General features: G+C 39.8%; 4 protein-coding genes across 5 annotated transcripts; 2 read left to right on the top strand and 2 right to left on the bottom strand.

Annotated features, from left to right (window-relative positions):
- Positions 1 to 815: 815 nt before the first annotated feature.
- On the bottom strand, positions 816 to 13,802 carry slc17a9b (solute carrier family 17 member 9b). Of its 2 annotated transcripts, none has more exons than XM_034695499.1 (13): positions 13,024 to 13,783; positions 10,840 to 11,037; positions 10,322 to 10,461; positions 9,552 to 9,651; positions 9,094 to 9,224; positions 8,868 to 8,964; positions 8,008 to 8,104; positions 5,868 to 5,955; positions 5,756 to 5,790; positions 5,483 to 5,598; positions 3,520 to 3,575; positions 3,333 to 3,362; positions 816 to 2,993 (listed from the first exon to the last, which is right to left on the bottom strand). In XM_034695499.1, the coding sequence occupies exons 1-13, from the start codon at positions 13,155 to 13,157 to the stop codon at positions 2,815 to 2,817; spliced, it is 1,401 nt and encodes a 466-aa protein (XP_034551390.1). In that variant the 5' UTR covers positions 13,158 to 13,783; the 3' UTR covers positions 816 to 2,814. The 2 variants fall into 2 exon arrangements, with proteins under 2 accessions (XP_034551390.1, XP_034551391.1); XM_034695500.1 differs by having other exon boundaries at positions 2,248 to 2,993; positions 5,483 to 5,548; positions 13,024 to 13,802.
- Positions 13,803 to 16,352: 2,550 nt separating this feature from the next.
- Positions 16,353 to 20,748, bottom strand: LOC117822047 (glucose-induced degradation protein 8-B homolog). The gene is made up of 5 exons (XM_034696656.1): positions 20,637 to 20,748; positions 20,133 to 20,262; positions 19,854 to 20,050; positions 19,432 to 19,629; positions 16,353 to 17,433 (listed from the first exon to the last, which is right to left on the bottom strand). Exons 2-5 carry the CDS (start codon positions 20,248 to 20,250, stop codon positions 17,260 to 17,262), a joined length of 687 nt encoding a protein of 228 aa, XP_034552547.1. The 5' UTR covers positions 20,251 to 20,262; positions 20,637 to 20,748; the 3' UTR covers positions 16,353 to 17,259.
- A 2,224-nt stretch (positions 20,749 to 22,972) lies between these two features.
- dnah12 (dynein, axonemal, heavy chain 12) lies at positions 22,973 to 48,041 on the top strand. Its single transcript, XM_034696077.1, has 74 exons — positions 22,973 to 23,081; positions 23,210 to 23,440; positions 24,462 to 24,549; positions 24,725 to 24,751; positions 24,846 to 25,035; positions 25,291 to 25,360; positions 25,449 to 25,607; positions 25,723 to 25,918; positions 26,177 to 26,365; positions 26,474 to 26,624; positions 26,714 to 26,805; positions 26,907 to 27,085; positions 27,182 to 27,317; positions 27,423 to 27,548; positions 27,639 to 27,773; positions 29,579 to 29,772; positions 29,850 to 30,093; positions 30,183 to 30,368; positions 30,467 to 30,667; positions 30,804 to 30,998; positions 31,085 to 31,206; positions 31,291 to 31,426; positions 31,509 to 31,655; positions 31,791 to 31,910; positions 32,539 to 32,695; positions 32,784 to 32,956; positions 33,062 to 33,214; positions 33,305 to 33,544; positions 33,830 to 34,075; positions 34,182 to 34,301; positions 34,422 to 34,531; positions 34,677 to 34,860; positions 35,692 to 35,832; positions 35,925 to 36,008; positions 36,211 to 36,399; positions 36,492 to 36,611; positions 36,772 to 36,960; positions 37,037 to 37,188; positions 37,331 to 37,469; positions 37,586 to 37,752; positions 37,861 to 38,116; positions 38,228 to 38,524; positions 38,705 to 38,883; positions 39,052 to 39,244; positions 39,358 to 39,519; positions 39,617 to 39,811; positions 39,986 to 40,119; positions 40,198 to 40,360; positions 40,444 to 40,524; positions 40,603 to 40,779; positions 40,890 to 41,021; positions 41,115 to 41,204; positions 41,292 to 41,432; positions 41,534 to 41,775; positions 41,856 to 42,003; positions 42,108 to 42,253; positions 42,396 to 42,610; positions 42,700 to 42,892; positions 42,981 to 43,173; positions 43,282 to 43,454; positions 43,540 to 43,680; positions 43,783 to 43,941; positions 44,028 to 44,323; positions 44,406 to 44,659; positions 44,748 to 44,888; positions 44,996 to 45,133; positions 45,212 to 45,445; positions 45,550 to 45,738; positions 46,385 to 46,488; positions 46,589 to 46,793; positions 46,895 to 47,032; positions 47,144 to 47,235; positions 47,334 to 47,401; positions 47,579 to 48,041. The coding sequence occupies exons 2-74, from the start codon at positions 23,226 to 23,228 to the stop codon at positions 47,770 to 47,772; spliced, it is 11,925 nt and encodes a 3,974-aa protein (XP_034551968.1). The 5' UTR covers positions 22,973 to 23,081; positions 23,210 to 23,225; the 3' UTR covers positions 47,773 to 48,041.
- Positions 48,042 to 49,068: 1,027 nt separating this feature from the next.
- Positions 49,069 to 52,390, top strand: asb14b (ankyrin repeat and SOCS box containing 14b). Its single transcript, XM_034696320.1, has 10 exons — positions 49,069 to 49,167; positions 49,692 to 49,868; positions 49,959 to 50,011; positions 50,094 to 50,225; positions 50,313 to 50,471; positions 50,562 to 50,807; positions 50,962 to 51,130; positions 51,228 to 51,762; positions 51,879 to 52,032; positions 52,121 to 52,390. The coding sequence occupies exons 2-10, from the start codon at positions 49,744 to 49,746 to the stop codon at positions 52,285 to 52,287; spliced, it is 1,740 nt and encodes a 579-aa protein (XP_034552211.1). The 5' UTR covers positions 49,069 to 49,167; positions 49,692 to 49,743; the 3' UTR covers positions 52,288 to 52,390.
- Positions 52,391 to 53,008: the final 618 nt, after the last annotated feature.

Here is a 53,008-nt window from a genome sequence, read left to right as displayed (position 1 = left end):
GATCTGAACAGCAGCTGAGATGTCTGTAAGATTTGGGATGTGGAGACTGCAAGTTTACACTGTCATAGTGGCAAAGCCTTCATTATCCAGCTGCATCTGGTGCTAAGGGCGTTTGTTGATAGTCTATATATAGATATGTATTTATATAAAATCAGAGTTAATAATATGCTGAAACTTTAAATATACATCAATACAAACTTCTGAGGACTTCTATATTTCAGGAATATTCTGAAGGTTTACTGCTACAATGCTCTCTTCATCGATGATACATTGCTGCCCCTCTGTGGCCCTGCAGAGAAAATACATGCACATACTGTACTGCAGGGTACTGAGACCAAACACAAAAGTTGACAAAATATATTTTTATTCAAAGATAATATAGGCTTTTAAATATAACATATCTTAAAAGCATTAGAATACTGCATTTTTTTTTTTTGCATTAATATACTTGTTTTCAGCAAACATGTCTTTCATGTTACCAAAATGATCCATCAGAAACCTTTCAGGAGACATATTTTGGTGTCCATAACTCAGATGTAACTGTCCTAATTCTTGCAGCATGTTAATACAGTAACGAGGATGGGCAAAAAGATGAAGGCAGTCATAAATAATGCACATCTGCAAAAGTGTGTAAACTGAAGAGGAATGTGTAGCGTTGGTTGGACAAAAAGAACGTTGAGTATTAAGTAGCACTGTCTCAAATAGATGAACTATCTGTATGAAATATCAAGGCATATAATTTGTGTTTCATCACTACAAAACAAAAATAAATACAGAATCAAATTAACATTTGGCATACATGTCATTTTAAATAACACAAATCAGAGATTCTATATAGTCAGTAGATCTATGTGAAAATAAATAATCTCATGGTGTAGAAATGTACCTCTTCTCTCAGGGTCTAAAGATTCAAAGTCACCTAATAATTGTATGCCTACATTTGGTTATCATTGACCATAACTATGAAAATAGCAATATATTAACTGACATTTCAGAAATCAAATCTATGCAGACAAATATACAACCAGAGGATATTTTTTCAGAGCATTTGTCGCATGTGAATGAAAACACACTAGTCCAACTGAACAAAACAAAACTCCTAAGAAAAAGGCAAAATGTGATGTACAATGATAAACAAGTCCACATACCACACCGATTCTCCTATTGCTTGAATTTCTACTCTTAGGCACAAAATAATAAATGCATAGTTTTTAAGTTCACGTGTCAAGTAAGCTTCTAGAGTGTAAATGAAATCACCGATGTGTTGAATTGTGCTGTGAACACCAGAGCTCTAAATTCTACCTACAGTCACATGAACATTCAGCTGGAGCTAAGCAGCTAGCTTTATGTGGCTACACACTTTGCTGTCACATCTTAACATGTTCTCCAGTTCTTCACCTCATGAACCCATGACATCATTTTATATCCTCTGACCTGTTATGCAACATTCATCAGGTCAGGGAGAGTCTCATGTATGGATTTGAGACACACAAAATAACTGACTGTACACCTACAAGTGAAAGTCCTTTACAGCCTTTACTGACATCGCTTCCTGTCTAGCATAAACGTAACAAGGATGTCAAGTGCGATAACAAAGAGTGGATATTAAAAACACAAAATAGTTGGAAGATAATAGATTGAGAAATTATTTCCCCTAAAATGTGTCTCCTTGGACAAGTGGACAGAAAGGAAGAACACATGATTAAGGATTACTTATTCTAGATCATAATTTCATAATTTACTGTGATTTTTTATCATCTTATCTAATATATTTTTTCTGTCTAACGATATATTCCTTTTCTGAAAAACTGAAATATATACTCAAAATAATTAAGTGAGGTATTTTATAGTACATGCCATCACATAAAGAGAAAGAAGAAATAATGAGCAACCTTTGGTATACTTACATGGAACACATCTTTCACAGCAACAAACAGGTTGAACACACTCAGTAAAAGCCGTGCCCCCACTACACCATTCCCATGACCCCCATCACCTCCTCCAAACTCTTATGATAAGATAAGCTTGTAACCATGGTGACAGGGACTATAGGATGTAAATGGTACAGGACATTAGTGCTCTGCAAAGTAATTAGCGGCTGTGTAATGAGCTGTCACTCACACAGTCCTCTCAGTGATGGCTGAGTGGGGCGTACTAATAAAAGGCTTCAGATAACAGAGGCTGGACTCTCCCTGCATCACCAAAGTGTGGCCACGCTACCCCCCCCCCCCCCCCCCCCCCCCCATCAATCCCTGCAGGGTGAGAACACACCACCTTGGTGTGTCACAGCTGTCAGACTAACACATCAATCACTCGCACAGCTCCTCCGACAGACACACACGCGCACATACACACACACGCGCTGGATTACAATTTTCCATGACTTTTCTCACTCTCAGTGACTCATTCTGGAGCATAAGACAAAGGTAAACAGTATCCAAGCCACAGCATGCACTTCAGAAGCTGGGACCTGGAGGTAGTGTGACATTTCTTCTCTCCTGTTACCTTTCCTGTTTCACGCTGAGCTGCCAGAGCATCCTCTGACGCAGCTGTGTTTTTCTAGGATTCAACACTCTAGCTTTGGAGGGTTTTTCAGTAACTATGTGTAGGCTCTGCTTTGTGCTTTTCAAAGACTGTTGCAGTAATTCCTCATCCTGACACAGAGCCAATTTAAGTTTTCCAGATGTTACACCCAGGATTTATATGTGTGCCACCTCATCCATGAGCTTGTTTCCCAATGTTTTTCGGGCAGCTCCTTGCCCGAGGTTTTATCTTCCTTGGGAATACTACCGAGTTCTTCTGATGACAGATGGTTTAGATGTGGATGTTGTGGTGGCGCACCTTACTGGAGTCAATATCCACCCGCCGAGCCTCAGCGAATGCCAGAAAGGTGCAGAGGCCCAGCAGGTTCACTGTGGTGATGAGGGCGAACACAGTTGCCCATGAGCCTGTGGCCTCGATGAGATACCCAGAGAAATACACCATCAGGACCCCTACATAGAAACACATATAGTCATCAAGCACATCAACACACAGCATTTCATATGCGATTGTTGAGTTTTCTGCAGAGAAAATGTCACAGTCCATTTCACAGTCCTCACAGGACCACTAACTGTCATCCTTTGTCCCGTTTTATTCATCTGACTACGCTCCCTTGATGAAATATGCATGGCACATGGGAGTCGGCATGATGGAAGGAGACACATCAGCTCAAAGTTTTGATTTAAAGAAGAGGATGAATAATTTCACTTTATACAAGTTTAACGTGAAAAAATAAACAGTATTGTAACCACAGCTGGTGATATATTCATCACAGGCTTTTTTTAACTCACCTGAGAAAGCACCACAAGTATTCATAACACCTGTTAAAAGAAAAGAAGATACACCCATTTAACATTTAACAGCTTGATTAAAATTTCAACTCTGGCTCCAAATATATTCAGTGAGAATAGAACTGAAGTGATGAATGAAAATTTCATAAAGCTCTTTCAGAAATTCTAGAAATATGTTTGAACTTACCAAACAGAGCTCCAGCACAGGAAGGGGCGAGATCTTGAACATTTACAGATACACCACTGTAAAAGAAATGCACACAATGAGCCCTTTCATTCTGGAGGGTGCTAAATTGACTCCTTAGAAAAAGGGAATTGTCTCAGAGTAAACAAAACAAAACCTGTCAAATACCAGACTCAGTAAAGCTTACTTAGAAGAACAAGATATATACTTTGGAGTTTCTTTTTCCATTTCCCAGCCTGCTTCCATCAACTTTAATCATATTGTTTCACCTTGAAATAGTGTCTTTCTCAGATTGCAGATACATAAAACTGTTACAGTGAAATCTGGGAGAACCAATTATAATTAATTAATAATTAATTGACTTAATATTTTAACTCTCACTTTTAAAACAATAAATGGACTTGCCCCTGAGTACCTAAGTGAATGCCTTAAAATGTATGTCCCCAACTGCTGCCTGAGATCTTCCGGCAGGTCCCTCTTGGAACTCACAAGGGCAAATATGTCTGGGTTGCTGTAACAACTGAATTCCCCCCCCCCCCCCCCCCCCCGGGGGATCAATAAAGTAATATCTTATCTTATCTTAAAGTTAAAAACCAGAGGCGACCGGGCCTTTGCAGTCAGGGCCTTCACTCTGGAATGACCTGCCGGAGGGGATCAGGCAAGCCACATCCTTGTCCTCTTTTAAATCTCTTTTAAAAACACACTTTTTAAAATGTGCTTTTATTTCTTAACTCATCACTGACTTTTTAATATCTGCATGGTTTTTAATATTGTTTTTACTTAACTCATTTTAGTTCTCCTTACCTTTGTCGTGTGCTTTAGTGTTTTCACTCGCTATGTCTTGCACTCTGCAAAGCACTTTGTAAACATGTTTTAAAAAGGTGCTATATAAATATATTGTATTATTATTATTATTATTATAATCATTATTAATATGGTAACTTATGAAATATAAAAAAGGGCTGCATAACACTGCTAATATTAGACACCAACATGATGTTGTATAACATTGATATGTGGTCTGACAACTGTGTCAGCAACTCACAGATGACAACAAAGTGACATGTCAAAGCCGCTTCCTCACACTTTAAACATTGTATTGTCATTGTTTGTTTCCTCGCTGTAGCGGCTCACCCACATTTGTTCACCTGCCATTCTTAAGAATGCAAGTATGTATTTATTTTGGCTTAAAGTCAAAGACACACACTCAGAGTTTAAAAGGATCAGTGTACTGATATTATACCTTAGTTTTATCAACAAATCCTGTTGAAAGCCCAGTGACTCTAAAAAAACCATATCACTCAATTTAGTATCATGACCTTTAATACCCTGAACACGTCTACTGTGTTCTATTTTGAGTAGATATCAAATACATTGTTTTTCTGAAAAAAAATTGCATTAGTGTACCAAATAGTGTATCAGAATGTATAAACTTGTAATAGTTTACAGAGAGCTAAGTAATTATTTCCTTTCGAGCAATGTTTGCAAAAATCGGATTTAAAAAAATAATTGTTTAATATTGTTTCAATGAAAATACATATTAATCAAGCTTTTTGACTAACCACTTAACCTGGCATGGCTTCTCTTGGACATATTATGGATACTGTGGTAATTATTTGGCAGTTTTCTTCATGTGGTTAATTCAAGACCTCAAAGTGCAACAAATATTAAAGATTAAAAATGACTTAGTGAACGAAAAGCTGAAAACTCTGTAACTGCTGGTCAAAGTGTGAGCTGAGTTTCTATAAAATCTTCGTAAGTGAGGTTCAGTAGAGCATGGTAAGCACAATAGCAAAGCCAAATAAAAGGCTTGTTGGTTGGTGGGCTTTACACCAATGTCAAAAGCCTGACACTCATTGGCGTTCTCACAGGTATGAACATCAGGTAAAATGTTTTCATCCATTACCCCTGGGAAACCATATTTAAATCTAAAACACAAGTGTAAGGACATTCTAAGTGTCAGTACCTGTGACTGAAGGTGGTGAGGCCCATGGTGGCTGACACAAATGCTACAGCCCAAGGGAAGGTGGTGCTGCCACACAGAAGAAGGGTAAAAACACTGGACACACCCATGGAGAAAAACTAATACAAAAATAAATGCACACAGAAAAAAACATAAAAATCTTACATTATTTAGTACAAGTGCAAAGAGGAAACAATCATACACTTTGAATGAAGCGATAAACCCACAATGACAATTAATGAATACTGCACAAACAAACACTGTCAAATAGCTTACCTGCATCAACTTCCTCACTGAGGCTGTATCATAACCTGGGAAGGATTGAGAGACAATTTAGGACAGGCAGATCAGTGAAATCATTCTGATATTTGAGCCTCAGATGCCCTACCTTGGCTGATGAGGTTGTCAGATAGGCAGCCGCTGAAGAGGGATGAGGGGATGGCCACCATCCAGGGAATGACATTGAATACCCAACCCTGGAGGGACAACACAATAAATGACTTCAACCATGGACACCAAGGGACATCCAGAAGAGCGTTTCCTGCAGTTTTTAAGGTACCATAACTATCCAGTTGTTTTTTTTTGTTTGCCAGTCTATCGCTGTGGTTCACACTGAAATATATAAATATCTAGAGCAGGGGTTTCCGAACTTTTCAGCCGGTTACCCCCAAATTATAGGTGCCAAAGACTCGCGACCCCCACTGTTCCTCGAAGTGACTTAATGTGGCTTCATGTAAAATTAGCCTACCTATAGGAGCACGTGGCTGTGTTTCCTGTGCCGTTATTAATGAACCTAATGCTACTGATGCTACTGACACTGACATTTTCTATTTTCAAGGTTTAGCTACAATTTTTGTCTATATTTTTTACTTTAATGTGTAAAATGTACTATTTTTAGATAACTTAAAAAAAAACAATAATTCTGGAAGACATCTCATGAACCACACTTTTGAAACCCCTGATCTAAAGGATGGGCTTTAATGAAATACTAAGATATTCATGGCTAGCAGAGGACGGAACTTACAATTAGTGATCCCGTGACTTTTTATCCATGAGGCAGAATGAAGGAAAGATTTTTGTTATTTGGTGAAGTATGTCAGCAACTGTTGGATTCACTGCCATTTAATTTTAGATAGGTCTCAAATGCATCATAAATGACTCTAAACAACACTGTGTTGCTCTTTTTTAAAAACTTATCTGAGGCCTCTGTGGACCATGTGGACGAATCAAGCGGTCCACAGTGTCGAACATTGGGTTTTCACCAATAACTTTTTATTGGATTGAAAATTAGTGGTAGGAGGCAGTGTGTCAAAGTTTATCCTCTAGTTTCGTTGAATATACAAAACGGTGTTCCACAAGGGTCCATACTGGGTCCTATTTTCTGTAAATTTACATCAGTAATTTATGTTAAGGTGTTACAGATGGAAAGTTTTGTTTTTTTATGCAGATAATACAATTGAATATATTTCTTTGTGAATTGAGACTGATTTTAAATGCAATGAAGACTAAAACTACTTTTCAAGGTCTGAGAGGACAGTGAAAGATGATGTGTCCCAACCCCCTACATATAAATATCTGGGTTTTCTGCTTGAAGAAAATCTGTCTTTTAGTTACCATATAGAGTCAAACAAAAAAAAAACTGAGGGTGAAGTTGGTTTTCTTCTGAGACAAACACTGTTGCGAGGAAAAAACTCAACCAAACAACCTTTTTATTTGTAGTCAACATCAGTGATAGTCTTTGTATGCATGCCACCTCATCCTCTCTGAAATTGTTGTACCAAACTGCATTGTGATTTGTCTCCTGTCTAGGTTTTTACACACATCACTGTGTCTTGTATGAGAAAGTAGTTTGTCTTCCTTGCGAAACAGAGCACTGGAGCATTGGTATATCTCTCTTTATAAGGCCATACTACATCAACTGCCTTTATATTTAGTTTGTTACTGACTCTTAAAATTGTCAGTGGCTGTGACCTTTGTTCTTAAGGACAAATTCTGTTCATTATTCCACAGACTCACTCTGTCTTTGGTAAAAGTGCATTTAATGTTTTAGTTCTCTCATCCTGGTCTGAGCTTACAAGGTCACATAAGACGGGCAATTTTTTGTAGTCTGGAGGAATTCAAAACAGGATTAAGGATCATCGTGTTACTTGTAATTGTCTTTCTTTTAAACTTTTTTTTGATGCTGTCTTTGCTGGGGCCCTGTTAGAAAAGGGATTATGTATCTCAATGGAATTTTTCCAGGTAAAATAATGGTTAAAAAAGGATAAAAAAATAAAGAAATCTGAGATTCAGGGTCCCAAGAGGGTGATCCTATCAACTTTGTCAATCTAACTTATCCCCAAGTTCCACCAGCAAGTGTGATGTTTTTATGTGTCCTGGAGAAAACGTCACACTTGCTTGGTGGACTGGCAACATTTTTGACACATTCTTGTGGGCACCTGACATTTCCTAAAACCCCCTGCATACCTGCTTTACTGTTTTTATTTTTGCTGTAATCCAAATATGTGATGAACAGATTTCCTGGTTACCTTTGCTTCTGGGAAAGTGTCTTTAAAGAAGGTCGGCAGCCACGACAGGAGAGTGAAGAAGGTGCTCGCTGTGCAAAGGTGTGTAACGATCACAGCACTGGTCAGGAAGAGAAAAAAAATGCATTATATATATTTTTTAATTCTTTCTGTAAGTCTAACAGAGATTGATCAGTGCCGTCTCATTTGACAAAAGCTTGTTTCAGTGCTTCTTTTTTGACGTCTATTGTTCTCCTTTCTAAATCACGTCTTGTTCAATGCAGAGAAATATTTGACAGCTTGAAGAGTCTGAAAGTATTTTAAGCTCACAGCCATCAAACTACAATTTAAATATGTTACTCTCAAGGTTGATCTCATCAATTAGACATTAGTCTATCTAAAAATAATTACATTATGTCAGTCCATCTTGGAACCTCTGGGGCCCCATTTAATGTTTATGTCTATTTAAGATAGGTCAATGTCTGACTAACAGCTGAGGCAACCAGGTGTTCCAAAAATATGTCTTCATTAAGTAATGGTCTGTAAAGACTGAGCTCTGTTTAGATATTGCTACCTTTCATAATTCTTCTTGATTTCAGATGTTTCTGACCGTTATATTTCTATGGATGACACACACATGTTATAAACTAGAGTTGAAGAGTTTAGATGATGCTGTATTAAAGCCATAAGATCATAGTGAAAATGTTTTCCCTGCGAGGAATAAATGGGCACATTCTTCTGAATATGAGAACAAACAACTCTCCTTACACAGAGAAGCTACACAGTAAAAAATCTATAAATACACACAGAGGCTTGGCTACATACTCAAAACAGGCATATGCACTTCCTTTCTCCTTAACGCACTTCCTTTCTCTTTAACTCACCACACAGCAGGTTGTTTGAGGAGCCGTAGCCAATGTCTCTTGGTCAGTTTGGACTGGGGCCCACCACTTCCCAGGGACTCCAGCGTGATGATAGGCCCTGCAAACACAGGCGGACATAGGTCAGGTCGGCAAACAAGAGACTCTAATTATACAAATAAGCAGCTGTGAGATAAGAGCATACAGTGACACTGCAGACACTGTCAACGCTGTAGAAGCCTCCCTATACCTTCTCCTTTGAGCAGATATTTCCACATACAGTAGGCCCAGAGGACGGAGAGCAAACCGGACACATAGAACACACTCTGCCACCCATACAGATCCAACATGAGGGAGCCGGCCCCTCCAATCACCAGAGTGCTGAAAAACACCGCCACAGCAAGACAGAACACATTACAAACACACCTATTTAATGAGATGTTTCAACATAGGAAAGAAATGACACATACAGGGCCTGAGCAAAACTTTGAAAACAAGAAAATACACAGCTGGGTTACTACAGTAGATCTGTCAGCACAACCTGGGTAGATAATAAAGTCATTACTTTTTAATTATTACATGACTTAGGAGTAAATGTTGATGCACAAGAGAAAACTTTCAATTAAACTCCTCCTCTTCTTTGCACTTCCCAACAGAGAAACACTCTTTCCCACTATGCTCTCCTTCATTGCACAACACTTGACTCACCCCAGATAGGAGCCACTTCCCACAGTGCTCATGAGGAAGCCTCTTTCGCTCTCCACCACCTTCTGAGAGCACAGACTCGCCAGAGAGGGGTAATGAACTCCTAAAACCAGGACACAAAACAAGAGAGAGCGAGAGAGAGAGAGCGTCAGAGAGAAAACAAACAGGACAATGGAGGAAGGATTTATACAACCTCATCTTCACACGTTGAGGAAAAATAGTCTAAAGGATGTAAATAACACAGCAAATGCTTTGACAAGTGCATCTATTTCAGGTATGGGACTGTGTGCAGTGATGATTTGTAACAACAGCATGCTGCCAAAACTGATTGACAGACACTCTTTTATTACCCAGCCGATGTAGAGCATGTTTGTTCTCAAGTCACAAATGAAGCATGCAATTTGGTTTCTCAGGGAAAGGAATAGTCATATTTTTCACTTTAAATAAAATACAAACAAAAATGTATTTTAAATAGAAATCTTTAATCCTGCACTTCTACTTAAATAGATGAAACTGTGAGCTATAGATGAAAGTGTTAAGGATTGAAATGTCCTGCATGGATCTGAAAGTGTAGATAACAAGTCAGTGTTTTCTTCCAAGTCAGATACGTTTTAGTCCCCTCCTTTCATAAAAGAGCTTTGATAAATCAGAATTTCTAAGACAGGGCACAAACCGAATTATATTTTAATCATAAAAGATGTTCAGCATCTGTTAAAGCAAACTCAAGGTGCAAGTAATCCCATTCCCACTCTTTCTAAAACTATTACTCTCACCCTGTAACAGGCCCATGAGGAAGCGAGCCAGCGTCATGGAGAGAATGGGCTGGGAGCAGAAGTGGGCCAGGATCGGGGTGAAGGCTGTCATCGACCCCCAGGCCGCTGCAGACAGCAAGAGAACTTTCTCCCCTCCCACCCTGAGAACACAAAAAACAAAGGGTTTGTGTAAGATGCAACCTAGAGGCTTTTGTTGCTTATGTAGTGCTGAACTGAACTCTTCAAATATCACTTTATTATAGTGTGAGCAAATAAAAGTTAACAACATGCTAAAACAGAGGAATCACCAAGCTCTCTACACTGCACAATCTGTCAAGGCTTAGCAAACACAAAAGGCTGCCTGTGTCACCTGCAATGAAGTCAATGATAATCCACAAGCAGGAAGTTAAAACAGCTGCCAGGTAAATATCAGCTCCACTATCACAGCTGACAACAGTGTAAACATGAAAGAATCAAACACTCTTCACCACATATCACCTCGCAATATGACAACTGTTTGACCTCAAAAGCACCCTCACCTGTCACTCACGTAGCCTCCAAACACTTGGGTGAAGCAGTAGCCCCAGAAGAAGCTGCCCAGCACCATCCCAGACTCCCTCTTGCTCCAGTTGAACTGCTCTGCCATGCTGACAGCACAGATGGGCATGGCGACACGGGCACAGTAGAGGAGGCATGTCCCAAGCAGTAGCACCACCGTCCATACCCTCGCCACTGGCCTGTAACGGGGGAAAGGAGAGTGGGTTGAGTAAAGCTGAATGGAGGCAGCATTTAGGGAGAAACTTTGGACTTGAAGCCACCTGACAGGGGATGTCTTATGTAACTAAGGTAGGGAACTGCTGCTTGCTTTTGTGTTGCACTCCAGGAACATTAAACACGGGCTTAAGAGGCTTCTCTCTGAGGCTGCACAGTACATCACAGTGTCATCATTATTGCAATATGAGCGTTCACAGTAAACACATTGCAACAAAGAAGAAACGTTGTTTGAAAAAGTAATGCCTTCTCACTCAGCATATGAACATTTTACCTGTTGGGGAAGGCCTTTCACGTGGTCTGCACCAGTCAGGTTAAGCTAAAGCTAACTATCGGTTACCCTGGGATGGATTTGAGCCAATTTGTCTTGATTTTGTCCCCAAAATATGCTGAGTTTGTTCTGTACATGTGAAAACGTCTTGTGCTAGCTATAAACTGACAAACTGACCACTTATTGAGAATTTATGACGTTTTTGTACAGCATAATGTCACTCACAGTGTTTGACATCATACCTGTAGCAGCACTTCCAAGTACTAAAAATAGCACAAGATATGCTGATGGTCTGGTTTGATGTTAAGGTCATTATAAGGCAACACATCTCTGTTTCTTAACCAGCTAAAAACTCCTCACAGGAGCTTTAAGTTGAAATGCACTCAGATTGACGGATTGGTAATGTATTGTACCTTATGTCACTACCCTTATATTGAATGCTTTAACCATACCTTGCATATTTTTCTTAATCTTGATCATCATGTTTTTCCATCAATGTAATTCAGTGATTGTATTCTAAAATCATTCAGGTACAACTCATGTAAGGTATATCTTGTCAAAGTAAGGATCAAATATGTCAGGGGTTGGGACCACCTGGGGGTCGTGAGATGTCTTCCAGAATATATATATTTTTTAATGATCTAAAAATAGTACATTTAACCCATTATATTAAAAAATATTGACAAAAATAGTAGCTGAATTTGAAATAAAACCTAAAAAATAGAAAATGTAATGAGTTTTCTGTGTTTCTTTTTGCCAGATGACTTCTTAGTTTATGGTCAGTGAACAGTGAATTATCAAAAGCATCAGTAGCAGTAGGTTAATTAATAATGGCACAGGAAACAGCCACATGCTCATATAGGTAGAGTCATTTTCTGAAGCTAAATGAAGCCACATTAAATCACTTTGAGGGACAGTGGGGGTCGCAAGTCTTTTGCACCAATATTTTGGGGGTAACTGGCTGAAAAGTTTGGTTACCCCTGCTCTAGATAAGGATATATTTCAGTGTGAACCACAGCAATAGACTGGCAAACTAAAAAGAACAACTGGATAGTTATGGTTCCTTATGGTAACGTGGGCTGAAAAGTTTGGGAACCCCTAATCTGTTTTGTTTAAATCTTAGGTTTGAGAATCTCTGAAGAACATTACTTTGAGCTTAAGGTGTGACAAAATGCTGCTTCATTGGGAGGACAAAGGAGTACATTAGTCCAAGAGCATAATAATGTTTTGATAGTAGCACTCTATGAACATTAAACATGCTTAGCTTCAGTTTGGATATGTATCAGAGTTGGGTTTGGTTTACTTACTTTATTCTCAGAAGTAAAAAAAAAACTACTATAAACAAAAGGTTTCAAAAAGTAAAAGTAAAGAAATAATATTATCTACTACTTCCTTTTGCACCAACTGTTTGACGTCTGTGGCATGACCCATGTAAGGCCACAGATGATACGTGTCATTGCACCACCACATACAGAGGCACTTAGCTGACATGAACATCAGATGTTTCCTAATAAAAGACAAGCCTCTACAAAGTAATACAACTGATCTAACTCAGAAACATTTCCTAGTTGTCATGGGAAGCCTCCTGGAAGATGTATTAGCTATTTGAGTTGATTTGATATGAGTAAACAATAAAAAAATATTTAAGACCAGTCTCTGTAATGGATAAACTAAATGTTACCTTGACCAGGTGGAGTTGAGTTCAGGCCACTTCTTATGATATCCATGGGCTCCGATTTTGTCAGGCAAGTGGTTTTCCTGGTGACAGACCAAATCTGGACTATAGTTCTTGCCATATTTTTGAATTACTGCCATTCAACGCGAGGAAACAGCAGCCTCCTTCGTCTCTTTCCGGTCGATCAGTCAGAAAAAGTGAACGATCAGGGGAAAAAACAAACCTTCTTAGTAGAAAGTAAACGCGCGGTCGCGTTCCGGGTTTTCTCTAATGAATTCCATAACCTGTGAGACGGAAATCACGGGGACAGGGCTGATGTGGCCACAATGCTAGGCTGGAGGAGGGAGTCCTGTTTTTCCTGATGCCCGAGGAGGAGTAATCCACGTGTCAGTTTTTCTCTCCCAGCCTCCTCCTCCAGCTGGCCAGCCGCGCAGTTCTTCTTCTGATCGGTAGGGTTAATCAGGAAGTGATTTAACCCAGCTTCACTTGTCTAGTCTGCTGATTTATCCATAACGTGAATATCATTCACAAAACATCGGGGAGACGCCTTCTTCAGCTCCGGCCCCTCTCCCATCATGACGGTGCATTATTGGAAAATGTATCCACGGAGCATCAGGACGTCGTCTCCTCCTGACCTGTCCCCAGAAGTGATGATGGAGCCCGGCCGTGCTGAGCAGAACCTGCTGTGTTGAACAGATATGCGCAGTCAGAGCCTATAAGGTTGTTAGTCTATCTGCCCCTCTGGTTATTTGAGTTTACAGACGTCGTTACATAAGACTCTGCAGTCTGCACAACTTTTAGATGCTCTCAGCGTGATGGTGGAAAGTGCACTCACATCCTTTACTCAAGTTAAAGTGACACCACAATTTTTACACACCACTGTAAATGTTACACTACAAGCGGTACTTTGTAGTGTTTGAATATGGTTGTTAAAGTATTTAATTGAACTTATACATCTTGGACAGTGATATTTCTTAATTTTGATGCTTTAACTTATTTTAATTACACATATTTTATGTTTGTTGTGCATTAGTCTCTATTTTAGTTTATTTGATGTTATTCTTATTATTTTTAATTATTATTATTATTATTATTTGTATTATTATTATTATTATTTTCCCCCTTATATGTCTTGCCATTGTTTCATTTCTGCTTCACTGTAAAGCACTTTGGGTTGCATTTGATTTGTATGAAAGGTGCTATATAAATAAAGCTTGATTGATTGGTTGATTCCGCTACATTTATTTGACAGTATTAATAAATGGTTCTTTGAAGACTTAGATCTTCTATACAAAAACAGGATACATTTCATGTTATAGGATGCTATTGGATGCTAAATATGTGTCTGCCTGTCACAGCCTGAGGGACGCACCATCCCATGGTGTTTGATTTTGGGTGGAGGTTTTGTGAGTGCGCTGCATCGGATGAGTATATGCTGTATAGGTGACACCATTGTTCATTAATTCATATAAAATATGTAATATATGGTTGATATGCATGTGATGAATATAATATGTAATGAATATGTTGTGTGATTAATGTATATATGGTGAGTGTAGTGTTTTGTGAATATATATAATGTACTGTATGAATTTATGTGCTTTGGCAATAATATCTCGTTGTTCATGCCAATAAAGCAAATTTGAATTGAAATTGAATTGAAAATTGGATGCACTATAATGACAGGAGATACGGTAGCTCTCTTTACCAACAATTGCAATAACTTTGGCTAATTGGTTCGGGGGCCCTGAAGGACAAAACACATTTACAAAAGATGAATACTTTTACAAAGTTGGAGACAAATTTACATTTTGGAAAACATTTTTACATTTTCTAAAACAAAATTACATTAGCAAAACCCTTTTACAAGGCAAAAACAAATTTACATTTAAGGAAACACATTTACAAAAGATGAAACACTTTTACAAAGTTGGAGACAATTTTACAAACGACGGAACACTTTTACCATTTCTGAAACAAATTAACATTCACCTGGATTCTGACACATGATGAAGGTTTTCCGGAGACATGGTGCTTTTTCATCTGAGGTCTGACACCTCTCTCTGAAACCCAAGGATGTCCTAATATGTAAACCATGTCCATCTCCGTTTGGTTTCTCTCCATCAAAACAAACTAAATGACCCCTCCCTCAAACACAGGTACATTCCCTTTCCTTAAAAATGAAATTTTAATTTGTTTCAGAAATGGTAAAAGTGTGCCTTTGTAAAAGTGTTTTGCTAATGTAATTTTGTTTTATAAAATGTAAAAAGTGTTTTCCTTTGTTTGTGTTTTGTCCTTCAGGGCCACCGTAAATTGGAACTAGTATATAAGTAAATAATTATACTTTAGTACAATAATAAAACCAGTGTGACACTCTCATGAGACAGTTTCCTTCACTATCAGAGCATTTACTTTGATACTAACAAGATTTTGCCACAGCTCTTCTAACACTTTTATTCCAGTGACATTGTGTAGGAGACTTGAAATTGCGTTGCAGTGTTCTATGATGATTTTTCCGTATTCTCTCTTGTGTACTTCCTTTCCAACTACTTTATTCTACTACTAAATCATCCATGTATGAGAAAGTGCAAATCAGCACCACTGTTGCTAGCTACCAAAGTGAAATATCTGTAACACATTACAGCAATTACATTTATATATGTAATAGTTTAACACTCACAGGGGACATTTTTGTACACAGTAAGCAGGTCACTTTGATACTTGAAAACATTTTCTGGTAGTCCTTTGTAAGAATCTAAATACTTCCTCATTGATTCTCCATGCAATAACATACTAGCCTTTTTTTTGTGATGGATTAGGGTTAGGTTTGGGGGTTGAACACCACATTTTATCATTTGCCTGATATTGTGTTGCACCCCTCAAGAACTGCATTTGTGGAGAAACTGACCCAGTCTAACCATCACAATTTGGTCATTTTCAAAATGCTCACATCCCTACCATTGCTCCTTTCCCCCCACTTCCAACACATTCACTTTAAGGACAAATGTTCTCTTGCTGCCTAACATATCCAACCCACTGACAAGTTCCATAAAGACATAATGTTATTTGCTTCACCTGTCAGTGGTCATAGTAATGGCTGATTGATTTAACACTATATGTAACCTAGTGCTAGTGAAGCTTTCTTTAGTTAAATAGTGTAACCCTGACCCAATAACTATGGCTTTAAGATAACTGTTTAGCCCGTAATAAAAAGATAAAGGGGTTCAATTTAAACATTTCATGTCAAGTTAACTTCAAAATGGCATAAAGGCATTGCGCATGAATAGATACTGAATTTCCACAACAACAAAAAAAACAAGCTTTTCAGTCCTGACTTGTGCTGTTTAAAAATTCACTTTTATTGCAAAATAATATCCCAGCAAAAAAAGCACATCAAATTTGCAAAAAGAGCTACTTATTCCATACATGTAAATAATCCATCTGTAAAAGTATCTCCATGTATGCTGACATAGACGTAATGTTCTCATTCACATCTTTTATAATCAGTGATATAACAGTATGAATCTGAGGCTGCCTTTACGCTTGCAGTCACAGTACACCACAATGTTTGAAGTCATTCCAGGAATCTCGCTTTGTTCAACTACTTACTGTAATGTATAGCTCAACTTTTTTTTAAATCGTTGTTTGCATTTATATCAGCATATATTTGTAATGTCTCAAGCAATAACGCATTATGAATCTAAAGCTGAATTTAACTTTCAGTGTCACAGTAGTTTAAAACATCCCAAGTATCTTGCTTCTGCTATTGCCGTCACATAAAGCACTAACTAATGGACTACAAGCTGAAATATTTATGCTTTTTGTACGCAAAAGTCTGTTTACTTGTGGCAGTGCACACCAATTCTCCTGAAACATCAAAGTATGCCTGTTCATAGTGGTCACACACCAAATGTGACAGCCTAATTTAGGCTTTATTCACGTCCTCTTATGCAAGCAACTTTCCCTGCCAACAGACAGAAAAACTAGTGAACCAAGTTTACATAAATAAGTATGTAAATAATAATACCAAGTAAAATTATGGTCTGCATGTTATGTTAGCATGAGAAGTCATTTCAAAATGCCATCAATCCAGTCTTCACATTCTACGTTATTAAAGTATCAAAAAGCAACCCTTACAAAAAGAAAAGGTTGAGCTCTCGGTGAGTCAGTTTGTGGGGGTATAAATAGATAAAGGAAATGTGTCCATTTTGTAATGCTGTGGTATGTTTGCACTGCGGGTCCTTATTTGGGGTCTTCAATGGTTCCCTTGCTGAGGTCTGTCATTTTGGGGTACTTCACTTTCTTTTGGTCGAGTTCATTTTGAGCCCACAGCAACAGCTTCAGGAGCTTGGCCAGCTTGGGTGTCGACTCTCTGTTTTCATAGTCTAGCACACACTGATTGACTTCACTCCACACCTGTATGACAAACACAAAGACAAGTTAATGATTTATTTGCTTTTGATACTAAAATGTAGTTAATAGATAATCACAGAGCTCCATGTACACAAACACTTACATGTTAAGAAAAGTGTAGTTTATTAAACTGTAAAAACTGTTAAAAAGGCGCTGTTGGCCAAGTGGTTTTAGAGAACCCCATGTCTGGAAGCTGTAGCCCATTTTGTAAGTGTCACTGATTTAACTCCTGGCCAGGACCATTTGCAGTCTTCCCCCTCTCTCTACGTACATTTCCTGTCTCTTCTCAGCTGCCCTATCTATTAATTCTTCAGAAAAATCAACACAACGAACACTACGTTGTGCTTAGGGGTGGGAATCGAAAACCAGATCCGACTTAGAGCCTGTTCCAATTGATCAATTCCATCAGAAATGTACACCTCAAATGTTATCTATTCTTCTTAAAGATTCATTTCCCAGCACTACGTCACGTCGCGGTACGTTGCATCACGTACAGCGTAATGCAACGCGGTACGTAATGCAGAACTCCTTCAACCACGAAGAAACATGGAGAGAAAAGGCGTTTTTCCTCTCCAAATTCAAAGTATTTTCCTCCAGGCTCGAGGGGCCACGACTGGACTCACACAGCCGAGAATGAGCCAACCTATTGTTCAGCATGTTCAAGTTGAATATATTCATGTTCAGTCTTGTGCAGACATAATTTTGAAAAAAATAAAATGGTTCCTTTTGGTTCAGAAGACTGTGTAGAACTACCAGAGATCATTTTCCAGGACATTTCCAGACATTTTCATTGATGATCAAGCTGGTATGACAGTCTACATTTAGTTCCTAATTTAGTTCCTAAATAGTCTAATATGTTCCTCTCAGTGGAAGTCTACATTGAAAGACATGTAGTCTATGGCTATCAATGAAATCATCTCTTACATACTTAAAAAATTATGGCAAATTGATAATAGATGCAACCACAGATGTACAGCACTTCACTTTATTAGTGCAACCAAGTAACAATGATGGGCAACATCTCAGCTTTCTCTTTTCTCAAAAAATTTAAAATGAGCTAAGAAAAAAACAAAAGAGCCTGCAAAGGAATCAGGAAGCTGCCTTACTGAAATAATTAAATAAGAATAATGATCAGAGGATCAGTGCATTAATGACCTAAATAGAACTGAATGACAAAAATGGCCACAAATGTTTCTCAACTCAACTCAAACTGAAAATATCACAGTTCCCCCACTTTCAGAACAACTGAGCTAGAGTACGGTAATTGAGGTCTCAGCCTGCAGAGACAGTTGTGAGGCACAGACCCCCAAGCTCTCTGACCGACTCCACTGGTCACACTATAACTTAAATATAAGACTCTTTGAATCAAAAGAGCATTCTACAAGGTTAATGTACCATAAAACATAAACAATATACCCCCGTTTTCTGTGAATGCATGATTATGAAGTGAAGGAGAAAAGATGTGAAAAAAGTTGCGCAGTGTCACTGTCTTTTCCAGCGCAGCGTGCACTCAACTTTCAATGAATGGGGATGTGTTTTGTTAATAGGGTCAGGTCACACGCAGCCATGTTGGAATCATTTTCCAGGACTATATGTGATTTTCCAGGACATTTTATTTTTTCTCCCATTTTCCAGGTGTTTTCCAGTACTGGAAAACTGGTCAACTGTTTTCCAGGTTTTCCAGGACGCGTGGGAACCCTGACTACTTTTTTCCCCCTCACAAAAAAAAATACTCAGGAATCGTTAGGAGAATTGATAAGGAACTGGATTGATAAGCAGAATCGACAATGGCATTGACATTGATAAAATCTTATCAATTCCCACCCCTAGTTGTGCCCTCATATCACAGAGAACAGCACAACTAGTATCAGTTTGCTGTATGGTCTTTAAATCCAGTTCTTGCTGTTTAAGCAGATCAATTTCAGGCACTCTATTTGTAAATAATTTTGAAAAAGTGATGCAAAGGTCAGGGTATGCTTTACTAATTTGCTTTGACCCTACCTTCTGTCTCTGCATCATATTGAGCAGATCTCCAAAAGGTGACTCTTCTGGGTTGTCGAATGCCAGCAGGGCCAGTGTCCTCTCCATCTCGGTCAGACATTCCCGGCTCTCCTCTCCCTGCTCTGCTAACTGAGACTGAGCGAACTCGAGGGCCGCTTCGGTCTCCCTCAAACGGATCAGCTCAATCAGATGCTGCTGCTGCAAGATGCAAAAAGTTGAGGAATGCATGAGGACATTAATGTAACAAAAGTTGAAGGACATACAGGAAAATTATAATACCAAAACTCAAAGCAAAATGAGGGACAATTTGAAAACATAGTGCAAAATATTAAGAACAGCACATAGAAATCATTGTGTTACCACAGTGCTGACCACTAATAGTTAGGTGTTCTTATATTCAGTCTTAATAGTGTGTAATTTACCTGTAAGTGGAAGTAGAGGTAACGGTTTGTATCCAGCAGTTCTGGGTGCAGACTGTTGATCAGTGCGATGGCATCCTGGATCTGTCCCTTTAAGATCATCTCTCTGATCTTGATTCTTTCGTCCAGGGAGTCCAAGTCCACACTAGGCTCGATGCCAGACTCCATCCTGAACTTCTCCGCTGCCTCCTTGAAGCCCTCTGTCGGACAGACACCTCGTTTAAATCTTGCATCATGACAGACAGAAAGCTACGTTTGTGTAACAATGAAAAAGAAGTTCACCTGTCACAAGGTAGTTCATAATGAGCCTGTTCATATCTGCTCTCTGTATGTGGACATTGTTGAGTTTATCCATCCACTCTTCCCTTGTTATGTCCTCCGGCTTCTCTGCATAACTCATTATGATTCAATCCTAGACGAGTACAGAAGGGATGGAGCGTTACATGACAGGATGAGATATATTGGATTTTTAAACTCATGATATATTCAAAGGAGTGTCAGTGATTATTAAATAATGATATAACGGTTCTGGTAAGTCAGGGTTCGGTGTGACAGCAACACAGCACCGGAAATCCAACATGAAAACAGCTCGGGCCTATGTTGAAAAACACAACATTGAAGCCTGACTGTCGACAACACAAATCAAAACAAAGACAACTTCTCCCTCTCGGTTTATTCAAAACGTAAAAACACACGAGGAACTGGTGTAATGCTTTTTAATTATCTAATATATTGATATGCAATCAGAGTGCTACGCCAAAACAAAAACTACTCAATTTACATTACCTGAAAATGTTGTCGCTACTTTCCAGCAGCAGCTAGCCAGCGGAAGAAAGCCTCTCCTGCTTCTTCTTCTACTTCCGGTTAAATACATAACAACACAATCAGGGGAAGCTGCAGGCCGCTGCTGCCCCCTAGAGTATATCACGAGCATTGCATCATTCACTTATACTGAGGATTTTAGTCCCTAAGGCCTTACCTTTTGACTATATAGAGTGTTGGTTAAATTCCCTCAGCAGACCTGGCTCCCCATTCAGCACCGAATCCACTTCAAGATCCTGCTCATCACCTACAAAGGCCTCAATAACGTTGCCCCCTCTTACCTGACCGACCTCCTCAAAAGCCTCTCCCCATCCCGCCGCCTCAGATCATCAGATGCCAACCTCCTGTTCCCTATCACCAAGTCCAAGCACCGCACCTTGGGGGACAGAGCCTTTGCCATCGCTGCCCCCACTCTCTGGAACTCTCTCCCTCCACACATCCGCAACTCTGACTCACTTCAATCATTTAAAAGCCACCTCAAGACCTACCTGTTCCAAAAAGCATACAACACATGACCTCTCCCCCTGCCCCACCTCTGTCCCTGTTTTGTTTTATTTCTATGTTTTAGTTTTAGTTTTACCTTATGTAAAGCGACCTTGAGTACTTAGAAGCTATATAAATTATATGAATTATTATTATTATTATTATTATTATTATTATTATTATTATTATTATTGTTGTTGTTAAATTCCCTCAGTAGACCTGTACGTGTTGATATATCTAGATCAAGTATACTGGTAGATTGCACTGCACAGATTTATTTCAAACATTATCTAAAAGTATTGTTTTTCGTGTCATTAACTAAAAACTTGAATAATTTATTATTATTAATAATAATAATAAAAATAATAATAATAATAATAATAATAATAATAATAATAATAATAATAATTTGGAAGAAAGCAGAGGCTCCACCTGTCAAAGTATGGTTAGAATAAATGGTAAAACTCTCTCATATGGAGAGAATTCGGCTCTCACTTCCAAACAATCTAGGGCAGTATGGCAAGACTTGGGTTCCCCTTCTTCAATATATTGAATATTGGAAAAAAAAAAAAACTAAACTAATTACGACATAACATAAATTACCTCCTTTGGAGTGGCAGGAAGTACAGTCCTGACAGGGTGGGTGGGTATGGTGGAGGTGGGGAGGGGTGGGTGGTTTTAAGTATTATTTTTTCCTTTATGTTGTTGTTGTTGTTTTTCTTTTAGTGTCACTCACTACATCTGTTGACTTGTATGTTTGTTTGTTAGTTTTGTTTTTCTTCATTTAATTGAAAAGGAGGAAAATATCTGTAACATTGAATGTTTTATTATTGCTACCTCAATAAAAAAACATTTAAACACAATAATAATAATAATAATAATAATAATAATAATAATAATAATAATAATAATAATAATAATAAAGTTTATTTATAAAGCACTTATCAAAACAGACGTTACAAAGTGCTTTACATCATAAAAACCCACAATAAAGAGAACAAAGCATGGGGGTGGAGGGAGTATATGGGCTGACAAGACAATTTAAGAGGAACAGCTGAATAAAAGAGTAAAAGAGAAACTACTAAAAGCAATTAAAACAATAAAACAAATTAAAATCAGTAAAACAAATAAAACAATGAGTAAATAAAAGAAAACCATGAATATAAAGAGTAGATTATAAATACATGTAATATCGTTGATAAAGCAATATAACAGGAGGGCTTTTCGATAAAAAATATGTTTTCAGCTGTGATTAAAAGAAGATACTGATGCAGCTTGCCTGAGATCCTTAGGCAGGTCGTTCCACAGTCGTGGAGCCTGCACAGCAAATAAGCTGCTGAAGGAAGAAAGCAAACTATCCATAAATTACAAAATTACACTTAACTTTTAAAAATTGTGGATAGATTGAAATGCCATGTCCTTCATAACCTTCACAGACATGTCATCATTATGATCATTCTTTTTAGACAAGGTTCTAAAATTTGTGTAACAAACATGTTTGTTCTTCTACAATTAATAATTGGCCCTTTTATTTCTAATAAGAACATTATAGAGAAAAGGGTTTCATTTTGAAAACAAAAGCAAAAAAAAAATCTACTTATAAACTATGTTTAATACCAGTTAACAACTTCCCCCTTCTTGATTAGAATACTTTAAAATGACTGCTTTATTATCTTGTATTCCCTCTTTCCTGTCTTTCCTGGTTTGATATTTTTCAGATGTTTCACTACGGACAAAGAACCTGAGCTTATCGGCAACAGGTAATAAAAACAAGCCCCGCCCCCAACAATTACTATCGTTTACTGTTTCCACGGTTACGACGCTCATAACTTCAGACTCAATGTTCCTCCGGATGTTAAGTTTCCGTAATTTACTTTAGATATAAACATACTTACCACACCGGGAATATATTGAATGAAGGAAAGGGTACGCTTGCTGTTATTGTTGTTGTTGTTTTCGAGCAGAATTATTGACTATGGTGACTTTGCCTAGCGTTGCAATACATTAACTCTGACTTATCTCTAGTTGGTTTTTTTTACATCTGATTCTTTTAGTGGCCTGTTGACGGAGATGGCCACCTCTCCAGGAGTTTTGAAAGCAGAAAAGGTGAAGGGCATGTCGAGGTTTCCAGTACTGCCCCCGATTGAAGGCACACAGGAGCAGCAGGATGATGTTGCAAAGGCAACTGCAGCACGGGCGGAGATAGCACAAAGGATAAGTGATCAGAAGAAAGTGCTGCGGTACAGAAGGAGTAAAGTGCAAGAAGAACAACTCCAGCAGATATTGTACGTTTTTAGCTTAGCTATGGCAGCTACTTAATCAGAATTTTAGCAATAACCAGTGGTGGAAAAAGTACACAGCTTCATTACTTAAGTCAAAGTATAGATACTCCAGGTCAAATATTACTCCAATACAAGTGAAAGTTGCTCTGTCAAATTATTACTTGAGTTAAAGTACTGAAGTAGGCCTACTTGCTTTTAAAAATACTGAAGTCAAGAATATATAGGAGTACATTCTGTTACATCATGTTTATTTAGAAACCATTACTTGAAATCTCTAAAAACTAGACCATGGAATAAAAACAGCAACTAAGTTACTCCAATTCCAGACAACTTAGTTTGAAATGTTCATCTGGAATGAAACAAACGTTACATAGCTCAAAACGCTTTCTCAGGTTGGACAGTGAATGTTTGTATGTTTGGGCAGAGTGGGAAACAGGAAGAACATTTCAAACGATACGTATCATTCTTCATTTCAAAACCCTCTAACACGAGCTGAAGATATGACCATGGGTGCTCAGGTGTAGAATTATAGCCATCATTGCCACCTCTAAATTAACTGCCTGATCTGGGTGAAATCTGCTCTGTGTTTGCCCCACGTTCAACCATGGAGACGCACGATATACAGGTACGGCTAAACAACTGAGACAAACAGAAATACACAAACACATTGTTCTGTCTTAGGGATCAGATTTCAGAAAAGAGAAGGAAATTCATCAGCTGACTTCAAAGCAAAAGTAGTGAGTAACTAGAGCACTGATAGAAATGTAGTGGAGTAAAAGGTACAATAATTGTCTTCTAAATATAGTGGAGTAAAAGTAATAAGTATCCCCAAAAAATAATACTCAACTAAAGAACAGATATTCCAAAAATGTACTTAAGTCCAGTACTCAAGTAAATGTATCTGTTACTGTCCACCACTGGCAATAACTACGAGTGTGAGAGAAGTATCCCAGCATTTAAGGGAGTAAATTATTATGTAGACCATCAGGGCTTTGAGATGAGTTTGTTCAATTAACTATTACAGGGTGTCGAGAGCTATGGAAGCCTACAGACAGAGCAAAGAGAGGGGGGCAGTACGCAGCCTGTCACCAGAGCCACAGCTGCCATCTTCTGTATGTCCATCTACACACACACACACACACACACACACACACACACACACACACACACACACACACACACACACACACACACACACACACAAACACACAAACACACACATACATTTTACATACAAACCTACAAAATACAGCTGCATGGTGACATATTTCAATAATTGTTTTTCAGATGCTCAGTGAAGAGAGGAAGCGCAGTGTAAGTTACCTTTTTGGTTTGAATCTCACCTCTTCAGAAATGAATCATCATGTGAATGTATGCTGTGCTTGAGTTACTTCAATCCCAATTGCAGATGAACTACATGTTCCTGAAGTGCTGTGTAGAGAGCAGCCCATTGGCTCCAATCCAGCAACACTGGTTAGACGGCATAGTTGCCCGAGTCCCTCAAAAACTTCGAGAGAACCCTGAGACCCAAAAACTGTTACAAGAGCTCTGCAAAGAAGTCAGCGACAACTTCCACAGTGTGATCGTCAGGCATACAGGTACATGCAGGGGTGTCGGACTGGGGGGAAAAAAGTATTTTGTATTAAAGGCACTCTGTAATGTTTGAGGAGCCCTCAGAGCTAAACAATGAGTGGCCACCAATGCAATAGGGGCCCTCAGAGAATGCTTTTGAACAGGGCTCATATTTTTGTGCAACGCCCCTGTTTGGATGTATCTGTGTTTGCAGAGTATGTAGAGAACTCATGTGTCATATCACTCCCCCCCCCCCCCCCCCCCCCCCCCCCCCCATTCAGTGAACACAGTATTGAAGAATCCACAGAAAGAAGGATCCAACTCTGAAAAACATACAACCACCCAAACAAGGTGAGTGTCTGTCTTATGAAAGTTTGAAAAAAATTGGGATTTGTTTTTTTTAATGCTGTTTCCTAAAATACATCACCATCTTTTACAGAATTCTTGATTTCCCCCAACATTGGCATCATAGCTTTATCAAAAGCCGCAAGCTTATGCAAAAACATCTGCACATTCTTCATCCCTTAATGCCAACTCTCCTCAATATTGGCTACATGACATTTTCTACACTGATCCTGGTTGACTTTTCTGAATGTCGGTAAGGACTGAAAACACACATGCATGGAACTACAAAATTAAAATGCCCAGCCATAGCATTTCACATGATGATTGAAGGTTCTCTTTTGATATATTGTTGACTTGTATTGGTTCAGAGCTTCAGGACCTGTAGACTGTAAGAGCCTTCAGAACAAAATGGTTTTGCAGTGTAAGAGGACAGAGGATCGTATCATGAATACATGGTTTCCTAAAGTCATCAGCTTGTTAACAAATAAGGAAACACTGAAGAGCATCAAAGAGGAGAAACATGACTCCTTCTTCAGATGTGCCTCAACCCTCATCTCAAATCAGGTGAGATTTTGTTGAACTGAGCTTGATCTTGGCTTTGGCTAGAGGAGAGGAGAGTCAGAATGATCAACTGTTTACATATAGGTTCTTTCTGTCATTATCAAAACAAAAATGAATACAAAAGTGTTTTGTCACTAAATGCAAAGCCTGCCAGAGAGTCTGATCTGGAAATATAAAATGTATGAAAATCATAGCAGTCAGCTTGCATGTTCCTTGAAAGCATTTTTGAGTCATAACAGTTTGTCTCCTGTAAATTCCCAGTTGAAATCCATGCTTCATCGAAGTGTGGAGGAGTTTGTCAGCCTTTTTGATCCAAACAATGGCCACCGCCTGCCCATCTTTCGAATGGCTTTGACATTTGATGATGAAAAGATGGAAATTTATCCCACCTTACACGATCTGAAAGCTTCTGTCTTTGAGATTCTCAAAGCCATCACGCATACACTGCAGGTACGTTTGTGTGTAACAATGATTTCAAAGAAAAAGGCTACATTATTGTTTGATTTTAATCTAAACTGTATTAATGATATTTTTAACATTTTTGACTGTGACCCACAGAAAGTGCAGACGGTCCAGTCATGGCTACAAGGATCATCTTCATTTGTGGACGCTAAGGTTGCTGATCACATCCTCGCATGGGCAAAGGCCACTTTGAAGACAGCTGTTTGCAAGAATCTAGAAGAACCTGACAAATATCTCAAGAACTACGGTGATGCATCTCAGAATCAAGTTATTTCTTATGACCGCCCCATGACTTTGACTGCATTTCTTACTGACTTTTTCTGCTCTATTTTGCAGTTGATAAGTATGACTGGTTAGTCAACGGAACTGCACATGCTAGAGTGAAGAAGTTCATGAAGGAAGAGCACTCTTTTGAAGAGTACACCAAAGTAAGAAACAGGTTCATTTTTTTTCATATGTTTTATAAGTACTCTGACATTTTTCCAGTTTTCTGGTGACTGTCAAAGTGTGATGTTGCTTCTTTTTAAAGCAAGTGGAGGAGTTTCGTGCTCTGTCAAAGGAGATTATCAGCCTCCCAGCCAAAGCCCACTTCACAATGGTCCATCTGGACTGTGAAGAGCTGAAGCAGGGCCTGGCCGGCAAAGCCAAAAACTATGTTGAAATACTTCTAAAGAAACTCATCACCAACCACCGTGAGAAGAATCTACAGTGAGTCACTTCTGGTAACATCGTTTTAAAAAGCTTCCTGTTGGTGTTCAAAATGTTCAGATTTTTCTCACAGTTTCTTTTTGTGTCTGTTCGAAGGATCTGCTCAGAATTTGAAACCCTCCAAGAGAACGCTCTGAAAATACCAGAGACTACAGAGGCCATGAGTCAGCTCATTAATTACATTAATTTGAATAAGACAAAGGGTATTGAAGAGCTTAATGAGAAAATAAAGGTGAATGACCTAATTATTGCTTCTACTTGTATCAAACACCAGTCTATTTTTAAGTGAGTAATCGTACATCAGGCCTAACCTAATTTATTACACATGTCTCAACAGGAAAGCTACTGCAGATTAATCTACCTCCTGGATGTCTACATCATTGATGCACAGGATGAGGAAATTAATTCTGCTGTCTTTCTCTGGCCACGGAAAATCCTTGAAGTCTTTGAGCTCAGTGATGAGGTACCACTCCTGTCTCTGATGGCGACATTATGTCATTGTTGTTTTTTATGGATGACCTGACTCTGTCTGGACGGTTTGGTCCTTTTCCAGGTGCTGAAGAAAGCCAAGCAGAAAGGCGAAAAGGAGTTGATTGCCAGAAGAGAGAGATTAATCTCACTGCTGGAAAAGTTGGGACGTAGGACTGAGGAGTTTCCATGTTGCTCTGAGCTGGAAATGATGCAGCAGGTACAGAGTTATTGGCACTTTCAGATACCATTCAAGTAATAGTTATGTCATTGTGGGTATTTTATATGCTTTCTGACTGAATATTATATTATAGAGTGAGCCTACATGCATTATACAGTGAGCCTACATGCATACATATTTAACAAAATATGCCTAGCAACATGATTTATTCTCAAAGACATTACTGCCCCTGACCAAGACATTCTATAGTCTGTCATATAAGCCCCCATAACATTTTATTTTGGCACTCCTGGACATAACATGTCAGAAAGTGAGCTTTAGGTAGGTGGAGCTTCTTACAATTTTTGAGGAAAGGCATGGCAAGTTTATTTATAAAGCACTATTCATACAAAGAGCAATTCAAAGTGCTTTACAGAGTTAAAAACAAAAAACAGAACAGTAACAATCAACAAAAACACTCAGCAAACACTTCAAACATTTAAATTTTATATGCGGCCAGTTATGTTTGATCTACACTCACTCTCTCTCTTTCTCCCTCTCTCTCTCTCTCTCTCTCTCTCTCACACACACTCTCTTTCTCTCTCTCTCTCTCTCACACACACACACACACTCTTTCTCTCTCTCTCTCTCTCTCTCTCTCTCTCTCTCACTCTGTACTTATGTAACTTAACGTACATAGTAAATAGTGTTGGGTCTTATTATTTATTTAAATTAGGAGGGATTATTATAAATAATCAGCCCCTTAGCTGCTCTGAAGTCTGTAACTTGCAGAGTCTTACTGTCCCGCTGGACACAGAATCACAACTGATCTTTTCTTAACTGAAATAATCCTTTAATCGTTCGATTCATCTCAGAACTTCTTTCCAAGTTTTAAGACTCACACACTGAATCTGTTCCGTGTCAAGTCACAGCCGAAGCTGGCTAAGACCTCTTGACACCCCCGCAGGGTGCCCAACAGCCCAACACTTAATTGTAGATCCAATATCAACTTAATTCCATAACGCCATACCTTGTCAGAAAATATCCAATTTAAAATATGACATCAAACAAACATAAGCATTAAAACATAAAATATTTTAAAATCTAAGATCAAGAAAGAAAGAGAGTAAATTTACTCTCCAGGGTGAATGTGGTCGTTGTTTTTCGACTGTCCGCGGTGGTCTCTATCAAACTCCTCGTTCAGCTTAAACTTTATCTCTGTGGTCTTGAAAGTGGTTTCAGACTTCAATGAAATCATGTCAGAATATTCCATGAGGACAAAGGGTTGCAGTTTCCCCATTACATTCAGTATTCAGCGCTAAGCTAACTATCTGCTCATCTTTTACCTCCCTCTGCGGAAGAAAATCATTGCATTTCAGCAAAACAGAAATGTACTTTTGAACCCCTTTGTGCATCAGAACAATGTAAGCAGCAATACATAAAGCACCATGAACACAATGTTATTCTCACATTCCATCTCCATCTTCAAGAAAAAGCTAAAACTGCAACTCTTGGCAATGTATGATTCATTTACTGATCATATCAATGCACGCACTAATCTATGTATGTAACCACAATATTGGGATTGTCTGCTGTGTGTTTGCTATATGTCTGTAAGTATGTTGTTGTTGTATCTTGTCTGTTGCCACTTTATTTGTGGGAAATTGGGCCCCCTATTAAAAGCTTTAAATAGCTTCCTTGGGGTCACCCCTTTCCACACATCCAACCATTGTGAAATTGTTTACTAAACATATATATAGATGTACATCTATGATGATGTGTGTGAATAAACTAAACTAAACTCTTTTTTGGCACATTTGTTTGATCAAATGGAAAAGTAATTGTGTTCATTACTTTTTGGGCAGTATATTAGAGACGTCAAAACAGTTCAGAAACTTATCCACGAGGCTGAAGAGGACATCGCCTTCATCAACAAAGAGGAGGACTTTTACAAATGGGAGCAAACGTCTTACCCAGAAGTTCACATCATCAAAGACAGCATTGAACCATATCAGAAGCTGTTTGGACTTGTACTGAAGTGGCAGCGCACAGAGAACAGGTCTATTATTAATCTGGCACACACTGTGTTGTAATCAAACATCACATGGTAATCTGTTATAATTTTTTTGTGAATAGATGGATGGATGGTTCCTTCCAGGACCTCGATGGTGAAAGCATGGAAGGGAAGGTGGATGAGTTCTTTAGGGAGGTCTTCAAGATGCTCAAGTTCTTCCAACAGAAACAGAATAAGGCTGAGCAAGAGATGGAGAGGAAGTCTACGACACCTACGCGACGTGGTAGTGTGGACAGTCCTAGGAAGCAGGAAAGCCCATCAGTCCTGTTGTGCTCCACTGTTCTGGATCAGATCAAAGATTTCAAGGTTGTTTATGCAACTATTTAAAGGGAATTTATTACACACAGTGTTTTTTTTTTGTTGATGTTTAACCATTATGTGGAATGTATCAACAGAACCATATCCCTGTAGTGTCCATTTTGTGTAATATGGGAATCCGAGCTCGCCACTGGGACCAGATGTCAGAGATTGTAGGGTACGACCTCACCCCAGACTCTGGTACTACACTACGTAAAGTTCTCAAACAGAACCTGACATCTTACCTAGAAGAGTTTGAGTCGATCAGTGCTGCTGCTAGTAAAGTGAGAACTCCTGAAACCTTGCCTTCATTGTTTGCTAAAACTTAAAATCTTAAATCAGTGAGCTTAATACTAAACAAACACTCTACTTGTCTAAACAGGAATTTTCCCTGGAGAAGGCTATGCAAACCATGGTGCATATTTGGGATGGAGTTTCTTTCCACCATCAACCTTACAGAGAGACAGGAGTGTCCATCCTCACAGCTTTGGACGAGATCCAGACGATGCTGGATGATCAGATTGTGAAGACTCAGACTATGAGGGGCTCACCATTCATCAAACCATTTGAAAATGAGATCAAGGTGAACATCAGGCTCTAGAGAATTTATTCACCCAATTTCAATCAATAATTGAACAAGTTTTACTGAAACAGAGTAATTCTGACTCTGCCTGTACCCATCCCTGAAGACATTTTAACTGTTTGTTCTGTCACCTCAGCATTGGGAAGAGCGTCTTCTTCGAATCCAGGAAACCATCGATGAATGGTTGAAGGTGCAGGCCCAGTGGCTTTATCTGGAGCCCATTTTTTCTTCTCAGGACATCATGCAGCAGATTCCTGAAGAGGGACGACTTTTCCAAACTGTTGACAAAAACTGGAAAGAGATTATGAGGCACTGTGTTAAGGACTCAAAGGTACTCCTGAAAAAAAAAAATTAATTCTTGACAAAACATAAACTTAAAGGTGAACTGTTCTGTTAACTAGTGATTTGTGTTTGTAGATTCTGCCAGCAACCTCGCTGCCTGGTTTATTAGAGAAACTGCAAGACTCTAACAACCTCCTTGAAAGCATCATGAAAGGATTGAATGCATATCTGGAGAAGAAGCGTCTCTTTTTTCCACGGTAGCCAAATCGATTTTGTATTTCTTCCTTTTTTGATTCTATAATAATATCACAGGTAATAATATTACTATCAATATTTGCCAGGTTCTTCTTCTTGTCCAATGATGAAATGTTGGAAATCCTATCAGAGACAAAGGACCCTCTGCTAGTGCAGCCTCATCTGAAGAAATGCTTTGAGGGCATTTCCAAATTGGACTTTCTACCCAATCTGGATATCCAGGCAAGACAGTCACACACAATGTTATGGTTACATGACAGCATGGTTGATGAACTTTTAATAAATTAATTCTGTTTTTCCTCAGGCCATGTACAGCAGTGAGGGGGAGCGTGTGCAGCTGATCCAGAATATCTCCACGTCTGAAGCCAAAGGAGCAGTGGAGAAGTGGCTGGTGCAGGTGGAGGATGTGATGCTTCGAAGTGTTAGAGATGTAGTGGCCCGGTCCAGATTGGTGAGATCACTGTTTCCCTTTAATACAAACTACTTTGGTGTGTAATCACTGATGTCACCATGCTGGGTGTGTGTCATATATTCCTTTATCTGAGGCTCTTTTTGGGTGTATTTAATGGGAGATGTGTTTGTACAGGCCTATGCGGAGACTGCACGGAGCCAGTGGGTGAAGGAGTGGCCTGGGCAGGTGGTCCTCTGCACATCCCAGATTTTCTGGACCTTGGAGGTTCATGAAGCCATCAGATCAGGGCCTGATGTATGAATTATCCCCATTTAATTCGATTTTTTTTTCTAAATATGATAATAGAAAATTATTAGAACCATTTCAATTTCAATTTTAAATTCAATTTTGCTTTATTGGCATGAACAAAGACATGGTATTGCCAAAGCACATACATTCATACACATACATTACATATATATTCATAACATATTTTATTCATTACATATTATATTCATTACATATATATTAATTACATATTATATATTTTACATATTTTATACGCATAAATGAACGATTACCCATACAGCATATCTCAATGTCCTCACTTGATTCGGTATGCTCATAAAACCTTCACCTAAAATCAAATATCATGGGATGGTGCGTCCCTCAGGCTGTGACAGGCAGACACATATTTAGCAGCCAGAGGAGCTGCTGACCCTTCCCCCAGGAGAACTGACAGTTTCTCTTCTGGGGTTAATGTTGGGAACTATGTATATACAACTATTTCAAATAACATTACATTTAACAATTACTTTTAATCAATTAATAGTGCTGTAGTTAGCATATCACTTTGATTGTTCCTTTTTAAAGAGCATGACATTATAACAAAGACACTTTGTGGAAACAGTGGAAGAATAATCCAACTTCCTTTTCTGTGTAGGGTTTGAAAACCTACAATCAGCAGCTCCAGAGTCAGCTGAATGACATCGTGGAGCTTGTGAGGGGGAAACTTCCCAAACAAACAAGGATCACTTTGGGAGCGCTGGTCACAATTGATGTCCATGCCAGGGATGTGGTCATGGAGCTGACTGAGAATGGTAGCACAGAATTCTGAATGGACTGCAATACAGTAATGCTCAAATTTATGGTCACCAAATAAGATTTATAATTGTAATTTTTTAACAGGTGTGTCAAGTGAAACAGATTTCCAATGGCTTGCTCAGCTTCGTTACTACTGGAGCAATGAAAATGTTCGTGTTCGCATAATCAACTGTGACGTTAAGTACGCCTACGAGTACCTGGGGAACTCACCACGGCTGGTCATCACGCCGCTGACTGACAGATGCTACAGAACACTGGTGAAGTGTCAGACATAAGGCCTCAACACAAGACAAGTTACCTTTTGCTTTTTTATTGTAATAATAACGAGCAGATGAAGTAACGTCAAACTCCCTATTTCTCAGATTGGGGCTTTCTACCTGCACTTGGGTGGTGCGCCCGAGGGTCCAGCTGGAACGGGAAAGACTGAAACCACCAAAGATCTTGCCAAAGCTTTAGCTGTGCAGTGTGTGGTCTTCAACTGTTCTGATGGACTGGATTACCTCGCCATGGGCAAAGTAACACCAGCTGTGTTATTGTTAATTATAGTGTTATAGTTGTAATGGAAAAATATCTCTTTTAATGCACTTTGTTGCTATATCTCACAGTTTTTTAAAGGTCTGGCCTCATCTGGTGCGTGGGCATGCTTTGATGAGTTCAACCGCATTGAGCTGGAGGTGCTGTCTGTAGTGGCTCAGCAGGTTCTGTGCATCCAGAGAGCCATCGAGCTGAAACTAGAGTATTTCGACTTTGAAGGGACAATGCTCAAACTCAACCCAAACTGCTTTGTGTCCATCACAATGAACCCCGGCTATGCAGGACGCTCAGAACTCCCAGACAATCTTAAGGTCTCCACTCAGTTAAATGACATTTTATCAATCATTGTGGATCTGCACAGTCAGTTGATGTTGGCTGTTTCTTCTTCTGCATTATTGATGAAGTTAATCACTTTATTTGATCCCAGATCTTTGAATCATTCCAGTCTGCTTGCCAGCTTTGAATTATTCACTGTGATGCAATGATGGTGCTTTTACACCCACATAGTATAATGTCACATTACTGCAAGTAGTTTGTGACTGAGAAATAGTGGCAGGAGCACATGGTCATATCATTTCTTCCATTTCTCTGTGCAGGTGTTATTTCGAACAGTTGCCATGATGGTCCCAAACTACGCTCTAATCGCAGAGATCTCCCTTTATTCTTATGGCTTCCTCAATGCCAAACCTCTTTCTGTGAAGATTGTGATGACCTACAGGCTGTGCTCAGAGCAGCTGTCCTCCCAATTCCATTATGATTACGGCATGAGGGCTGTGAAAGCTGTTCTTGTGGCTGCAGGGAATCTCAAGCTCAAGTATCCTGATGAGAACGAGGACATACTGGTATTTGTGCTGAAATTAAACCATGAAATGTAGCATATTATTGCTTTTCATACTTGTGAAAAGTGTTGAACCCTTTCTGTTGTTTTCAAAATGTTATCAATTGCAGCTCCTAAGGTCCATTAAGGATGTCAATGAGCCCAAATTTCTTTCCCACGATATTCCACTGTTCAATGGAATCACCAGTGACTTGTTCCCAGGCATCTCACTTCCTGAGGCTGACTATCAGGTCAGATATGATATGACCCTCTTTCATGCCTTCATCCTGAATCTAATAATGGCTGTCTATTACAGAAATCAATTAAACAGTCCCTGTTTGAATCAATGTTTCTTCCCATATCCTCTACAGCTGTTTCTGGAGGCCGCAGACAAGTGCTGTAAAAACCACAATGTACAGCCAACACAAGTTTTCTTGGAGAAGATGATCCAGACTTATGAAATGATGATAGTCAGACATGGGTATGTTGTATATAATTAAGTTGTTACTGTACATTATATTCTGTCAAGTATATTAATATTTACTTGGCATTAAACACAAATGGGGCACGTCATGAAGTGAATATTTGAAACATCATACTGCATCAAAGTATTCCATGTCTTCCAGCTTCATGCTGGTGGGAGAACCATTTGCCGGAAAGACCAAAGTGCTACATGTTCTCGCTGATACGCTGACCCTCATGAATGAGAGAGGGTATGGAGAGGAGGAGAAGGTTATCTACAGGACATTGAACCCTAAGTCCATCACCATGGGACAGCTCTTTGGACAGTTCGACCTAGTTTCTCATGAGGTAGACCTCTTCCTTGGAGCTTCTCATTTATTTTAAATCATATAATAATAATAATAATAATAATAATAATAATAATAATAATAATAATAATAATAATAATAATAATAATTCATTTTATTTAAAAGCGCCTTCTCAACACTCAAGGTCACTTTACAGAGAGATTAAAGCACAATAAATAAAACAACACAATACAATAAATAAAAACAACAAGCAAAAGTAACACCAAGTTAAAATGAAGCAGTGGAATTAAACAGTATTGCAGTATTATATGTGTCGTGGAATTTTCATAGTCTTATGTATGTATGTATGTAAGAATGTTTAACTCTTGTATCTTTCCAGTCTAAGTGTCAGGGGCAGAGTAACTTCCTTCCAATGTCAGCCGAGGCTAATGGGTGAGAGGCGAGACAGGGTCACTGTAGTAATCAAGGCCTTTCTCCCTGCTCCTGTCTTTATCTGTATGTTTAGACTGACGTAGTGTCTCCAGACTAGAGCACTACTCTTCTTCCCAATTGTTTTGTTTCCTATTGTCCAAATATGGTTATCTAACTTTATTGTCGTCCTCGGGGATAAAGTACCAAGCCTTGGGAATTGTCTTGGAGAACTGACTTGGCATTGCACTGCACTCCCCTGCCTGTGTACTGTTATTTCTCCTTGATCAAGTTCTACATTAACTATTTCAGCGTAAGCCATCAGACTCTCCTGAGTCTTCTGTGTCCAGACTCCAGTTTATTGATAAATTCCACCACAATATGTATAAATTGCAGTGGTAGAACATAAGACAACATGAGGCACCTTCATTCTTTTTGATTTTTGTTTTTCCAAAATTTGTAGTGGACAGACGGGATTGTGGCCAACACATTTCGTGAGTTTGCATCAGCTGAAACACCAGATCGTAAATGGGTGGTGTTTGACGGCCCTGTTGATACACTATGGATTGAGAGCATGAATACAGTGCTGGATGACAACAAAAAGGTACATACTTATTCTTGTAATATAATTCTCATGTGCTCTTCATGTGTACTTCTGTTATATATATGTTGTTATGCTTTACTTTTCTTCCACAGTTGTGCCTAATGAGTGGTGAGATCATTCAAATGTCAAATCAGATGAGTTTGATTTTTGAAGCCATGGATCTATCACAGGCCTCTGTGAGTAACTGTGTGACATCAATAACTTATTTAACTTTTGCAAGATGAATGGATACCAATTTACATTACTGAGATGCCAAATAAGATGAATTACTTTCAATTAGACAATGGGAATTTACAGTACACCATGCTTTATTTAAAGGACTGAATTCAATGTTTGTTGTTTTTTTTTCTGTTTTCATGTTATGTCCTTCCACTGTAGCCCGCCACAGTCAGCCGATGTGGCATGATCTACATGGAACCATCTCAGTTAGGCTGGGAGCCCTTAGTTATCTCCTGGTTGAACACTCTCCCTGAGGCTCTTCAGAGCCCGGAGAACCGCTCTCTCCTCCTGGAGCTCTTCTACTGGCTCCTGCCACCTGCTCTCAGGATGCTGCGAAAACACTGCAGAGTAAGTGACCCCAGGGCTCAGAACCATCCAGACACAATATCTGTTATACATACACAGAAGTTTGACTTGCTGAGTAATGTTTTTGTCTGCAGGAAGTTGTTTCCACTAGCAACAGTAACAATGTGGTGTCCTTGTGTCGACTGTTTGAGATGTTGATCTCTGAGCCTGTGCAGAAAGCTCCAGGGGATAAAAATATTCGCACCTGGATCATGGTAACTGAATCATTTTTTATTTTGATTAACTGTAAAAACTATTTTACATTGACCTTGCTATGAGACATTTGCACCCTTAAGCATTAATGGATTATTTTTAAACTTGCCCTTTTCATTTGAGTTAATCATTTCCTTTCCAACACCTTCTCTTTCTTTGTAGGCAGGGTTCACCTTCTCCCTGGTCTGGTCTGTGGGTGGCAGCTGTGACGCAAACAGCAGAGAGAGATTTAGTGAATTCTTTAGAGAGACTATATCAGGAAGGGAAGTAGAACATCCTATCCCTGCCACTGTAGGGAAATGGGAGTGTCCAATGGATGATAAAGGCCTGGTGTATGACTATTTCTATGAGGTACTGAGTAATGACAACATTCACAGGTGTTTCAGGTGTTTAATCAGTTTTACTGAGGTTGTAATCTCTTTGACAGTTTAAAGGAAAAGGCAAATGGGTTCACTGGAACGATGGCATCAAAAATGTCAACCTTGGGGACAAAAACACCAAAGTGCAAGAGATCATTGTTCCCACTATAGATACGGTTCGCTACACCTACCTCATGGACCGCTGCATCAGCTATGGAGTGTTAGTATTCTACGGGGGGCACAATGGATACACAAATGCTGAACATTCATTATTGCCAGACATATTGACACCTTGTTTTACTTGACCCAGGAATTAGTAATATTTTATCTGACTGGATCGGTTCTCCTCTCTTTCTCTCTAGACCTCTGCTGTTTGTTGGTCCTACTGGCACAGGGAAGTCAGTGTATGTGAAGGAGAAGCTGATGAATAATTTGGACAAGGACCGCTATCTACCCTTCTTTTTAAACTTTTCAGCTCGAACTAGCGCCAACCAAACTCAGGTCAGCATTAAGAGAGTCTAAATGTTCCTGCATAAGAATCTGGATTGCTAGGGATGCATGATTAGATGAAGTAATTTGAAAACAAATTAAAGCACTATGTCTGTAATGTTTTCCAGAATATCATCATGTCCAGATTAGATAAGAGAAGGAAGGGTGTCTATGGTCCCCCTATGGGTAAGAAGTGTGTCATCTTTGTGGATGACATGAACATGCCTGCACTGGAGCAGTTTGGAGCACAGCCTCCCGTGGAACTCCTTCGACAGTTTATTGACCATGGAAACTGGTAAGAACCATTAAATACTAGAATAAGGAACATAATAAAAAGATGAAAGACCATGTTAACTATAGTTAAGATGCTTAAGCATGAGCCTTATCTGTTTCACTCCGGCAGGTACGACCTGAAGGACACCTCCAGGATCAGTCTTGTTGACCTCCAGCTCATCGCAGCAATGGGTCCCCCTGGTGGTGGGAGGAATGCTGTGACATCTCGCTTCTTGCGACACTTCAACATCTTTAGCATTAATGCTTTCAGTGATGACACCATGGTTCGAATCTTCTCCAGCATTGTAGCCTTCTATCTCAAAAACAATCAATTCCCACCTGAATATTTCACCATCGGCACCCAAATAGTGACCGCTACAATGGAAGTGAGTCCTCCCAAAAATACACATACAAAACTGTTCAACTTTTCAAGGATCTTCTTGGTCAACTTTTTAAGTATTTTCTTTGCTTGTATCCTCTTTATTTTATTCCTATAGGTGTATAAGAAAGCCATGGAGAACCTCCTTCCTACCCCAGCCAAGTCTCACTATACCTTCAACTTGCGGGACTTCTCACGTGTCATCCAAGGCTGCTTGCTGCTGAAGAAGGGGTCTCTGGAGAACAAGCACACGATGATTCGCCTGTTTGTCCATGAGGTCTTCCGTGTCTACTATGATCGCCTGGTGGATGACAAAGATAGAGCATGGCTCTACCAGCTGATGAAAGGCATTCTTAAAGACCATTTCAAAGAGTCCTTCGAACCAGTGTTTGATCACCTGAAACAAGGCAGTAAAGTAAGTACAGAAACAGTTATATGATTAACAACTACACTTATTCACAGTTTTTAAGTTTATAAATTACAAAAATACTGAAACATTCTTAACTGTATGTCATTGAAAATATTAAGTGTCTCTCTGAGAATGAAACTATTAAAAAAATATATGTTTAATCTAAACGTTTTCCTCCTTTCTCAGCTGGTTGAAGAAGACATGCGGAACCTTCTATTTGGGGACTACATGAATCCTGACCTGGAGGATGACGAGCGTTTGTACGCTGAGGTTCCCTCAATCGATAGCTTTGAAAATGTAGTGCAGTCGTGTCTTGAAGAATACAACCAAATGCACAAAAATCACATGAACCTCGTCATCTTTAGGTACACAACATTTTATTACAGAGACGATTTAGCTTTATGCACTGTAATAAAATGTGGAAGTATTTAGGTAATGTCCTACTCTTTAGCACAGTATGTTTATAAGCTATGTTTTGAAACCATGTCTTTGCAATTCTCTTGACTAACTAAGAACTGTTCTGCATTATAAAGGTATGTCCTTGAGCACCTGTCTCGTATCAGCCGTGTGTTGAAACAGCCGGGAGGCAATGCTCTACTTGTAGGAGTGGGGGGCAGCGGGCGCCAGTCAATCACCCGTCTGGCTACATCCATGGCCCACATGACCATGTTCCAGCCTGAGATCTCAAAGAGCTATGGCATGACTGAATGGAGAGATGACCTGAAGGTACACATTTTTTTTTTGTTTTCTTTATCCTACGTTGTGATACATTTCCTTTTTAGAATAATACTGAAAGATGTTGTCAATAAACTAACTCCCTACCTTTTCTTTAATTTCAGATGCTGCTGAAAAATGCTGGAGTAAAAGGTCAGAAAACAGTGTTCCTGATAACTGACGCTCAAATCAAAGATGAAGCTTTTCTAGAGGACGTGGACAGTGTGTTGAACACAGGGGAGGTGCCCAATCTATTTGCCATTGATGAGAAGCAGGAGATTATGGAGGTAGGCTGTCTGTATACTCTCATAGGGCAACACATTTTTTCTGTAAAAGCCATTTGTATTTATGTTTAATGTCTCTTTCTCAATCTGTTATTTTCAGACAGTGCGTCCCATCGCCCAGGCTGGTAATAAAAATTTGGAGTTGAGTCCTTTGACTCTGTTTGCCTTCTTTGTAACGCGCTGTAGACAGAACCTGCACATTGTGGTAGCCTTCAGTCCTATAGGAGACGCCTTTCGAAACCGCCTGCGCCAATTCCCATCTCTTATCAACTGCTGCACCATTGACTGGTTCCAGGTATTGAATTGGCATAAGGAGTGATATAATTATGGTTGTGGATTTTTTTTTCCCGAAAGTATCATATACGGAGAGAGAACTGACTGTTTTTCAAAAAAACATGGAAAGGTTAGCTAATGGACACTGTTATACTGACAGTCATATAAATGATGTCTCTTTTCACTGCTCTGACAGCCATGGCCTGAGGAGGCTCTTGAGCGGGTAGCCAACTCCTTCCTGGAGTCACTGGATATGAGTGAAAACGAGAGGCAGGAAGTCGTACCAATTTGCAAAACATTCCATACCTCCGCCAAACAACTCTCAAACAGGTATAACGTCTTTATCACTCGTTTATTCAAAAAGTAAAGTATTCCTATAATCCCTGAACTCTTCTGTTCTTAATGCAGATTCCTCTCTGAGTTGGGTCGTCATAATTACGTGACCCCCACGTCCTACCTGGAACTGATTGCAGCTTTCAAGTTGCTTCTCACTCAGAAAAGAGATACAGTCATGAAAGCCAAACGGAGGTACACCAACGGCCTGGATAAACTAGCCTTTGCTGAATCTCAGGTACATACAGCACCATGTTTCGTAGTTAACTTAAATGTTTAGCATACAGTTGCATGTTTAATTTAAACTGTTTTCTTCGGCAGGTTGGTGAGATGCAAAAGGAACTTGTTGATCTGCAGCCCAAACTGGAACAGGCAAAAATAGACAACACTAAAATGATGGAGGTAAAAAAATATGTTAATTTAGCCTGATCTACAGTTTATCTAAAAATACTTAGTGGAATTTAATGTGACGAATTACAGGTGATTGAAGTGGAGTCTGTGGAGGTGGAAGCTAAAAGTAAAGTTGTTCGTGTAGACGAGGAAGCAGCAACAATAAAAGCAGACGAGGCTCAGGCTCTGAAAAACGAGTGTGAAAGTGACTTGGCTGAGGCCATCCCTGCCCTGGAAGCTGCTCTCTCAGCCTTGGACACTTTGAAGGTAAAAAAAAAAAAAACTTCAACTGCATGAATTCATTCTAACAATTCAATCTACTCTGAAGATCACAGTTAATACAGTTTGGTAAGATGAGCTGCCTGTTTCTCTTTCAGCCCTCTGATGTCACAATCGTGAAGTCGATGAAGAATCCTCCCTCAGGGGTGAAGCTGGTGATGTCAGCTGTGTGTGTGATGAAGGAGATAAAGCCAGATAAGATAGCTGACCCAGCTGGGACTGGAAAAAAGGTTAGACTGCAGAAAATCATTATATCATAGTCATACTTCAAAAGATATTGCCAAAGCTCACATTACTGAAAATCCTTTTCTTTTTTTTTGAAGGTTTTGGACTACTGGGGTCCAAGCAAAAAGCTTCTTGGCGACATGAACTTTTTACGAGATCTCAGGGAATATGACAAGGACAACATTCCAGTGAGCATTGAGAAAATATGTTCTTAGTTTATTATTTAACCCTTAATTGCCTTGATTAACTCCTTTTTCCTTTTTTTTTTACTGCAGGTCCCTGTGATGCAAAAAATCCGTACTGAGTACATGACTAATCCTGACTTTGACCCCAGTATAGTGGCAAAGGCCTCCTCTGCAGCTGAGGGCCTGTGCAAGTGGATCAAAGCAATGGAGGTGTATGACAGAGTGGCAAAGGTGCAGTGATTTCTCTCAGTTTTTTTCTCAACATGTCATAATAAACCATGTGTGAATGCTTCCACTTATTCTTTGATCACTACACCTACTTTTGGCTTTAGGTTGTGGGTCCCAAAAAAGCTAACCTCGCAGAAGCCCAAGAGTCCCTGGCTGATACCATGGCCCTGCTGGACCAGAAGAGAGGGGAACTGAAAGAGGTGGAGGACCGTTTAGCTGCCCTCCAGAAAACTTTTGAGGAAAAGACAGAGGAGAAAGCCCAGCTGGAGTTGCAGGTTGATTTGTGTGCAAGGAAGTTGGAGAGAGCAGAGAAACTTATTGGTGGTCTCGGTGGAGAAAAGACCAGGTCAGAATGAAGCATTCAAATGTTCTGTTACATTTTCTTTAAATACAGCAGTTATTGATTGAATAAGTGTTGGTCTTTAGATGGTCTAAGGCAGCAGATGATCTACAGAACACATACGACAACCTGACCGGGGATGCTCTCATCTCTGCGGGGGTCATCGCTTACCTCGGGGCCTTCACTGCTGGCTTCAGGCAGGACTGCACCAAGACATGGACCAAACTCTGCCAAGTAACATTCCTCCAGTTCTTTAACTCTTTTACCATCACTTTAACGTAATTCAGACATATTTAACTGCTTGCTTCCTTCCTATTACCCTCTCTTCAAATCTTTAGTCTAAGAATATTCCATCATCGGATGAATTCGCTCTCAGTAAGACCCTGGGAGACCCCATTAAGATCAGAGCTTGGAACATTGCTGGCCTTCCCAGTGACTCTTTCTCTGTGGACAATGGTGTCATTGTTAGTAATTCACGGAGGTGGTGAGTTTCTTAATAGTGAAATGTTCTGAAGTGAACTCTTTCTCTGCTTACTTGAGAAACATTTGACAAAAATAAACGGTTTCTGGTCAAATATGAAAATATACTTAGATCAGTCTCAGCCTCCGTATTTGTTTCCTTCTAGGCCCTTGATGATTGATCCTCAGGGTCAGGCGAACAAGTGGGTGAAGAATTCAGAGAAAGACAACAACCTGAGTGTGATCAAGCTGACTGATGGGGACTATATGAGGACTTTGGAAAACTGCATTCAGTTTGGAACCCCCTTGCTACTGGAGAATGTAGGAGAGGAGCTGGACCCCTCACTGGAACCGCTGCTGCTCAAACAAATCTTCAAACAAGGTGCCCTGAGTGCAGTAATACTGTTTGGCTTTTCATATTTTAATTTAAAAAAGAAGCAGAAATTCAAAGTGATGATTTGTTTCACCTAGGCGGAGTGGATTGCATCAGGCTTGGAGAGAGTGTGATTGAGTACTCTAGTGATTTCCGTTTCTACATCACCACTAAGCTGAGGAACCCACACTATTTACCAGAACTGGCCACCAAGGTGTCTCTACTGAACTTCATGATCACTCCAGAGGGGCTGGAAGACCAGCTGCTGGGGATAGTGGTTGCTAAGGAGAGGTAGTGCTCACAAACTGTCCATGTTAGTATACCATTGATATATTCTGATCACTTCTTTGGAGCATATTTCTGTTTATTTTCTCAACAGGCCAGAGCTGGAGGAGGAGAGAAATGCACTAATCCTGCAGTCGGCTGCTAATAAAAGGCAGCTTAAGGAAATTGAGGACAAGATCCTGGAGACACTGCAGTCGTCTGAGGGGAATATCCTAGAGGATGAGAGCGCCATTCAGATTCTAGACTCTGCAAAGATCATGTCAAATGAGATCACTAAGAAACAGCAGGTGTGGATGATGCACAGAGCACTACCTATTGTTCTTTGGAGAAAATGAGACCAGCTTTAAGCCATGTGATATTTGGTGATATAACTTTATTTGTTGCATATTTTGCAGATTGCAGAGAAGACAGAAATCAAGATAGCAGAGTCTAGAGAAGGTTATAGATCCATAGCCAAGCACTCCTCCATCCTGTTCTTCAGCATCGCTGATCTGACCAACATTGACCCAATGTACCAGTACTCTCTCAGCTGGTTTGTCAACCTCTACATTAACTCAATTCAGGACAGGTGAGTGATGCACATGACGACTATTCTGCTTTTCTGAAATTCTTGAAGTTCTGAAGCTGTCTTTGTTTTATTTTCCATCCATCAGTAACAAGTCAAAGATCCTCGAGCGGAGACTTCGATACCTGATTGATCACTTCACCTATAACCTATATTGTAATGTCTGTCGCTCTCTATTTGAGAGGGACAAACTCCTCTTTTCGTTCCTCCTCTGCTGCAATCTACTCCTGTAAGTGCTGGTATTGGTAGAATTGGTATTAGCTCTGACAGTATGCTCACATGTAGTTAACTATGTCAAACTTTTGTTTCCATTTATTTTATGTCAATCTAGAGCAAAAAAGGAGATTGATTACTCCGACTTCATGTTCCTACTGACCGGAGGAGTGGGTCTGCAGAACACTATTCCCAACCCAGAGCCCAGCTGGCTGCAGGACAAGAGCTGGGATGAGATCTGTAGAGCGAGTGATCTTCCTGGCTTACAAGGAATAAAGTAAAAAGCATTACCAATCACAAACTCTCTCAACAAGACATTCCTTTTGTCTAATGGACTGAATCATACTTTATTTTATTCCCCAGAGAGGCTTTCATTAAAAGCCCCGGAGACTTCAAGCCCATTTATGACAGCAAAGAGCCGTGCAACACTCCTCTACCCACTCCCTGGTGTGATCGACTTAATGAGCTGCAGAAGATGATCATCGTTCGCTGTCTCAGGCCGGATAAGATAGTGCCAGCTGTGACTAAATACGTGACTGGCAAACTGGGCAAGAAATTTGTCCAGCCACCCCCCTTTGACCTGAGTAAGAGCTACTTGGATTCCAACTCTACCATCCCTCTTGTGTTTGTGCTGTCTCCAGGAGCGGATCCCATGGCAAGTAAGTCCTACAGCACCGATGATTGACTGTCAAAGATGTAACCCTTGAGGATCATCAGAAGAATAACAATATCCCCCCACAGGCTTACTGAAGTTTGCCAGTGACAAGAACATGGGTGGTGCCAAGTTTCAGTCCATCTCTCTGGGGCAGGGCCAGGGGCCCATTGCTGCCAAAATGATATCCACAGCCATGCAGGACGGGACGTGGGTGTGTTTGCAGAACTGTCACCTGGCTGTTTCCTGGATGTCCACCCTGGAGAAAATCTGTGAGGACTTCAGTCCAGCGACCTGCCATCCTGACTTCCGCCTTTGGCTCACAAGTTACCCTTCAGCCAAAGTAAGGTTTATGCATATTCTTCAGGATATGTGCATTCATTATGATTATAACTATGATTATGAACCTAAAAACATTCTTCTGATGTTAGTTTCCAGTGACCATCCTGCAGAATGGAGTGAAAATGACAAATGAGCCTCCCACTGGACTCCGCCTGAACTTGCTACAATCTTATCTGTCAGATCCTGTTTCCGACCCAAACTTCTTCAATAACTGCTCTGACAAAGAGCTGGTGAGTTGAGTCTAATTCACATTCTGTATCACCTAAAATTTCAAGTTAATCCTCTAATATGTTTGTAATAAATGGGACCTTCTATGACCCTTAAATGTCTCCTTTAGATTTGGGAGAAGCTCCTGTATGGCCTGTGTTTCTTTCATGCTCTAGTTCAGGAGAGGAAGAAGTTTGGTCCTCTTGGCTGGAACATTCCCTATGGCTTCAATGAATCTGACCTACGTATCAGCATCAGGCAGCTGCAGGTATTTGAACAGTGTCTAGCAAGTCAAGTTTTTGAAACCTAAAGAATCTTAAATCCATTTATGTTTCCCCCTCTGTAGCTGTTTGTGAATGAATATGAGGAGGTGCCCTTTGAGGCCATAACTTACCTGACCGGAGAGTGTAACTATGGGGGCCGAGTGACCGATGACTGGGACAGGCGGCTCTTGATGACGATCTTAGCTGACTTCTACAACAAGGACATCATCGAGAAACCTCGCTACCCTTTCTCACCAAGCGGCGAGTACCACGCCCCTCCCAAATCTAACTATGACGACTACATCGAATTCATCAAGGTATAAGCCACCTATGACATCAGAAACAGATAGCATACATTAATATTTTTGTTGTTTTCATTTTAATGTAATCACCTACAATTGAGTGTCTTATTGTGTTGTAGGAGCTTCCATTCAGCCAGCATCCAGAGGTGTTTGGGATGCATGAAAATGTGGACATTTCGAAGGATCTCCAGCAGACGAAGCTGTTGTTCGATTCCCTGCTGCTCACTCAGGGTGGAGGAGCTAAGGGAGGGGGTAGCTCTGGAACTGACAACACGCTGTACGACATAGCAAATGACATCCTCGCTAAGGTGCAAGCTGACCACATATTTTTCCATTCAGCCATGGTACTATTAAGGCTCTAGGGATAGTTACTTGTTGGTCAACCACAGAAGTTCAGACTTAATTTTTTTTTTTTAAATGCAAGGGATTGTCCTGGAGGTTTTATGACATACATGGTCCCAAGAGAAGGAATAGTGATTTTGGTGACTCCAGATTTGCTACTCCTTTTGGGAAATCTCATCATCTACACACAAAGACGACTTTTTCTTTAGCTCTTAGCATGACTTTTTCATTCATTACTGTCAGTGAAATGTTCAAACAACTCTTTGGATTCGCCTTAAAATTTTGATTTTGGTGCTTTCATCGATTCAAAATCGCATGTACCAATACACTCATGATCAAACACTTACAAATCTTGTGATACCCTCATGCTAACATGCTAATAGGCCAAACCAAGATAATAACATTTAGCAGGTTTATTAAATAGCATTGGATTCATCCAGACTATGCACTGAGCGAGCTCTAAAGTGAGTCAAGGAGCTTGTGCTTGTGAGTCTCCCATGCTGTCTGACTTGAGTCACTAAAATGTATTCTTCAGATTGGGTTGAATTTTTGTGTCCTACACTTGTCCTGTGTTGTATATTTTTAACCAACAGACTATCTAATTTCCTTCAGATTCCAGCTGATTTTGACACAGAAGCAGCTTTGTTGAAGTACCCGGTGCTCTATGAAGAGAGCATGAACACTGTTCTCGTCCAAGAGATGGAGCGCTACAACACGTAAAAACAAACAGACCAGTTCAGAACTTTGATACACACATAAAAACATCATCACCAGTATCATTATGTTTTACCTGCTTCTCTCTTTTGTTTCACTCAGGCTGTGCAGCACCATCCGTTTGAGTCTACAGAACCTGCTGAAGGCTATCAAAGGCTTGGTGGTGATGGATGCAGAGCTGGAGGCAGTTGCAGGCAATTTGATAGTGGGAAAGGTCCCAGAGAAGTGGGCCAAGCGCTCTTACCCAAGCCTGAAGCCTTTGGGCAGCTACATCACAGACTTTCTGTCAAGGCTCAAGTTTTTGCAGGTGAGACTGCTTAAGAAAAATACTATTTACAAAAACAGGAGTTATAACTATGATTACATGGAACTTTGTGTTTGTTTGTCCATGTCCTTGTGTGTTTGTAGGATTGGTACGATGCCAGTAAACCCAGCGTGTTCTGGCTGTCTGGCTTCTTCTTCACCCAGGCCTTCCTGACGGGGGCTATGCAGAATTTTGCCCGAAAATACCGCATCCCCATCGACCTGCTAGGTTTTGATTATGAGGTTGAAAGACACACTTTGTAATCTCTCTATCTCTACACCAAATATACTCTCATAGCCCTCGGTGCATACTTATCTTTGTTTTTGTTTTTGTTTTTATGATTGCACTTAAAGGTTCTCCCTATTGATGAGTCAGAAACATCCCCTGAGGATGGTGTTTACGTAATTGGATTGTTCCTGGATGGAGCTCGATGGGACAAAGAGAGGTAGGAGTTCACAGCAGGGTTATTTGCAGAAAAAAATATGGATCATTATAACAAGGATGTTTCTTAAAGATTGACTTTTATTGTCACCCTATTGTCAGTGGATTTCTGGCTGAGCAGCACCCAAAAGTTCTGTTTGACTTAATGCCCATCATGTGGATAAAACCCAGTAAGTACCATGGTCCCTCATACACTACCTAATATTTGACAATCCAAATGCAAATAATTCATATTTTCACATGTCTGTTTTACCCATTGCTGTCAGAATAAGTATTTTTCCTGTATTCTTTCCTGACTACACGCTTACTATTTTCCTTGTTTCCTTGCTTCCTTCTCTACCCTCCAGCTCAAAAGAAGAACGTCGATCAGCCTCAGAACCAATTTGTCTGCCCTCTCTATAAGACGACTGAGAGGAAGGGGACCCTCTCTACAACAGGCCACTCCACCAACTTTGTCATTTCCATGATTTTGCCCACCAGCAGGCACCCTCAGCACTGGATCAAGCGTGGGGTGGCCATGCTTTGCCAGCTGGATGATTAAATTCACACAACAAACCTCAACTGTGTCAGATGAAATACTTAAATGCTTTTGTGATGCTCTGTTCATTCAGGATGTTAAACTAAACAAAAAAAAATCTGTTTTAGACCAACTGTATTCTGTGTTTAAAACTCTGTATGGAACCTATTTTGTTGAAGCTTACAGTAAAAGTAGCTGGGTAAAGTGGGCCTTGAGGTAATTCCAAAAATAAAGCAAAAGAGAAAATGTTCACTTAACTAGCTTCCTTACATTAAACAAACCTTAGAAGCATATTCCATGCGGCTCCTTTTATTTCATCCCTGCACTCAACTTCAATGTTTATTTCCCACTTGGGCCTGAAGTACATAATCTGCTTGGACTACAGCAGCTCCTTTTCAGTCACTAATTAGGCTTATACTTTGTGGTTTTTATACCAAATCACAAGGATTCTTTCCTGGCTTCAAAACAAGTTATGTGTAACACTGCTGTTTGAACATATTAACAGTCATATGCTGTGATGGCAAAAAGCCAACTGAGATATAAAAAAGCTTTGTGAAATGAAAATCAGATGACTTGAAATAAGAACCAGAAACACTATGTAAACTGATGTTAAACTTTTGCTGCTGTGAAAGCTTGTTGATCTTACACATAGACCTACTAATCACTATACATATTCTTGTTCATGGACTTTCTGGCCTGTTGGGGCCTTTGTCTGTGTTGTCAGTGACCTTTTGCCCCTGTTTGTCACACATCGTCTCTCTGTTCCAGTCCTAACTGCGACCTGACACTGTCTGCAGGTTTGTGAACACCTTACAAGCTCTTAATGATACCTTGGGCTGCTTCGTCTTTATCCTTGAGACCATGCTTTTCTTTAGCACAAACAGCAAAATATGGGTATGAATTATGACTGAATAAAAAGGAAAAACACACATGCATATCATTTTTTATTATTTATTTCATATGCAAAGTATTTTCAAGACAGGAGCACAAAACTCTTTCAAAAAGCAAGTTAAAAGACAATCGAGAATATGCTAACACAGACAGCAAAATGCGAGCATGCGAACAATGACCGTCCAAGCATCAGTTTTTAAAGTAATGACTCAATTAATATGTAAATTAATATGATTTCATTTTAATGAAATTCAATCCCAAAAGTTATGTTATTCTTTTTTCTATTTAAGGATTCTGTCTTCTTTTTTCATTAAGTTCCCTATGTTTTAGTAAACCTGTTCATGTGAGCTGATTGGTGTCAGTTGTTGCTGTGCTCAGTAGGTCGGAGCTAGGTGTTGGCTGTGAAGACCCCGTGCTCTGACATTTATAGTTGGACAGATATAAATAGCGGCAGCATGTGTGTTGGGTGCAGAGGAGCCCAGTTGCTGTCGTAAAAGCCAACGATTGCACAGAGCCATTTGACTGAAGGTAAACAGCAGGCAAATTAGTAATGATTAAAAAGAAAGCTAGTTTTATCAGCATGTGGTTTACTGTACTGACCAGCTGTAGAACAATGCTGTTTGTAGCTGTTACATTTCCATTTTATAGAGTTTAATTTTAATAAATGTCTTAGCTTGTACAATACTATAGAACTGTCTTCATGTTGCCTAAGTTTTCTGTATGACCTTTCTTTCTCTAACTCATGATTCATATTTCAGAAATGCTTACAGTAATAATTTGTGCTGTAGGAATCTGCCATGAGAGAAATGCTGTAAACTAGCTGCAGAAGATGCATGGTCTGTTCAGTTTTCAGCAATAGGTCAACAGCTTTAATGCACTGTAGGGTCAGAATTAGCATCCACACTCACTTTGTCATCTTATTTAACCATTAACATGACTGGTTGCTTCTACTGTGTGCTTCGCTATGAGGCAAGTCACGTTTCCCTGCTGCTGCTGATAGAGATGTGTGAGTTTTTTAAGGCACCTGATTTAAGGCCTTGTTTACCTTATAGTTGTGTCTCCTCCGAGCAAGTCCTTGTGCACTGAGCCTTTCTGGACTAACAGATGACCACAGAAACAGAGGATGACTTTTACCAATCAGAGGATGACTTGGATGAAGATGAGGCGACGCAATATATAATTGAACAAAGCCTCATTCAGTATAGAAAACTTAAAGGGTTGAATCCAAGGTGATTATCTACACCCTGAGAACTAAATATCTCTCTCTGTCTATTTTTTTTTTTAAAGTTGATCCTATAATTTTAATTTTCTATCATTAGTGATCTGAAACCAAGTGAAGACCCTGATGAGATCTTCAAAGCAATCAAGGAAGGTGAACAGAACTGATTCAATGACTGTTGAAGCTTATTGTAGTCAATCCTGCTAAGATTCTCAGGCCCTGTCTCCGTGTTTAGGTGATGAACATACTCTGGACAAGCTAGCACTACAACCAGAGACTCACTCCAGAGTCGATGACCGAGGATGGATCCCTCTACATGAGGCCGCAGTGCAGGAGAATAAAAGGATACTAGAGATCATCTTTTCAGGTAGTGTGATCATCAAATTGCAACAAATATTTCAATATGAGGATTCATTTAAAATGCCAACATGTTGGTTATTTGTGTTGGTTCCAGCATCACCCCCGGGTGCAGCCCAGTGTCGCACTCTAAAGGGTGAGACGCCGCTGTTTCTAGCTGTGGTTCATGGGCTCAGAGAGAGTGCTACGTTCCTGTTACAGAACGGTTCTAGCCCAGATCTCCAGAACGATGAGCAGGATTCTCCGTTAGTGGCAGGTATCTTAAATCTGAATACAAAAGCTTGCAAAGAAAACACCCACAGACTCAGTCAGTTCACTAACTCTTCTCTTCTTTCTTTACTCTAAGCCATTCTGAATGACCAGTATGACTTGGCCACGCTCTTGCTACGCTACAATGCCAGTGTAGATCAAACAGGACCACTGAACAGGACAGCTCTGCATGAGTCCTCCTTCTTAGGCCTGGAGAACTTTGTGTATCTGCTCCTGGATTCTGGTGCTAACCCTAATGCATGTGACATCCAAAAGAAAACTCCCCTGGCTCTGGCTGCACAGAACGGACATCTGAACGTGGTGGAGGTCCTGTTACAGAAAGGTAAGGGAAAAGAAAGGGAAGGAATATTCTGGCTTTTAGTGGCAAACTGCAAAAAAATAGTAATGTAGAACAGTGTGGATGAATGCTACATTTTTGTTTCATGTCCTTACAGATCTGTGAATTGCCTGTAAAAAGTATCTTTCTAACTTTATAGGGGCTCATGTGTGGTGTGAGTCAGAGTCCGGCACTATCTTGTTTGAAGCCGCAGCATCAGGAAACCCGGACATAATCTCCTTACTGCTTGACTATGGGGCAGATCCCAACCTACCTCTTTACAGTGGGCACCTGCCAATCCATCGTGTGGCCTACCACGGACACATACTGTGAGTAATAGCTATGTTACAACATTTAGCTCCTCTACTTTTCATATAGCATTTAAATGACTGTTATGATTTACATAACAGGACTTCTTTCTGGCAGGGCTCTGGAGCGGCTCATCCCTGTGACTAAGATGGAAGCTGTAAAGAAGAGTGGTATGAGTCCTCTCCATTCTGCAGCTGCTGGTGAACACGCACATTGTGTGGAGATGTTGCTCAAAGCTGGCTTTGATCCAAACTTTATGCTTCACCAGAGGGTGCGCTGCAACTACGATGATGAGCGCAGGTCTGCCCTCTTTTTCGCCGTGTCCAACAATAATCTACAGTGCACCCGATTGCTGCTGGAGGCTGGGGCAATGGTGAACCAGGATCCTATCAACTGTTTGCAGGTGGCTCTCAGACAGGGCAATTATGAACTGGTCAACACGCTGCTGAAGTCTGGAGCGAATGTGAACTACTACTCCAGAGTCAACACCACCCACTTCCCCTCAGCACTACAGCACGCTTTGAAAGATGAAGTCATGCTGAGGATGATTCTGAACCATGGATATGATGTTAAGCGCTGCTTTGACTGTCCCTATGGTGATAGTTCTCATGACTACGCTCCTTGGACGACCTCAGTCATCAATGACATGGTGGTGAGTCTGGGAGGGAAAATAGAGCAAAGACTAAAAATACAAGAATGAATTTCACCCAATCAACAATTTTTTTTCCAGGTTTCCTTCATCCGCCATGTGTCTTTGTCTCTTTCCAGTTCTGTGAGGTGATAACAGTGTCCTGGCTGAAGCACATCTCTGCTCAGGTGGTGCGCATCATGCTTGACTACACCGACCAGGTCTCCTTTTGCACCAAACTCAAAGACACCTTGATGGAGCAGAAACAGTGGCAGGAGATCTGTCACATTCAAAGTAAGAACTGCACCATCTAATCCTGCTCTGTTTGTATTGATGACACTACGTGCATTCATTACTCAACTCACTCTCCATTTATATGCAGGAAACGCACGCAGTCTGAAGCACCTGTGTCGGCTGCAAATAAGGGAGCATTTCAGTCGACTGCACTTGAAAGCTCCAGTTTTCATCAACTTTCTTCCTCTTCCTCCCAGACTTAAAGATTACCTGCGTTACAAGGAGTTTGATGTCTACAGCAGGGGAAGCATGTGAAAGAAGGAAACAGACCATAACTATCCATTATTTGTTTGCCTCATTGTTTTCTGTTCTGGACATTCTATTGGTGTCCCAATGCATATTGTATGTTCTTTTTACGTTGGAATATAATTTTCACAAGACTGTACATGCTTTTGTGTTTTTTTTGCTGTAACAGCCACAGTTACATGTTAATGTCTGAATCTTTTCTTTGTTTTTATCCTCCTCTGGTTAAATCAAACATTCTGAATAATAACAGTATTTCTACTTCACTATCACAGTCTTATTGTAATTAAAGTGCTTAATTTCATAATGTGAATACATAAAATGTTAATTGAATTATAAGAAGAAATAGAATGTATCACAAAATCAGAATCCAATTACAACTTTGACAATGTAATTAAAAACATCTGAAACTGCACTTTTTTTTTGGTTTCTTGTGAAAAGGAAGAATGGGGATTCCTTGCCTCTTTGCCACCACCTGGTGGGCAAATGAAGTGTTACACTGAGGATGTTCTTTAACATTCTGTACTCCAGGTTGCACATGAGCATAAATCAGTACCATAGACTGTGAGCAGTACTCCTCTCTTAGCCATCGAAGTTTGCTGGGAAATTTAAGAGGAATGTGTTGAAAATGATCAATCAATCAATCAGACTTTATTTATAAAGCGCTTTTCACACAATGACATTGTAACACAAAGTGCTGTACATAAAAACAACTTAAAATATAATAAATTAA

Source organism: Notolabrus celidotus, chromosome 11 (genome assembly GCF_009762535.1).
Source record: "Notolabrus celidotus isolate fNotCel1 chromosome 11, fNotCel1.pri, whole genome shotgun sequence".
Classification (NCBI taxonomy): domain Eukaryota; kingdom Metazoa; phylum Chordata; class Actinopteri; order Labriformes; family Labridae; genus Notolabrus; species Notolabrus celidotus.
The sequence above is the reverse complement of the archived record's forward strand: the minus strand, read 5'-3'. Positions and strand labels throughout refer to the sequence as shown.

What these genes read in the sequence shown, in the direction of transcription:
- slc17a9b (XM_034695499.1), bottom strand. Translation starts at nt 13,157, where the DNA reads ATGGCAGTAATTCAAAAATATGGCAAGAACTATAGTCCAGATTTGGTC. An exon ending in CCTCATGGGCCTGTTACAGG is followed by an intron (nt 9,652 to 10,321) that starts GTGAGAGTAATA and finishes TCCTGGTTTTAG; the next exon opens with GAGTTCATTACCCCTCTCTG. An exon ending in TGACAACCTCATCAGCCAAG is followed by an intron (nt 5,791 to 5,867) that starts GTAGGGCATCTG and finishes AATCCTTCCCAG; the next exon opens with GTTATGATACAGCCTCAGTG.
- LOC117822047 (XM_034696656.1), bottom strand. Translation starts at nt 20,250, where the DNA reads ATGAGTTATGCAGAGAAGCCGGAGGACATAACAAGGGAAGAGTGGATG. An exon ending in ACCTCTACTTCCACTTACAG is followed by an intron (nt 19,630 to 19,853) that starts GTAAATTACACA and finishes TGCATCTTGCAG; the next exon opens with CAGCAGCATCTGATTGAGCT. An exon ending in ATATGATGCAGAGACAGAAG is followed by an intron (nt 17,434 to 19,431) that starts GTAGGGTCAAAG and finishes TTTGTCATACAG; the next exon opens with GTGTGGAGTGAAGTCAATCA.
- dnah12 (XM_034696077.1), top strand. Translation starts at nt 23,226, where the DNA reads ATGGCCACCTCTCCAGGAGTTTTGAAAGCAGAAAAGGTGAAGGGCATG. An exon ending in TCGACCTAGTTTCTCATGAG is followed by an intron (nt 34,861 to 35,691) that starts GTAGACCTCTTC and finishes CAAAATTTGTAG; the next exon opens with TGGACAGACGGGATTGTGGC. An exon ending in ATGACAAGGACAACATTCCA is followed by an intron (nt 41,205 to 41,291) that starts GTGAGCATTGAG and finishes TTTTTACTGCAG; the next exon opens with GTCCCTGTGATGCAAAAAAT.
- asb14b (XM_034696320.1), top strand. Translation starts at nt 49,744, where the DNA reads ATGACCACAGAAACAGAGGATGACTTTTACCAATCAGAGGATGACTTG. An exon ending in GGATTCTCCGTTAGTGGCAG is followed by an intron (nt 50,472 to 50,561) that starts GTATCTTAAATC and finishes CTTTACTCTAAG; the next exon opens with CCATTCTGAATGACCAGTAT. An exon ending in GCCTACCACGGACACATACT is followed by an intron (nt 51,131 to 51,227) that starts GTGAGTAATAGC and finishes TCTTTCTGGCAG; the next exon opens with GGCTCTGGAGCGGCTCATCC.